At 36.6% G+C, this 72,089-nt stretch overlaps 1 protein-coding gene and 1 long non-coding RNA gene across 5 annotated transcripts; one reads left to right on the forward strand and one right to left on the reverse strand.

The window, feature by feature from the left end:
* Nucleotides 1-14,161: 14,161 nt before the first annotated feature.
* LOC117796693 lies at nucleotides 14,162-30,056 on the reverse strand. Its single transcript, XR_004621322.1, has 4 exons — nucleotides 29,854-30,056; nucleotides 28,839-29,014; nucleotides 17,412-17,467; nucleotides 14,162-15,616 (listed from the first exon to the last, which is right to left on the reverse strand). It is a non-coding gene; the product is annotated as an uncharacterized LOC117796693 (long non-coding RNA).
* A 6,218-nt stretch (nucleotides 30,057-36,274) lies between these two features.
* Nucleotides 36,275-42,896, forward strand: KLRD1 (killer cell lectin like receptor D1). Of its 4 annotated transcripts, none has more exons than XM_019793398.2 (7): nucleotides 36,275-36,293; nucleotides 36,925-37,054; nucleotides 38,562-38,654; nucleotides 38,792-38,854; nucleotides 40,342-40,493; nucleotides 41,381-41,484; nucleotides 42,436-42,896. In XM_019793398.2, the coding sequence occupies exons 2-7, from the start codon at nucleotides 37,048-37,050 to the stop codon at nucleotides 42,554-42,556; spliced, it is 540 nt and encodes a 179-aa protein (XP_019648957.1). In that variant the 5' UTR covers nucleotides 36,275-36,293; nucleotides 36,925-37,047; the 3' UTR covers nucleotides 42,557-42,896. The 4 variants fall into 4 exon arrangements, with proteins under 4 accessions (XP_019648957.1, XP_011215722.1, XP_019648962.1 ...); XM_019793403.2 differs by lacking the exon at nucleotides 36,275-36,293 and adding an exon at nucleotides 37,685-38,098 and having other exon boundaries at nucleotides 36,799-37,054; XM_011217420.3 differs by lacking the exon at nucleotides 36,275-36,293 and having other exon boundaries at nucleotides 36,797-37,054.
* Nucleotides 42,897-72,089: the final 29,193 nt, after the last annotated feature.

Consider the following 72,089-nt stretch of genomic DNA (forward strand, 5'->3'; position numbering starts at 1 on the left):
AGAGCGGGGAAAGCCCAAGAATAAATAGGACAAAAAGAAAGCACAAAATTATGATATTGATGAAAAAGAAAATACATCTGGGACACCTGGGTGGCTTAGTCAGTTAAGTTGTATTTGTACTGAGATTGAGATTGTATTGTATTTGAATGAGATTGTAATGGATACTGATTTTTGGAAATATCTTTTTTATAGTTATAAGTATCCATGCTCGGCTCAGGTCATGATCCCAGGGTCCTGGAATTGAGTCCCACATCAGGTTTCTTGCTTGGCAGGGAGCCTGTTTCTCCCTCTGCCTGCCACTCCCCCTGCTTGTGGTAGTGCTCTCTCTCTGACAAATAAATAAAATCTTTAAAAAAAAAGAGAGAGAGAAAAATATATCCTTAATAATGTGAACTCTCTAAATGTTCCAGTAAAGAGATAAAAATTACCACATTTTTAAAAATAAATGTTATATGCCATTTACAAAAGCCACATTTAATAGATAAGTATGAAATGTTTGAAAATAAGAGATGAAAATATGTATATGCACACAAATTAAAGCAATCATAGCTTCTAATATCTGACAAAATACACTGTGCAAAATGTAGTATTTAAGGTAGGTTTTTTAATAAAAGTTTCAATTTGATAGTAATATATCACAATTTAATGTAATATTTTTTAAAAGATTTATTTATTCATTTTAGACAGAGGGCATGAGCAGGGAGAGGGGCAAAGGGAGAGGGAGAGAGAGAATCTTAAGCAGACTCCCCACTGAGCACAGAGCCCAACACAGGGCTGGATCTCACCACCCTGAGATCACAACCCCAGCTGAAACCAAGAGTCGGACTCTCAACCGACTGAGCCACCCAGGCGCCCCTAATATAATCTTTTACTATAACTTCAAAATGTAACAAAGATAAATGATACGTGTATCCGGAAAGAGAAATAGACATATCATTTGAGGAAATTTTAGCATACTTCTGACAAACATCAAGCAGACCAAAGAGATCCGAGTAGGACAATGTAAAGAAGATTTAAACAATACTATTTCTTTATTGAATGAAAATGCCAATTTCTCTCAGGTTTGTTTTGTTTTGTTTTTAAAAATACATATTTTTTTCCCTCATACTTGGGAAACCTGCCTGGGTATTGTGTTTTATCTTGATGCATTCTCTGTCAACATAGCACATGCATCATTCACTTTCCTCTTATTTCCATTTTTGCTGTTGAAAATTCAGCAGGATGAATACATGTTGCTAATTTGCAGTAATTGCCTTTTCCTTAGTGCTGCTTTTGGAAATTTATCTTTGTTCTTGGTGTTCTTCAGTTTCTACTATCATGAGTCTTTTTTATGAAATTCTTTTCCTTCTTTTATCCTGATTGATGTTAATTAGACTTCATAAATAATGTGGGTTGGTGTGCTATTATCAGTGGATTGTAAAAGTCTTTGCTATTAATTTTGCAGAGACCACATCTTCTCCTTTTGCTTTTCACTCTGAAATACTATCTTTAGGCATCTATTGAAGTTGCTTCATATTTATCTTTCTCTTTTTGCCTCTTTATGCTATATTTGAACAGTAGCTTCAGAAATGTCTTCCAATTCATTAATTTTCTCTTCATCTGTACCCAGGTAGATGATAAATCTATCCAATATTTTATTCTATTTTATTTTTTAGAAATTCTATTTAGTACCTTTTCAAACCTATTTGATCATTTTTAAAGTTTCTTGTTCTCTAAATACATTTCTAAATTTGCCCTATATTTCTTTAAACATAGTAAATAGTTAAAATTAAAAATATAAATATATATATAAATGTATACAATGTGTTTGATAATTGCGATAATGATTTTAGAATCTTTAGCTGTCATTTTGTTCCTGCTGTTGCTTTCCAAAATGACTTGTTTACTTGTGTGTTTAATTTTTCAGTATGTTGTTTCTGGCTCTGAGCATCTTATCTGCCTCACTAATTTATTTGTGGGAACTTAATAAGCCTGGGATGAAATGAGTTGCTCTAGAGAATATTTGCATTTTGTTCTGTTAGGTGACAAAGAAACCTTACTAATTTTGGATACTTTTAAAATACTGGGGGGTGATGTCATCAAGATGACAACAGAAGCCATTCCTGACTTCCTTCCCCTTCAAAGAAGACCAGCTAGCAACTATCCATAGACAAGACACCACAGGGAAAATGCTAGAACACAACAGTGAGGGTACAGTACTGTTTTGGACTATAAAGACCAAGAAGGACTGCATTAAAAGGTAAGAGTAATGGTTGTACTCTGACCACATTCTGACACATCACATTAATAAAATGGAAGAAAAAAAAATCATATGATTATATCAATAGAAGTAGAAAGAACATTTGGTGAAATGAATGTCCGTTCATGATAAAAACTCTTAAAAAATTAGGTGATGAAAGAATGTACCCCAACATAATAAGGTTATATATCATAAGACCACAGCTAAGATTGTACTTAAAGGTGGAAGGTTGAAAACTTTTCCTTTAAGATTAGGAATAAGACAAGGTACCCACTCTCACCACTTTTATTCAACAGAGTACTGAAAGTCCTTGTCAGAGTAGTCAGACCAGAAAAAGATATAAAAGACATCAGAATTGGAAAGGAAGAAGTAAAATTATCTCTATTTGCAGATAACAGGATTTTATATATACAAAATCCTAAAAATTCTACCAAAAATCTGTTAGATCTAATCAATGAATTCAGTAAAGTTGCAGGATACAAAATTAACATCTAAAAATTATAGCATTTCTATACACTAACAATAAATAATCTAAAAAAGAAATAAAGAAAGCAATCCCATTTACAGTAGCATCAAAAACAACAAAATACTTAGGAACAAATTTACCTAAGGGGGTGCAAGCTCTCTACTTTGAAAACCATAAAACACTGATGAAGGAAATTGAAAAAGATATAAATAAATAGAAGGATATCTCATGTTCATGGATTGAAAAATTAACATTGATTTGATAAAACTTTTTATGGTAATCTCTTCATACATACATCAAATCATTATGTTATACACATTAAACTTATATGATATTATATACAAATTATGTCTCATAAACTGAAAAACAAAACAAAGATACACACAAAATAAGATCTTGGCCTAATGACCTTTTAACCAGAGAAGTGCGGTTAATGTAGCCTGAAAATCTACACAAAGCCTGGCTTCAGAGAAGCTATTTGAATAAGGAAATTGTCCTTTTACTGCTCTGGGGTAGATGATTTAGTTTTAGCTCATTTTTATCCTAAGACTTAGTTATAGTTGCCAGATTTAGCAAACAAACGCCTGTTTGAAAAAAAATGAAGATGCTTAATCCCAACTGACTGGATTCCTAGATATGATCTCTTACTAAATTCACTAAATTAATCCCCCTCCAAAGGCCACAGTATATTAAAACATCACTTTTCCTGACAACCAACTAGAGATTTTGGCTAATTAGTTAACCTACGTAACAATAATAGACATAAATAGATCAGATGCATGGAATACAGAGCACAGCAAGAATTACTCTTTTAATTGAAAATAATATTTTGATATAATGTTATTTTAATAACTTTAATAAAATGTAAATTGTGGGTTTACCAAAAATCTCAAAGCTATCATTGATGTAACAATGGGTTGTTTTTAAAACATAATTTCATGAAGGTAAAATACCGAGACGTTAGAACATGTGTCTTTTTTTCACAATCTAGACATAATTCTTGATCCAGAATGTGTTTAACAAAAACAAACAAACAAAAAGTCTTCTGATTGCAAGGTGTTACGTAGTCAACTGTCCAGAACTAACATTAATTTGCATTTCTCAAGAAGCTGAGGTATACCTCTTTTTTTTTAAGATATTTTTTTAATGATTTTTTATTATATTATGTTAGTCACCATACAGTACATCCCCGGTTTCCGATGTAAAGTTCGATGATTCGTTAGTTGCGTACAAGACCCAGTGCACCATGCAATACATGCCCTCCTTACTACTCATCACCGGTCTATCCCATTCCCCCACTCCCTGCCCTCTGAGGCCCTCAGTTGGTTTCTCAGAGTCCATAGTCTCTCATGGTTCATTCCCCCTTCTGATTACCCCCCCCTTTCTTTATCCCTTTCTTCCCCTACCGATCATCCTAGGTCTTATGTTCCATAAATGAGAGAAATCATATGATAATTGTCTTTCTCTGCTTGACTTATTTCGCTTAGCATTATCTCCTCCAGTGCCGTCCATGTTGCAGCAAATGTTGAGAATTCGTTCTTTCTGATAGCTGAGTAATATTCCATCGTATATATGGACCACAACTTCTTAATCCAGTCATCTGTTGAACGGCATCTCGGCTCCTTCCATGATTTAGCTATTGTGGACAATGCTGCTATANTCCATGATTTGGCTATTGTGGACAATGCAGCTATGAACATTGGGGTGCATATGGCCCTTCTCTTTACTACGTCTGTATCTTTGGGGTAAACACCCAGTAGTGCAATGGCTGGGTCATAGGGTAGTTCAATTTTTAACTTTTTAAGGGACCTCCACACTGTTTTCCAGAGTGGCTGTACCAACTTGCATTCCCACCAACAATGTAGGAGGGATCCCCTTTCTCCACATCCTCTCCAACAATTGTTGTTTCTTGCCTTGACTATTTTTGCCATTCTAACTGGCGTAGGGTGGTATCTCAGTGTGGTTTTGATTTGAATTTCCTGATGGCTAATGATTTTGAACGTTTTTTCATGTGTCTGTTAGCCATTTGTATGTCTTCATTGGAAAAGTGTCTGCTCATATCTTCTGCCCATTTTTTGATTTGTTTATTTGTTTCTCATGTATTGAGTTTGAGAAGTTCTTTAGATCTTGGATACCAGTCTTTTATCTGTAGCATCATTTGCAAACATATTCTCCCATTCCATGGGCTGCCTCTTAGTTTTTTTGACTGTTTCCTTAGCTGTGCAGAAGGTTTTTATCTTGATGAAGTCCCATAAGTTCATTTTATAAGATTTTTTATCTTAAAAAAGATAAATCTTTTTTAAAGATTTTATTTATTTATTTATTTGAGAGAGAGCATGAGTGGTGGGGAGGAGCAGAGGGAGAGGGAGAAGCAGACTCCCTATTGAGCAGGGAGCCCAACGCGGGGCTTGATCCCTGGACCCTGAGATCATGACCTGAGCCAAAAGCAGACACATTAGGAGAAGGAAGGGAAAAATGAAGGGGGGAGAATCAGCGGGGGAGACAAACCATGATTGACTGTGGACTAAGGGAAATGAACTGAGGGTTTCAGAGGAGAGAGAGATGAGGGTCAGTTAGCCCAGTTATGGGTATTAAGAGGGCACGTATTGCACGGAGCAGTGGGTGTTACATGCAAACAATGAATCATGGAACACTACATCAAAAACTAATGATGTACTGTATGATGAGTGACATAACATAATAAAATTTAAAAAATTAAAAAAACACAACAAAACAAAAACAAAAGGCAGACACTTAAACTGAGCCACCCAGGAACCCCTGAAGTATACTCTTTAATTACAATTTTTGCAATCATTTTGTATTATATAAATTATAATATATTGTAATATACAATGAATTTTGATAACCACTGTAAGGATGCATTATTTATAGCTTATAAATAAATGAAAAATTTTTAAAAATGATACATTAGATTTTTGAAAATTGGAAGTAGAATTAAGAATTTAGTATAAATAAACACACCTGTTGGAATTTATTTATTATCTGTTAATATCTGACTCATTTTCTTTTATCAGAACCCAGCAGGACTTCTGGGGAAGATGGTGGAGTAGGAGGACCCTAAGCTCACATCATTACATGGATACACCTAGATAACACTCACTTCAATGTAATTAACCCAGAAAATAACCTGAAGATTAGAAAAACAAACTCCACAACTAAATTTAGAGAAGAGGCCACATCGTGAAGGATATGAAGGGTGGGGACAAGGTGGGGAGCTATATGGGCTCACAGGAAAGGAAAAGGGAAAAAAAAACACTCTCACACTGGGGAGACTTCATGAAGAAGATGAATCTCCATAGCATTTGGCTCTGGAAACAAGAGAGGCTGAATTTCATGACTTCTTACAACCAGAGGGACTTAAAGCCTGGAACATTAGAAATAGCAGGCTTTGCTCTGGGATAGCCCAAAAGGTAATGGAAAACTGAGTCTCCACCCTTTGAGCATAACAGAGAGCCAGCAGAGATACAGCACAAAAGCCTGGGAAAATGGGAGGGAGAGATATGTACAATCACAGAGCATGTCTCAGAGGGAAAAGTTTTGCTGAGACACTTCTCCAGAAACAAAGGATCTGGCACATGCCATTTCCCTCCCCGGCTTCCCTGCATAAACACATGGCCACCTGCAGGAATCAGCAGGGCACCAAACATTCTACCTAACTTGCTTGCATCAAGCACTGCTTCCTGCAACCAGGTGTGCCTCAGTCTTGGTCATAAGTACCCTCCCCCTGAAAACTAATTCAAACTTTGCCAACACCTCGTCTCCTGCTTATGTGTTTTGTGGAGCCTTGGCCCTGGCACTGATGGTTGCTGGTCACCTCCTGCAGAGGATGTGTGCACCTTGTTAAAGTTATGTGCCCCATCTGCATATGGTTTGCTGAGCACCCCTGCTAGCTTGGTGTTGGCAGTGGAGGCATGTCCCCTCTGGCATCTTGTTAAAAGTGCACACCTGTCACTACTTTCAAGAACAGGAGACATAGCTGACCTTCCTAATACACAGAAACAGAGAGAGACAGAAAAAATGAGGAGACAGCAAATATGTCCCGAATGAAAGAACAGGACAAAACCACAGCAAGAGACCTAAGCAAAATGGATATAAATAATATGCCTGATAGAGAATTGATTGTAATTATCTTAAAGATATTCACCTGACTTAAGCGTGAAGGACATCAGTGAGAACATTTATGAAGAGATAGAAAACATAAAAAAGAATGAATCAGAGATGAGAAACACAATAAACTAAATTAAAAATACATTACATGGAATAAATAACAGGCTAGAAAAGTGGAGGAATGAATCAGTGACCTGGAGGACAAAGTAATGGAAAGAATCAAGGTGAGCAAGTGAGAGAAAAAAAGAAAATTATGCAAAATGAGAGTACACATAGGAAACTCAGTGATTCCATCAATTGTTGTAACATTTGCATTATAGTGATCCCAGAAGAAGAAGAGAGAGAAAAGGGGACAGGAAATTTATTTGAAGACATACTAGCTGAAAACTTCCCTACTCTGGGGAAGGAAACATATATCCATATTCAAGAGGCAGAGAGAGCCCCAACAAAATCAACCCAAGGAGGTCCACACCAAGACATACAGCAATTAAAAATGGCAAAGAGTATTGATAAAGACCAAATTTTAAAAGCAGCAAGAAAAAAGAAGAGAGTAACATACAAGGGAAACCCCATAAGGCTATCAGCAGATTTTTTAACAGAAATTTTGCAGGCCAGAAGAAAGTGGCATGATATATTAAAAGTCCCGAAAGGAAAAAAATCTACAGATAAAAATATTCTATCCAATAGGGGTATAATTCAAAATAGAAGGAGAGCTAAAGTTTCCTAGGTAACAAAAGTCAAGAGTTTTGTCCACTAAACCGTCCCTGTAAGAAATGTTAAAGGGGAACTCTTTGAGTGGAAAGGAAAGACCACAGTTAAGAGCAAGAAAAATAGGAATCACAGCAGCAGTAAAAATAAGTTTATCTGTAAAAATAAGTCAAAGGACTTACAAAATAAAAGGATGTAGAATATGGCACCATAAAGCTAAAAAATGGGGAGGAGAGGAGTAAAGAATGGGTTCAAACTTAAGTGACTATCAACTTAATATAGACTGCTATGTGCACAAGATGTTATATACAAACTCAATGATAACCACAAATCAAAAACCCGTAATAGATATGCAAAAAATAAAGAGAAAGGAATCCAAATATATCACTAAAGAAAGCAAAGTTATGGCAAGAGAAGAGAGTAAGAGAAGAAAGGAACAGAGATAATCTACAAAAACAATCACAAAACAAGTAACAATATGGCAATAAATACATAGTTATCAATAATTACTTTGAATGTAAATGAAATCACTGTTCCAATCAAAAGACATAGGGTGATGGAATGGATAAAAACACAAAACAAAGCCTGTCTATATGTTGCCTACGAGAGACTCATTTCAGACCTAAAGACATGCAGATTGAAAGTGAGGGGATGGAGAAACATTTATCATGCAAATGGATGTGTAAAGAAAGCTGAGGTAGCAGTAATTATATCAGACAAAATAGACTTTAAAACAAAGACTGCAACAAGAGACAAAGAAAGATTCTATATAGTTATTAAGGGGACAATTCAACAAAAAGACATAACAGTTGTGAATGCTTATGGCTCCAACATGGGAGCATCCATAAACTTAAAACTGTTAATAACAAATATAAAGGAACTAATCAATAATAATAAAATAATGGGGGACTTTCACACCCCACTTACATCAATGGACAGATCATCCAAACAGAAAAATTAATGAAGAAACAGTGGTTTGAATGACACACTGGAAGAGATGGATTTAATAGATATATTCAGAACATTCTAACCTAAACCAGCAGAATACACATTCTTTTCAAGTGCACATGGAATGTTTTCCAGAATAAATAATGTATTAGGCCATAAAACAATTCTCAACAAACTTAGAAAGATCAAAGCTACACCATGCATCTTTTCTGACCACTATGCAATGAAACCAGAAATAGCCACAAGAAAAAATCTGGAAAAAGCACAAATAGATAAAAGTTAAATAGCATGCTATTAAGCAATAATTAGGTCAACCAAAAAAATTAAAGAAAAGATAAAAAAATACATGGAGACAAATGAAAGTGAAAACACAATGATCCAAAATCATTGGGATACAGTGAAAGCAGGTCTAGAGGGAAATTTACTTAAATTAATATTATAAACTTGGCAGAAAATGTTTTCAATTGGCGTTAATTGCAAGAAGAAGGAGGGGGAGGAGGAGGAGAGGGAGAAGGAGAAGGAGAAGAAATGGAAGAGTAGGCAGAGAAATGGTAATGTCTTCCAATAGCCAGAAGCAGGGGTCCAAGAATGAGGACGTAAGGGTAGAAGTGATACTTCTTGTGATAACACCAAATAAATCAATGTATCTGCTTTAAGTGGTTCTTTCTTTTCCCTGGTTCTAGTGATTTCTCCTTTCCCTTGTGCCTTCAGGCCTAGGAGCATTTTTTACTTCTAAATTTCTGTTCTATCCATAATGTTTGCCTTACATGTCACCCATGCCTTTATAATGCAGTCCTTCATAAATTAACTTACTGAAATTATGTTAAGTGTGCTTCTTACCTTTTGGGTTCATTTTTACTATTATTATTTTTTTAACTTTAATCCCAGTATAGCTAACATATAGTGTTATAATAGTTGTAGGTGTACAATATAGCAATTCAGCAATTCCATATATTTCTCAGTAGTCATCAAGATAAGTGTACTCTTAATCCCTTTCACCTATTTTTACACAGCCCCTGACTACCCCCTCCCTTCTGATAACCTTCTGATTGTTCTCTATAGTTAAAAATCTGTTTCTTGGTTTGTCTCTCTTTTTTTCACTTTTGTTCATTTGTTTTGTTTCTTAAATTCCACATATGAGAGAAATGTGGTATTTGTCTTTCTCTGACTGGCTTATTTCACTTAGGATTATACTCCCAAGACCCATCGATGTTGTTGCAAATGGCAAGACTTCACTCTCTTTTATGGCTAAATAATATTCCATTGTATATATGTACCACATCTTCTTTATCCATTCATCTAATGGTGGATACTTGGGCATTTTCCATTGTTTGGCTATTATAAATAATGCTGCTATAAACATACAGGTGCATACATCCCTTTGAATTAGTGTTTTCATATTCTTTGGGTAGATATACAATAGTGTGATTGCTGGATCCTAGGGTAGCTGTATTTTTAATTTATTTTAAATTATTTTTATTTTTATTTTATTTTTTTTGAGAGAGAGAAAGAGTGTGTACATGCGTACAGTGGGGAGCAAGGCACAGAGGGAAATGGAGAGAGAGAATCTTAAGTAGGCTTCATGGTCCACATGGAACCCTCTGCAGGCCTCAATAGCATGACCTTGAGATCATGACCTGAGCCAAAGCCAGAGTCACATGATTAACTGACTAAACTATCCAGGAGCACCCTGTTTTAATCTTTTGAGGAACCTCCGTTCTGTCTTCCACAGTGGCTGCACCAGTTGCATTCCCACCAGCAGTGCAAGATGGTTCCCCTTTCTCCACATCCTCACCAACACCCATTGTTTTTGACAGGTGTGAGGTGATAGCTCATTGTAGTTTTGATTTGCATTTCCTTGACGTTGAGTAATGTTGAGCAACTTTTCATGTGTCTGTTGTCCATCTGTGTTCCTTGGAGAAATGTCTGTCCATATCATCTGTCCGTTTTTTAATTGGATTATTTGTGTTTTGAGTGTTGAATTTTATAAGTTCTTTATATATTTTGGATACTAACCGTTTATCAGATACGTCATTTGCAAATATCTACTCCTGTTCAGTAGGTTGTCTTTTAGTTTTTTTGATGGATTCCTTCCCTGTGTAGAAGATTTTTATTTTGGTGTAGTCCTAATAGTCTATTTCTGCATTTGTTCCCCTTGTCTCGGGAAACATATCTAAAAAGACGTTGCTAAGGCCAATGTCAGAGAAATTACTGCCAGTGCTTCTGAGGTAGCAGTAATTATACCAGGCAAAATAGACTTTAAAACAAAGACTGCAACAAGAGATGAAGAAGGATTCTATATAATCCTTAAGGGGACAGTCCAACAAAAGACATAACAGTTGTACATGTTTATGCCTCTAACCAACGTAGAGCTGTTCGAGAGGGACAAACTCCCTGGCATTTGCCATTAGTGTATATGTGTGTGTGTATGGGGGTGGGGTGTAAATAAGGATTTATGGGGAATGTCTTTACCCACCAACATCCAAAGCATTCACTGTATAGAAGATGCTCTTTTGGTTGGAAAGACAGAAGTGTTGGCCTCCACAAGCCTGGCTTCAGTGTTATCATATCTCTGCCAGGATTGGGGTACTGTAAGCGGTGCTGATAAACCCCCACAAAATTCAAAATTTTGCTTTCCAACTAATGTTGGGGCAACATGGGTTGGTTGATATATTCAATTTCTCCAGAAGTCAAAGAAACACTGTTGTCTCTTCACTTCTACTTCCATGTCCTACAAGGAGGCCTGACACCTTACTGGCTTGGAGAAAGTATTGGGCGTTCTACTTGATGGGTTAACCTGCAAATCAATGTACTTTCAGTGCTTGTTGGAAGCAATCCAGCCAGCTGTAGGATGCTAACTTCGTGGCCTCATGATCTTAATGATCTCTTGGAAGCACAACTTCCTACAACTGATGATTTTGCAGAATGAGGTCTTTTAGCAAAGGAAGGAAGCCTCCACCTGAAAGTGCCCTTTGTGAATTTAGACTTATTGTCTCTCTAACATGGCTACCTTTTATATTCCTTTTGAAAAACAGCTATTATTATTAATTATTACTTTAAGATTTATTTATTTATATATANATATATATATTTATTTATTTGACAGAGATAGAGACAGCCAGTGAGAGAGGGAACACAAGCAGGGGGAGTGGGAGAGGAAGAAGCAGGCTCCCAGCAGAGAAGCCTGATGTGGGGCTCGATCCCAGAACGCTGGAATCACGCCCTGAGCCAAAGGCAGACGCTTAACCGCTGTGCCACCCAGGCGCCCCTGAAAAACAGCTATTAATTTGCTTTAAATAAATTTTTCTTGTGAAAACTGAACACTTTATCCATGAGGCCTTGTGATTCTTTGGCTTGTCAGTCCCATTTTGGGGTGATGCAATTCAGACTCAACATTAGGAGTGTGAGAAGGACACAAGCCTTCCTTCTCAAATGGAAATGTTATATTCAAGAACACATATGGCCTGATTCCAGCAGCGTCTTCTCTTTAATTGAAAAAGTTATGCCTGTCCCTTTGGTGGAAACTTTATTCCCAACTTCATCACTGAGGAAAAGTGATGAACTCAGTGGGTCTCTTAATTCACAGAAGTCCCCTAAATACTAGGTCTGGCTCACTGATGCTTTGCTTATTTGAAATCTGATACTGATGTGCCTATGTTGGCACAGTGCTGGCTATGCAGAACGACAGCTGACATGGTCACTACACTCAGCTGGCAGAACTCAGAGCCTTTCTCATTGCTCTAACAATTCCTCTATTCCTTTATTCCTCTGGATGAATCTTATTATGTTTTATTGACTCATGGATGGATTGTCGCCAGTGGCTTACGTGTGTGGCCTAGATTTGGAAACCTACCCCCAGGGGTCCCTTAAGACACTTCACCTCTGTGCTGTAAACTGTAGAAAGAATCTACAGTCACTCATTTAACTGTCTGCATCTCTCAGGTAGATGTTCATATTTTTTGAAAATAATAATCAGAATCAAGCTGTTGATTGAATCTGCACTATCTGATTGCTACCATTGCTGCCTGGATCCATCTTCACACTGGACACAACGTAGGGCCATCATAGACTGGCACGAAGTATTAGACTCTGTTTCTGATTCAGGGATACCACTGCATGCCAGACTTGCAATCCCCGGCTAAGGTGATTCTATTGTTTCCTGTTGGAGGAGACCACAACACTAGGGCATTGCCCCACCCACTACTGGCAGATTAACTACATCAGGTCTTTGACCTTCAACGGACTTATCAGTAGTAACTCATTGATGTCAGCACATTTCTAGACAAAACTGCTACTATTCTAGTCGGATTAGCCAAAAATTTGAAAACAATCTGTGTCAGGTTTTCAGCTTTCCAGACCGTTTGCAGTCTGACAATGGTGCACATTTTATTGTAAAGTCATTCAAAACGGCTAATATTTAAAGTATCTGATGGATCTTTTTGCTCTCTACCATCCACAGGCATCTGGAATTGTTAAGCTTTGGTACGGCCCCCTCAAAAATACACAAAAGAAATGTCTGAGTCTATCTTTCTCACCTCCTCTTGGTCCACATAGTATATATTTGAGGACAATCCCTGAAATCATGATGTTCTAATTCCTTTTTATTTTCTGACACTGTTGCTTCCCTTGTGCATTCCATACAGGCCGTGTTTCATGATAACCATGGATTTATAAGCCATCAGCACTATTCGGAAAGTAAGTCCTTAGTTTTAAATTATATTCTTCCTAAAACTGCCACTTAAATGTAGAAATTTTTTACTGATTGCTAAGAATGAATTGTTTCTTTCAATATATTCAATAAACCATGGCTATTTTACCTACTTATTATTTCAGAAATTATTTTTATCATGGCCTAGATTTCTGTTTCTCTAATATGAATGCTGGAATGTGCTTTCCAAAACCTTTCTCATCCATCAATTTATTTTTGTGGAAAGTTTAAGATTATAAAAGAGTGTTTTATATAAATGGACAGTATGACAAGGGTTCTTCTATGCATTTAATTGCTCACTATTTCTGTTTACAAAACATGCTATTTAAATAGACCCAATTGAGAAGAAATTTCCAAGAAACACATATTTGGAACATGACTCTAACATTTACGTAGTTGTGTGTAGGACTCGCATCAGAGATATTTTCATTCTCATGTTATATCTCAGTCTCATTACATCAAAGATTTTTCTAGCCTCATGGTATTTCACTTTGTTAGATTTCTCTTCATTCCACCCTCCTTCCTCTTTCAAAGGAAAGTCCACTAAAGATGCTGAAGCTAATGTTGTTAGTTGTGATGATGCGTGTCCAACTCATTAGGACGCAAAGTGACTGTTACAGGGGTAGTGATCCCTACATCCAAGCTTGAAATCCCAGTCTTGATTTCCTTCTCTTCCTTGAAACTAACTCTATTGTTTCTTGGTCAGTTACACAAGTTTTACACAGGTTTTGCTTCCAATCTCTTCTTACAGTAGACTCTTATTTTTCATCAGAAATTTCAATCTCCTTTCTCATAGCCTCCCTTGTGATCCCCAAGAGTTATCACAAAAACATCAACAGTGGTTTAGGTGCTAAAAGCACTTTCAAATACTAACAGCACTGTGGTTGGAAATATTCTGTACGGAGGAGTGGATGTGGACAGTGAGTAGATATGTCAGCAACAGCTTTACTACTTAGAGCATATTAACCAGGTACATGATGATTAAAAATAACTGCTGGTTGGGGCGCCTGGGTGGCACAGCGGTTAAGCTTCTGCCTTCAGCTCAGGGCGTGATCCTGGCGTTATGGGATCGAGCCCCACATCAGGCTCCTCTGCTATGAGCCTGCTTCTTCCTCTCCCACTCCCCCTGCTTGTGTTCCCTCTCTCACTGGCTGTCTCTATCTCTGTCAAATAAATAAAATCTTTAAAAAAAAAATAACTACTGGGTTAAATGCTAAATAAAATGCTGACTCTTTCTGAAAGAAATGCCACATATGCCATATCAGAATACAGATGGTTTATTTATTTAGTAATTATATGGCAAATATTTTTTAGCAGCCAATATTCTAGGAAACTACCACAAAGCACTTTATCAGGACTCAGCTTTTATTCCTTAATGAATAGAACACATTGATTTTTTTAGGCAATGTTGTGTACGGCAGGATAATGATCATGTTGTGCTCCACTGTTGAGTGTCGGAAGGATGCTAGGAGTTCACAAGGACAGATTTTGGCCATTGCCAGGACCTGATTAGTCAAGGAGAAACTGAAGAATTAAATAATTTGCCTACTTTCTCCTCTCATGTTCTGATCTCCTGTCAACGTCTCCCCATAGCTGAAACTAGCCAGAAGCCAGAAGGCAAGAATGTCTGTGTGATGCAGTTGTTAAGAGTTCAGCTTCCAGGAGCATAGAATGCAACAAAGAATTATGGAGAATGGGTGTGGGTGTGACATTATGGATAAAAGATATTAGCAACATGCCCACTGAAGTAGCCTATGTGACAGAGTAGTGAAAGTTCCCCTGAAAACCCAATGGCATGTCTGCAATACTGGGATAAACTGTCCGAGTGTATCTTGTGGGCTAAGAAGGGTCCAGATGGGGGCAGAACACAACCTGGGGGCATCTTGGGTTCTGTGGTAATCTGAATAATGGCCCCCAAAGTATCCAACTCACAATCACTGGAAACCATTAATATTAATTTCTATGGCAAAAGGACTTTGCAGAAGTGATGAAAGTAAGAATCTTGAGATGGAGTGAGTTTGTTGTAATCACATGTATTTGTAGAAGGGTGAGGCAGAGGGAGATTTGAGTACAAAAGCGAAGGCAATGTCATCATGGAAGCAGAAATTGGAGTGATTCAGCCATGAGCCATAAATGCTGGCAAGGAACACATTCAGCCCTGCTGTAACCGTGATATGAGACCTATAAAACTCTTTTGGATGTTTAGTCTCTCCTGGGACACGCGGTGTCTTCAGTTTGAGAGGAGAATCAGAACTAGACCACAAACCAGTGGAGGTTAACGGCCCCTGTCAAAGTTGCTGCACGTACGGGGCTTCATGGGGACTTCTCCAGGAACTGCCTGAGACTGCAGTGGGCCAAATAGAGAAGTCAGACAAACCCCTTATTCTGTGCTGTTTTTCTGGTCTGAGTTCAGCTGAAGCTGTAAAAAGGAGAGAAAATTTAAATTTGCATTATATTCCATAATTTTGTTGTTGTACTGAACTGGAAATTTGAATAGCTGAACTGGCCTGTTCTTGTGGTTGACAATAACTGAAAGATGCAACTCTCTGAGAACTACTTACATTATTGGAGACACCAGGGAAACGGGTAAAGAACAAAACTACATATCAAGTTCTAAGGAAATTGAGAGAAACCTTAATCCTAAATTTACACAGGCGATATCTGAATTATTTTAATTGTTTTGCTTTTATGAACAGGATTTTGGAACACTGAATAATACTACTTAGCACAGAAATATACCCCTTTTTATCTAAATTCTGTTAAAAATATCAATAATCTAAAATCTCTTGGTTCCAACCTTCCTAGGTTATCTGGTATTCTTGTCTATATGAAAATCAACTCCTCTGATGGGTATATGTCCCTGTTTTTTTAATTCTATTCATTAAAATCAAACTATCTGATCTCTCTAACATTTGTCAGTATTACATAGTCATAGAACTGTCTGTAAGACAAAGTGCCTATGGAGATACAGACATTCGATAAAAAATACACTTAAAATAAAACTTACATATAAGAATACATTTAAAATCGTGAGTCACTTTAGATTTTGAATTTCAGTTGTTGGTCCCATGAAGGAATTTTGGCCTCTTTATGTGTTGCAGGAAATATCATAGATCATATGGAATGATACAGGCACAAATTTAGAAAGTGTGTTCAGAGAGGTTCACATCTTAAAGAGGTGACATTTGAGCAGGCCCAAATGAAGTGAGAGGGCAAGGCTCTAAAATAGTTGGGGGCAGAACCGTACAAACAATCCAAAGACTCTTAGATGTAGGATTGCATGCTTTGTTTGAGGAAGAACAAGAAGGTACTGGGACTGGAGCAGTCAATGAGGTAGGAAAGGAGCTCAGAGGACTAGTCAGGGAAGTGAGGGTGTGGCAAATAGTTTGGATCTCATTTAAGGTAGGGCAGTGTACTGCTGAGGGTCCAGGAGGTAAACAAAGCCTATGTCAGATCATTAAATGGAGGGAATTTAATATAGGAAAATATTTATAAGGCAGTTGGAGAGCCCAAAAGATAACAGGAGAAAGAAGACAGCACAGAGATTATCAAAACAGAAATCTGGTGTGTTTCTAGAGATGGAGGGACTTAGGGAGGAGGAGGGGTCCCCAGAACCACATGGTGGGAAATGGAACGACAGTGGATGGTTCCTGGTGGGAGCTGGGAAGAAGAGGCAATTGTCGTGTGGCAGGACCGCATTGTATGTGCAGCCATGGCAAGAGATAAAGTCCGAAGTAGAAAGGAAAGAAAAACACCATGCTTCTCCCCTCTTCCCACCTTCCAAATACCAAGCCAGTTGCTCCCATTGACTGAACCTCACTGGAAGTGGGTGGGCCATGGAAACTGTGAAGTGTGTTTTGCAGGAATCAGCACACTGAGTTATGGGCAGAGCAGGGAAAAGCCATGGAGAACAAAGAGGAAAATGACTGACAGTGGAAGAAACCAGATTGGCCACGGCATAGAATCACAATATTTGGGGACAGAGGCTTCTCATATCCAAGCAAAAACATGATTTGTTAGCACAATATTCTGTAAAGAGAGTAAATATATCTTACCCAATCTGTCAGTCTCCTTACTGTAACCTAGGGGTAGGACCTCTCAGATAAATTCTCAATATGAAACTGCATATGGAAGGGTTTGGTAGGAAGGGAAAGCATTTTAGAAAAAAAGGTTTTTGAAGAAAGAATTGAGTATACTTTAATGCATATACTTACTGACTTGGGAGATACAAGTTCCCTCTTGCGTATCTACAATGCTAAAAACCAAATATCTGTAAGACAAAATATTCTTATTAGTTTGCCTCCAAAACCTGAACTCAGTGGATCATGCTTTTTGGTTTGATATACTTTGCTACGGAAATATTGCTGTGATTAGTGATAGGGTGAACCACCACCAAATCCCACTAGTGTTGTTAATTTATGAATGTGCACAAATTATATTTTAAAAGACAAAATTGTGAATCTCATAATACATTTCTTTCCAGGGATTTTGGATGCAGAATTAGGGACTCTATTTGTATTTGGCCCATCACTTAATTTTCAGTTCTATCTCTTTCAAAGAAATGGTGAGAAACCACTGAAGAAAAGAACAACCTCTGCTCTATTCTGCTTGATTTCTCTCTGTTTCTGTCTCTCTCTCTCTCTCTTATTTTTTGGCTCTATTAGTGTTGTTGGTACACTCTAACCATGATGTTGCATATTAACCTGGATTAGAATAACATTTTCTTATTTTCAAAAAGACTTTATGACTATTTATAAAATAGGTTACCTTTAGATCATGTTCTTGATAAAATTGACATTTAAGTCTGGTCTCTTGCTACGGATTGCTAAGAACACGTTGCCTCTTTAAAACACTCAGCAAAATCATGACTGGATCTCCTGTATTCCTGGAATGATATTTGCCATATGCTGACTTTCTTTCCCTCTCATGTAAATCGACTGTCTGTTTTGAAAACTTTCTGTTCCAATCACTGTTTTGTGGAGCTCAGGGAGAAACCATTCTTTTCACAAACTTTTATTTTTTTTTAAAAGATTTTATTTATTTATTTTAGAGAGAGAAAGAGAGTGAGTAGGGGGTGCGCAGAGGGAGAAGAAGAGAATCTCAAGCAGACTCCATGCTGAGTGTAGAGCCTGGAGCCCAATGGGGGCTCGATCTCAGGACCCTGAGATCACGACCTGAGCTTTTCACAAACTTTTATACAAACAGGCACCCCAGTAAAATTTGTATTGTATTATTTAACCATGTTATTTCTCCATAGTGAATTAAGTGTCAGTTTTTTGTATCCTTACTTATTCACCTTTTCCATCTACAAAATATGCTACCAGTAAGCATTCTATCAGAAGAAAATTCCAAGTAAAAAAGACCTCGTCTAAAATATAACTCCAGTATTTACAGTCTAATCAATGATTTATGATCTTCATATTATTTTTCTTTGTGGTTGGCTCTTTCCTCTAACTTCCTCCTCTCTCAGTGGTAAATGCTGTCATAATTCTGAATTTAGTGTCATTTCCTGTGGTCATATTTGCCCAAATGATAATGACAGAGATATTGACATTAATGTGATAATGCTCTCCCCATCCAGGTTTGCAAACCTCACGTTTGGTTTCTTCGTCTCCTCCTTAGGCTTTATCTTCTTTTCCATGACCTGGTACACTGCTTCGATCCCCACTACCTTTTATAATAGCTACAAAATAGCAGACACTCTATTTCCTCTGCCCGATACCCATTCACCATCCCCAGGATTGTACAGTCCTGTCAAGGCTGGCGTAGGCGTTAAATGTTATTTCAAGCAGTAGCAAGTCTGTGGTTGGCAGTATTCTGCACAATAAGTACACTGAGCAGCTGATGGAGTCTGACCCAAAGAGCCAGGGTCATATCTGAATCCAGACATCCTTCTCGAAAAACTTTAATCTCCAAACTGAATGTAATTAATGGCTCCTGTCCATTATATATATATTATATATTATATATACATTATATATATATAATATATTATATATACATTATATATATATAATATATTATATATACATTATATATATATATATCTTCTCATATTTTTGAGCACTTATTAGGCGTTAAAAGTATTTACAAGTATCTTTATGTTGATACATTAAACTATTCTTACAATATATTTCTAATAAACTATTTCCTTGCATTTTACCTTTCAGATGATGAAAATAAATATAAAAGGGGTTGTGTAACCCATTCAAGTTTACAGATCTAACAAAAAACCAGAATCAGACGCTTGAAACTACTGACTTTTGATACCTCACGTTTAGCAGGCTGAATGAAGAAGGGAAGAAAAGGATCATCTGATTGGGATCAATTAGAAATTGTTTGTGAATTCTAAACATTCTTTAAAAAAATTTTTTTTTTACCTTTGTATTGTCATCTCATTTAGCTGTATGGTATTTTCCCAGATTCTCTGTGTGCCTTGTTCACATTAGCTGATTCTACTGATGTCAGAATTTCCATGGGACTGAGACTGTCATGTCACTTCAAACTTCATCTGGTTTTTCAGTGTTATTCAATTTTTATACATCTACTTATCACCTGATTCCATTTCTATATTCACACATTCATTCATTAAACAGATAGTTATTATTTAAAAATCTGCTGTGGTTTAGTCATGATTCTGGGAGCTATAGAACTAAACCAAAGAGATACAATCCCTACTCTCGTGGGGTTTTTTTCTGTCAGGCCTACCAGAGATAGGTAACGACAAGATAGGAGCGATTTTATTTTTTATTTTATTTTTTAAGTTTTTATTTATCCATTTGAGAGAGAAAGAGAGAGTGAGTGAGAGCACAAGCAGGGAGGAGAGGGAGAAGCAGGCTCTCTGTTGAGCAGGGAACCCAATGTGGGGCTTGATACCAGGATCCTGAGATCATGACCTGAGCCAAATGCAGACACTTAACTGACTGAGCCCCCCAGGTGCCCTGGCAGGAACTATTTTAGAGTCAGAGTTCAATAACATGCGCCTGAACTTTTCTCCCTCGCCCCCTCTTCTGCATACTTAGATCTGTATTGACAGAATTTATTGATTTGTCACACAGAGGAAGTGATAGCAATTTCTTAATTGAAAATAATTTGTCTTTTTGCATATTTTAGGTCCTGGGTGTGCCATGTTTATGTACAGTTCTGTTCATATAACAAACCTCATTGATTTTTTAGATGATTAAAAACCCAGGAGAGACCAAGATAGATAGGCAGGAGAGGACACAGTTTTGAAGTTAGATCAAAGAGCCATTGGTGGGAATGGAAGGATATGTCTGAGATCAGTACAGTTATTAAATGAGTTATCACTTATAAAGTACTTAGAAACGTGAGTGACACAGAATGCGTATTTGTTGGTGTTCTTAAAATAAATATATACGTGCATAAATGCAAATTACTTAGAAAATTCTCTGGATCAACACTCATACTACTCAGTGATAGGTTGCAAAAAATACGCAAATGAAAGAGCATTTTCCCTTTCTGTTACGTGGTACAGTGAGCACATAAAATATCAGAATCATTCATTCCAGTAGTTTCTTTAGCAAATAGAGGTCATACTGACATTTTCTGCAGGTGTATGTAGTTTCCAGCATCGCCACATCAGTTGTGATTTTTTATCATCCGCAGTCGTAATGAGGCTTTAGACAGGAATTAGCTGCGAGGCTTTTGGTATGAGAAGTGTTTGGAAATATCCCTTTAGCAACCACCACAGGACATAGTTTATAAGAGTGTAATGGGGTCCAGAGACTTAACATGTTGAGCACCTATAATTTAGGAAAAAACCTGTCTTTTTTTTTTTAATTAAAAACACATATGCTGTGATATTTTTCCATCACTGTTTCTCATAGAGTTTCAACTACCTATATTAATTCTGACTGTTAGCCAAAGTAACTAACTTCTATTACACGGAGAAAAGTCCTGCGTGGATAGTTGGGAACTCTCTACTATGCAGAAATATTTTGTCAAACTAGAGAAGCTTGTGAACACACAACTGTCTACTGTCATACTGATCAATTTTTCATCTTAAAGTGACAAAAAGAAACACGTTTGTTAACATATTTATTTATTTTTTTTTTAAAGATTTTATTTATTTATTTGACAGAGATAGACACAGCCAGCGAGAGAGGGAACACAAGCAGGGGGAGTGGGAGAGGAAGAAGCAGGCTCACAGCATAACAGCCTGACGTGGGGCTCGATCCCATAACACCGGGATCACGCCCTGAGCCGAAGGCAGACGCTTAACGGCTGTGCCACCCAGGCGCCCCAACATATTTATTTTTAAAAGCACGTTCATGGGACGCCTGGGTCGCTCAGTCAGTTAAGCGTCTGCCTTTGACTCAGGTCATGATCCCAGGGTCCCAGGATCCAGGGTCACTGGGCTCCCTGCTCAGCGGGGAGTCTGCTTCTCCCTCTGCCTGCTGCTCCCTCTGCTTGTGCTCTCTCTGTCTGACGAATAAATAAATAAAAATCTTAAAAAAAATAAAAATAGGTTCATGCCTTTCACTGTCTTCAAGTTTTGGAAGTTTTGTCTACAACTCTGGAAGTTTTAAAACTGGTAGAATATTGTCAAACTCCCAGCTATTGTCAGTAACAAACTGTAACATTGTATGAGTCTCCATTGGAGGGGTATTATCAGGAAATGATCAGAATAACTTTAGTTCTAGCTTGTTTTAGTTTTTTAATACTTCTAAGCATTATCTATACTTTTGTTATGGACACTATTATTTTAAAAAATAAATATTTATTTTCATTAAGTTTGAATCCATCTAGAGGAAACATCAGTAACACCAAAAATCAAAGCACATCAACAGGCCACTTTTTCATTCAAAAAGAGAGGGAGACACTAAACTCCTGGTCCTTGAGTTTCCTTATTACTTTACTGGTGTCTAGAAAAAAGAGTGATTCCAAGTCTAAACAGTGATTTCAGTGACAAAAGTAAAGTGTGCTTTCCTCGCTCTCCTGCCCCTCTGTTCTCATTCTCTAGTTCTCAGAGTAATACTTGCTGCACTCTGACCCAGCTCAGAATCTTGCTTATTTTTTCTTATATATAGTTTAATGTCCCCTATACTGTTAGTATTTCCTGCAAGTTCAAAGGGTGTGATGAGAAATGGTATTCACATCAATGAGCATAAATCCAGCATGACATCTCCTTTGAATGATTCCAGGACTGTTTGTTTTCCAAGTTGTTGGTGGTTGCAGAAAGGGAAATGGCCAGCAGGTGGGGAATAACCTTTACTACTTATCTGACATGCAGAAAACTTGAAATAACAGCCATCTACAGAGCTCCACATTCTGCCATGAAAGGGAGGAATTAGTGATTCTCCTATTTTGTATTCTGTGTGATATCTGCAGTTATCTTGTCCTTTTCATCTGACTACTACTAATAATTATAAAACACCATCTATTTTTGTAGGTCAGGATAATTATTTTGTACCCTGCAATTTACACTCATTTTATTTAGTCATCCCCAAACCAATGAGTTAAACATACAATTTTAGAAATTGTGAAATTCTGGCTGAGTAGTTGTTATTTATTTATTTATTTATTATTTATTTATTTATTTAAATTAGGAATTGAATTCACCAAGCTAGAAAGTGGTGGAGCTTAGCTGAATCTAAGATCTTTCATATTCCAGGGCTAAGCCTGTGAAGCTCTGTTATTCCTGCTGTTTTATTCACTATGTCGGCTTAGGCCAGCAATGACTAGTTTGAATACAGAATCTTACCTGCAATTAGTGCATCTCATTGAAGGAGAAAACTGAGGAAAAGAATAGCTTGGAGTCATTAATTATAAACTCACACAACAGATCAAATGTGTGAGTTTATCTCAAACTATAGTTGGCCCAGTCAGAACTAACATGTTCTCATAAAGTGTTTCTTTTCTTTTATTTAAAAAATGTAGATATTGACCATGCAAGCTGTCTTGATACATTATCATGTGGTATTTAATTATCTTTTAATTTTAATGAAATCTGAGAACAACGAAGGGAGGAGATGGAAAAAAGCCAAAATTACAATATAAAATCATCCAAATTCATCTTTTACTTTTCTGTTTCAAAAATAAAATGGATGTCAAATTTTATTATTAGAAAACTGCTACCATTTTAAACATAACTGTAGTCCTGATATATGCCTTTCATTATTAATTTTTAACATTTTTATTTTATTTTATTTTTTAAAAAGATTTTATTTATTTATTTATTTGTCAGAGAGAAAGAGCACAAGCAGGGGGAATGGCAGGTGGAGTGAGAAACAGGCTCCCTGCTGAGCAAGGAGCCCGATGTAGGATTCGATCCCAGGACCCTGGGATCATGACCTGAGCTGAAGGCAGACCCTTAACTGACTGAGCCACCCAGGCATCCCTTTAACACAGTTTTAAACAAGTATTAGATCTACTATTAGAATTCAGAGAAAATTTATTCGATTACATTTTATTTTTTTAAGATTTATTTATTTATTTATTTTAGAGAGCGTGCACGAGCAGGGGGAGGGGCAGAGGGAGCGGAAGAGAGAGAATCCTCATGCAGACTCCCTGCTGAGCATGGAGACTGACTTGGGGCTCAATCCCGGGACTCTAAGATCATGACCTCAGCCAAAATCAAGAGTTAGTTGTTTAAGAGACTGAGACTCCCAGGTGCCCCTCTATTATATTTTAAAGTTTATTATTTATATTTGTAAAAAAAATAAAAAGGAAAGAGAATGAAATAAAACTGTAAACAAAAAGAAGGAAATATGCATGTAATAGTGATCGTATTAAGATGAAATACCACACAGCACAAGGGAAATGCTATAGACAGAACCAGAGGAGATAAACAATCAAGAAGACACTTTAGATATGAAGGCAACTTAAAGAAAATCTGTGATTAATGAATCAGATCTGTTACTGATTCCGAATAATGACTGCACCATAATCCTTGTTTTAAATTTAACTTTTTATTGGGTTAATGTACAAAAAAATAATATTACTTTTTGAATATATTTTATATGTGTGAGTTGATTGAAAACTAAGGATGTGCTAAAATTAAAATTTTAATTACAATTGAAATAAAACTGAAGTTTCCTGACTAGATGTGATAGATTTCTTTGAAATGCTTTAGATAACATACGTAAAAATGATACATATGAAGGAATGAAAGAACACACAACTCTTAGAGAAAACAGTGGAACATGACAATGTAAAGATTTGAAGCGGGTAAGTTCTTTTTTCTTTGAGAGAGCCTTTGAACCTACTTGTTTATCTCGTAGTGTTTTGGTTATCTATCGCTGTGTGCTAAACCACAGCAAAATTTAACAGCTTAGAGCAACAAATATTTTGTTTCTAATGTGTCTGTGGGTTGGCTGGGCAGGGCCCAGCTGAGATAGCTCTCCTTTCTGTTCTATGTGATGTTGGCCGGCTTCAGTCATGGAGCTGCCATTAGGACGGAAGCCTCCATGATTCCATAATCCTGTCTGTCCTTCAGCTAAAATGGCTCTCGCCTTTGTCTTTATTCTCAAAGACTTCTTACCCTTCATGACTATTCATCTTCTGTGACCCTTCTTACCATGTGGCCTTACCAACATGATAGCCCAGACTGCTTGGTAAATTCGTTCTTCACAAGAGAGAAAAAGATTCAGCACCTCTTAAGAGTTTGGTTAGAGAACTTGAGAAACATCACATTTACCCCATTCTGTTGGTCAAAACAAGTAACAAGGTCAGTTCAGATTGAAAGTGCAAGGGGAGAGTACAAGAGCACGAATACAAGAAGATAGTATTTGGAGGTCACATTATAACAATCTACCGCACATATTAATCAATTATCAATTTAGTCTTGAGTCAATACATGTAAAAACTAAGAATGAACATCTGTTATGGCCCACGGATGTTAAGTGCCTGAGATGCAAAGATAGTAATACAGTCCAAGCCTGATGTTTACAATGTTATGGGTTCAGATTCTTTACAGAATTTAATTCAATCACAAAGGACTTATTGGGGTGCCTGGGTGGCACAGCGGTTAAGCATCTGCCTTCGGCTCAGGGCGTGATCCCGGCGTTGTGGGATCCAGCCCCGCATCAGGCTCCTCTGCTGTGAGCCTGCTTCTTCCTCTCCCACTCCCCCTGCTTGCGTTCCCTCTCTCACTGGCTGTCTCTATCTCTGTCAAATAAATAAATAAAATCTTTAAAATAAAAAAAAGGACTTATTTTCACTGGATTGGTCTGGTTCAGAAAAAAAAAATCAAGCAAAATCTGGAAATAGGAATATAGCTCAAGCAAATTCACTAAACTGTGAGTATTAAAGCAAATATATAATTTCACTCGTAGGTAGAATTTAAGAAACAAAGCAAAAGAACAAACAAAGGAAAAAAGATAAACAAAAAGAACAGATTCTTAAATATAGAGAACTGGTGGTTGTCAGTGGGGAGATGGGTGGGGGATGGGTGAAACAGATCAAGGGGATTAAGAGCACACTTACCGTGAAGAACACTAATGCATAGAATTGTTGAATCACTATATTGTACATGTGAAACGAATTAATATTGTACATTAACTATACTTCAATAAAAAAAATCATAGATTTTGAATGTCGGAATGGATGTTGATCATCTAAGTAAGTTGCTTCTAATTTTTAAAAGTAGCAACCTTAGATCCTCCAAGGTAAGCATGGGGACAGTTAGATGGGAGGGTAGCCCTGGCCTCAATAATAATACTTCTGGGTTTTGTGCATTTTCTTGGTTTACATCTCTACTTAAAATTTTATTTATATAGAAGTTCTGCTCTAAAAGATAAAAGTATGAAAATCACTGATTTAGACCATTCTAGCAGTGCTGCAATTGATACCTAGAGAAGTGGCTTGTTCAGAGTCATGTCCTGGTTGGTTGTGAACCGTGAAGTTCTTATCTAAGTCCCCCTTTAGCATTTTCCTCACTCTTTCTTGAGTATAAATGTGTTTAATTAGTTTATTTTGATCCTGAACATGGAGAATTCTAATTATTTCATTTGTCTCTTAAAAATTAACATTTTGGGTGGCACAGCGGTTAAGTGTCTGCCTTTGGCTCAGGGCGTGATCCCAGAGTCCTGGGATTGAGCCCCACATCAGGCTCCTCCGCTATGAGCCTGCTTCTTCCTCTCCCACTCCCCCTGCTTGTGTTCCCTCTCTCGCTGGCTGTCTCTCTGTCTGCCAAATAAATAAATAAAATCTTAAAAAAAAAAAAGAATTAACATTTTAATGTATAAATAATTCATTAACTAGTTATTACTTAAGTTCTTCAGGAATTTTCAGTGTTTTTATATATCTAAGGTTAAATTTAGAGCTGAAAAATGTTCAAAATGACATAAACTGATCTGTGAGAAGAACTCTATAATAAATCCTAATTTGTTGCCCAAAACATTTTTATAACCTTTTGTTGTATTTCCTTAATTTTTTAATGCATATCTTTTGTATCTGTGATAAAAGATATTTTTTACTGTTGACTTTTATTTCCTTCGTATTAAGTATTTTTCTGAGTGTCAGCCTACTGTAGGATATTGTGAAGCTAGCTTAGGTAAAATTCTTCCTGCCATCTTCAACCTCTTTACAAACATATGAATCTGAATGAAATCAAGATTGCTTTCTCATAGCCCTATCTACAGTGGCTTTGGTTGTACCTCGGCAAGCATGCCTCTCTATTGTATGAGCAGAGTCTAAGGCGCCATGTTCATCCTACTATCCCTGGGAGTTTCCTTGAGTTGTATCTTGTGTCTTTGTGGTGTTTGTCCTATTTCATTACTGGACAGTTAGTGCCCAACATGGGACAGAAACTATCCTTTTCTGCCTTTTGGAAGTAGAGCAAGTGATTTGCATCCACTTCAGAAGTGGAAGGCATCTCCTTTTGGGGGGAAAAGTGGTGAGCATGCATTGGAACAGGATGGTCAATGATAGGATGCTTCTAGGAATATAACTGGGGGCTATAAATCATGAAACAGGGGATCTACTGAAAAAAGTAGAGATCCAGGATAATAGATTTGCTTGAAATATCAGATATTGAAACAGTTGGAAGAATCAACAGGGGTGCCTGGGTGGCTCAGCTGGTTAAGCATCTGCCTTTGGCTTGGGTCATGAACCCAGGGTCCTGGGATAGAGACCTGCACTGGGTTCCCTGCTCAGCAGGGAGTCTGCTTCTCCCTCTCCCTCTGTCCCTCACACCTGCTCCTGCTCTCTCTCTCTCTCTCTCTCAGTCTCTTGCTCTGCTCTGTCTCTCAAATAAATAAAATCTTTTTAAAAAAAGAACCAACAAATACCACATCCACAGGGGACAGATTTACCCTTCTCAAACCATGTAAGTCTCAAAGGAAGAAATAGAGCAAAGGGGATCCTGCAAATTTATTTCAGGACTTCACTTGGTGCTTGATTGAAGACTTCCACGTTCTTTGCCTGACTGAAGGCTTCCATGCCCTCAATGAGAGGGGGCCAACTGGACATTGTAACCTGAGCTAAGCGCATTGCTGTCACTGCCAGCATGTGGATAAATTTAATAAAGACACTGCTAGTCTTTCACTGCATACTTCCCAAGCACAGCTCGCCAAGAAGGATGACCACTATACACAGTTGTAAGGACAGTAATTTGAAAACGCTTGGGTGCCTCAAGATGGTGTCTGATATTCACACATACCACAAAAGCCACTCTTTGCTCATGTTTGTCCATGTTTTCAGGGTATTGCAGCCCTAAAATTATGCACCACTGACCCAATTCTTATTCCTGTGCAGCCCCTCGCCTATATTTCCTGGAATTTCTTTTAGTGGTAGAATAGTGACTCCTAGGTTCTTGTTGAACATTTCAATTAGGGTAAAGGACAAAAGCCTGGCCTTTCTAGAGGGTCATGACTATCTGCGTTAGAAGTCTGTGCATGTATCTGAGTCTGGGAAGCAGGTAGGGGTTAAAGTGTGAATAACTTTTCTTCATATTTCAGGTGTGGATAGGCTGCCCTAATCAGGCCCTTACTACACTGAGGGAGACCTTGCCATCCTTGTGGCTACTGATTTTACACTTCATAAGAATATTTTGTCTGCTTAGGTTCATGTAAAATAAAACTTGACAAAACTACGAATATATCAATTGTAGCCCATCCTTTCCGTGAAATCATTCTTTTTTATTTTTTATAACTGATATCTTGTTATAAGTAAAGCGTCAGAAGTGGGATAAATGTCAGAAAGTTTGAGCACAGCTATTGGGTGTTTCTGGTTAAAGGAGATTCATCTGTTTTGGAAACAAACTAAAAATCTTCTTGGCATCCTCTAATGAAAATAACAATTCAGGATTCTTGACTGAATTTTAGGCATTCTTACTTGGTCTAGTTAGATTAAATACAAGGAAGCCCTTCCGGGCTTGGCTTGTGCATTTCCTAGTAACAGCTGCAGGCCCATTTCAATAAAAGAGCGAAATGAGTACCTAGACCTCAGCTGTGGAGGTCACAAGCATTCAGTGCTCCTCCGCGGGCTGCACGGTTTGCTCATTTACCTCTTTCTTTTCCTTTCTTCTTCTTCTTTTTTTTTTTTTTTCCCAAGTAGGCTCATACTCAGTTGTGGAGCCCAACAGGGGCTTGAGCTTGCGACCCTGAGAACAAGACCTGAGCTGAGATCAATAGTTGGCCGCCTAACCGACTGACCCACGCAGGTGCCCCTTCACTCACCTCTTTCCTGTCCACTCGGTTATCTTTTTCACAGTGAGGCTTTCCTTCATCATCTGCTTTAAAATTTTACCATCACACTTCACACCTGTCTCAGCTTTTCAAGTCCTCCTTCTATGTTTTATATTTCTCCATCTGATAAGCTCTTTTTACATATGTGTGGTCTTATTGTTAGATTCCTGTAATAGAGTTAAAATACCACAAAACACAGTTTTTGTTTCTTGGGTTACTATATTCACAGCATCCAAAAGAGTGTCTGTCACTTAGTAGTTACCCGGGAATATTTCTTAAATAAAGAAATTCAGTTTAGCTTGAAATATCTTCAAAGGAAGTATTGATGCTTGTTTACATAAGAGTTGGGGAAAATCTTAATTTCAATATGAACTATCTCTAAAATAGTGATTTATTTTCAAAATATTGGCTTTAACACATTCAGATATCAGTTTCCTTTTCCATCAAAGTTGTTCCTACTCTATCCGTAAAAATTTATAATTCTCATATAATAGAAAATGTGATTCTGTTCTGTATTTACTGTTGAAGAGGAAGAATGAAACTCATTCAGATTAACTAATAATTCCATTTCAAAACATTTAGTATTTCACTTTAATGATACAATGAAGCAAATAGCCAAGATGTGATACTCTTCTGGGATACCTCAGCCTATTGATCAACACTTTTACAGTATTCGTCGTGGAATAACAACACTCAACACTTTCTTCTCATTCCAGTCATGGCAAAGACTAAGAGCATCAACTGCATTTAAATGACTTGGGAGAAAGTAAACAGAATACAGGCTATTTCTGTTCCTTTTTTTAATTTCCAGCACTCTAAAGGTGCCTATCACCAGGAAAAAATCACATTAAACAAGTAAATTATAAAATGTAGTATATGTAATATAGATACTTTTGATTATCCTAGGTTACAGGAAAAAACCAAAGTCTTTATCACTGACAAAGAAAGTTTGTCTCAAATGAGACATAATTTGTATTTTCTACTTCATGTCATAAAGCAAACTTACCAGACCCAACTCTACCGTCTCATAGCATGTTGGATGCGCTCTTCTTATGTTATTAAAAATTGAGGTATAATTTTCTAACCTTTTCACTAGACAGAGATCTTAAAATTAGAGATAACATTTATTCTCATCATTCTACCTGTTAGTGTCTGCCTGGACCATTGTAAACATGATACTCAAATACAGTGAATAGAAAATATCCTTTAACTGCTACTGACAAGTTATAATGTTTACTTTGCACTTGTATCTTTCTGGTTAGAGATTTATCACCTCTTCCACCACACACACACATACACACACACACACACACGAGTAGAAAGAGGGAGCAGGGTAAAATCTTTTTTTTTTTCCTATGAAATCTAACTGCAAACAAACCCAAAAATTTTTAAAAAGAACCATCCACTTTGGTACCAATGTCTTCTTCAAGTGAATTATTTTATATCTGAAAGTATCATTAAATTCACAAATAGATAATAGTGTATATAGACAGATTAAAAAAATAAGTTGTGTTTTTTAGGAGAGAGAAGGAATGAAAACAGGCAAACCAGGAAACAAAGCATATAACTGAAAGCTATTAGAGGTTATATAAACTTTTAGTGACAACTTAGTTTAATGATCTGTTGAAATCTAGGTTTTACCTCCATAAAAACAAAAGTACATAGTCAAGTATGTGTGCATGCATATATTTACGTATTTATAATTTATTAAATATTATGTGTATTATTAAGCATTAAATATATCTTTTAAAGATTTTTATTTATTTATTCGAGAGAGAGAGCACAGGCAAGGGGGAGCAGGGACAGAGGGAGAGGAAGAAGCAGACTCCCCGATGAGCAGGGAGCCCAGTGTGGGGCTTAATCCCAGGACCCTGAGTTCATGACCTGACCTAAAGGCAGACACTTAAGCGACTGAGCCACCCAGGTGCCCCTAAACATTAAATATTTACATGTTTATAGATATACACAAATACACGTTATTATGATATGGAAAATACATCTAATACATCCGTGGTTATTTATGTATCTAAAAATTGAAGATTCAAAATTACCAGGACAATGGAGGCCAAATATTATACATCATCTTACAGTTATGTAAAGTAACTCTCTACATTTTGATCTCTTAGAGGTAGACAAAGCTTAATGAGTCTCAGCTCAGCTGTTGCTAGCTAGTTGACTATAAGCGTACTTCCCTTGGTAATCCTGTGTTTTCAACTATGTAACTTAAGAAATAATGCTATCAATAACATAGGGTTTATGAAGATTAAATAAATTATGCAAAAGATCTATCACAAAGCTTGGCATATAGTAAACTGAAAAATATTTAACTGTTTTACAGATAATTATTAAATATGAAAATTATATATAATATATATTATAAAAACTGTGTGGATTTAAAGTAAAATAAAGTGTTAGGTATCACTATCATTGGTGTTATTACAAAATGAGAAAAATGATACAAATGGAACAACTAGAATGTTAGAAATGTTGGAAACTGAGTCTAATAGTTACTGTGCTACCCTCATAATTTTTTTCCTTCTTTCCTTCTTCCTTCTTTCCTTCCTCCCTCCCTCTTTCTTCTTTCCCTTTCTTTCTTCTTCTTTCTTCTTTCCCTTTCTTTCTTTCTTTTCTTTTCTTTTTTCTTTTCTTGCCAAATCTAAGTACCACCTAAACAATGTACTTGTTTTTGTGTAACTTGATTCACTTTACAAACTAAAATTACAAATAAATAAAAAGCTACTTCTCTACTAAAGAATTAGGGACACATTATAACATTTTAAAGAATAATCTTTATATGCCTCTGTTCTCTCAGATTTAGTCCAGGCTACTGGATTTTGGAAATGTATAAATTAATTGACCTGCACTGGAGGAGAAATCAGTACGAAAACTAAAAGGTGAGTTCTCCAGACTGATAGGTTTTTACTGATCTGAGTAATCTCCTGTTTGGTACTTATGTGTCTTACTAATCTTAGGGAATTCTTTTACTTCCCCTATTTTTTTCTTTATGTTCAAGTTTCATCAAGAGATACTGATTATAGAGCTTTACAATGCATATATTTTTGTCTAAGGTCAAGAAAGAGATATCTCTGTGCCATTCCAGAGATATTTAGTAAAAATACTTCAGTTTAGACTTTAGGAAGTAAACAACGCGTTGCTAGGTGTGTTATTTCAGAGTGAGAACCTTAAGACCCACCCAAGAGCTCACCACAGACAAACTGTTTCCATTTACATGGGGATTGACAAGCCACAGCTGCAGCTAAGAAGTTCTTTGCAACTCTTACATGAGGTCTTATTCTCTACTGAAGTCCCTCCTGTGATGCACCATATTAATTGGAAGAGATATGCTTTAAGAGCTGAGATTAGGAAATTTTGAAACAAATTATATGTTGCTGGTTTTTTCCCCATTCTGGTCTTATAAACCCCTGTCTGCCCTTAATAATTAGAGATTGCCAACGTTTTATCCAAAATCTGTTACCTATTAGGACGTTATTTTGAATGCTTCTTTTCCTGTGTAGACATCTTACTTTATAAAACAGCTATTAGGCAGTGTTAAGTGCTGAGAACGATCTAAATGTATCCAAAACTTTCACGTTGTTTTGTTTCTTTCACCTGAATTTGAGTAAGCTCTTCCTGAACCAGATGCAGAGTTGATTGCTTCTTTGGTTTTGTTGCTTGTCTATTTCTTTTGATGGGAAGCAGTTTCCTGGTACTTTTAACTCTATGGGCAAAAGGGAAACACTCTTGTGTAACATTTGGTTCGTATCCATGATTGAACTCATAATTGTCATTTAAATCACAACCGTAAAAATGATACCCTACTTGTCAAAACAACAACGCAACATTTAAAACCCATAATATAATTGCACAGATATTGGGTAAAAAATCAGAGATCAAAGTAAAACAATATGTTGAATAAGAACTGAAAAATCAGCATATCTACTAATGGCAAATATCTCCTCCCTTGATGGAGGTACAAAATGATCATCTCAACTCCCTAGAGAAAGCCAGAGCAAGACCCTGTAAGGAGCAATCCTAGTCAACTCTTAGGAAAGTTCTATTGGTGGAAGTGAATCACCAATAAGTATCTGGTTACTCAATTTAAGGTAACTCTAGGATAAGAAAAATGTAAATGATTCCCTATTGCTACGTTTACTTCTGTGATTAAAGAAAGTATTGGATAAAACAGAATTTCTGATGTATTAATAAATTTCTACATCAGTGGAGTAGTAGAGGGCCCACATATTTCACTATGATTAAATGTACTGATACTGGTAAGTGTGTACTCATACACTTAATGAGACATTCAATTAAACAGCAGAATAGGCATGTGATATGTGCTCAATAAATGTTAAAATTCTCCCCCACTAAATCAACTCATTAAAATGGAAATTGGTAAACAAAGGAAAAGTTCCAGTCATTTACTTTGTCTTTTCTTTAACAACCGAACTTCAGAGTAACAAAATAAATGGTGGTAATTACTTTCTAAAATATAAAAACAGAGATTATATGGTAGTGGTTACACAAATTTATACACAAGACAAAATTGCATAAAACTATACACACACACACAATCAAGCAAATAAGTGCATACAAAACTGGTGAATAGTTTATGGATTGTATGACTGTCAATGTCATGGCTTTGATATTATACTCCAATTGTGTAAGATGTTATCATGAGGAAAACTGAGTGAAGGGTACCAGGGAACTACCTGTACTGTATTAATTTTGCAATTCTTTGTCAATCTATATGCATTGCGACATAAAAAGTGAAAAAAAAAGAGGTTAGCTGAAGATAGTATATTTATTCTCTTGGTATTAGCACTAGCTATCTTCATTTCGCTTTCTTATGTCTCAGCTACACTGTCTGCTCTCTAAAGTCAAATTCTGTTATATTCTTTAATAAAACATTCATTTGACATCAGAAATAGTAAATTTAGGGGCACTTGGTTGACTCGGTAGGTTAAGCACCTGACTCTTGGTCTCAGCCCAGGGCTTAATCTCAGGGTCATGAGTTCAAGCCCCGCGGTGGGCCCCACACTGGGTGTGGAGCCTACTTAAAAAAATAATAATAATAAATTCAGAGATGGTGGATGTGCTACATATTTTCAAATCAAAGCTCATGGAAGTCATTGCTCATCTTTATAACATTGTTTCTTGATGAACCTGGACTTGAGTTGATTATAATTGGTACACAAGAAATTCACTCTTCCCTGTGCTTCAAAATGAACCTTTACATGTTGATCGGTGGTAGACTTGCTCATAAAGACCTACCTTAAGAAAAAAAATAAAGGAGATAAAACAAAACAAAACAAAATTATTGAAAGGGGCCAGCAATTTCCCAAAGTTCATCTTTCTACAGATCTAGTGCTTCGGATTTCCTTTAGATGATCATTACTATTCCTTTTGTTTTGAGTAAAGTTGACCCCACTCCAGTGTCCAAACTGGACCACAACTGATTCAAAGCAATCAGCGTGTCTCATCCACTAGCCACAGTAATTTGCATCTGGTCTAGTCAGTGTCAACAAGATGGAGAGGGATCCTTAGATGACCCTCTCAAGAATATGAGGAAAAGAAGCTAGACACAGAAGAGTTTATGTTATATTGTTCTAGTTCTGTAAATTTCAGAAATGGGCAAAACTAAACTATGGTTTGCATTTGAGGTCAAGATATTTTGGAGTCAAGACGGTGGTGATACCTGGAAGGAGAAAGAGAGTAGTAACTATCAGTTTAAGTGAGGAAAGATCTTGGGGGTGTTGGAAATATTCTATTTCTTGATAGAAAGAAATAGATAGTTGCAGGTGTTGCCTCTGATAATTCATTAGAATTTTTGCTTTTATTACTTTTCAATATGTATGTGATATTTTATTTAAAAAGATGGGAAGAAAATATGTGTGTTGAATTTTTTTCCATCTTATTTAGGTTTTGGGTTGAGGCATGTCTGTTATGTATTTCTCACTTTACAGTAATCACAGGTCTGTATTTCTAAGTTCAACTTACCCTACAAGTTCATGCTCAAATTTCAATTTTAATATGAATCCTTTCTTTGTTTCTTTCTGAAGTTCTCTCTCCCTCCTCTGTTTCTCTGTTCTGTTCTAGAGTGGATTGGGAAGAGATTCAAGGGCTACCTCCCTTGTAATGAAGCACAAATGAGAGAGAGCTGGGGTCTTCTGTGATCGCCAGGATTTTAGTGTGTTTCAGTTAGAGAGTAGAGTTGAATCAATATTTTCTCAAACTGAGCGTCACACATTTTCCTTTGGATGACACTGAAAAATATTTCAAGATTAAGCAGAATATTTTTTATTTGATTGTTAGATATTGAATGAACTTTTGAACAAATTATTTGATTGTTCCTTGTACCCTAAAAGAGTTGTTATAAAACTGGCATAAGGTGCCTTACCAAATGACATGAATAGCATAAAATTCAGGTTTCTGGGAAAAGGTTAAGAAGCTCTTATGAAAATTTACAATGAATAAAAATAGACCATTATTAAATATTAAAAAACAGACACCTGTGTTTCTATGAAAATACGTTGTTTTAATTATGAATAAAAATACATGTTCAATGTTCTTACCAGGTGATGTTTCATTTAAATAAAGTGATTAGGTTTATGTTTTATACTTTAGGTGATTGGAGATAAAGTAGGCAATCATAATTCTAACATGTGGCTTTAAAATAGAGTAGAATATCATTCTTATCCAATGTTTTATTCAAGAACCAATTAAACTTTTTTCGAGTCATAACAATTTTAACTCATTTCTACCATTTGTTTTAAAATAATGGGGCTTTTTTGCATCTCTGTAATAAGATGTGGAGCCATATTAGAGGTATGAATATAAAAACTAGTCCATCCCTGGGGCAGCTGGGTGGCACAGCGGTTAAGCATCTGCCTTCGACTCAGGGCATGATCCCAGCGTTATGGGATTGAGCCCCACATCAGGCTCCTCCGCTATGAGCCTGCTTCTTCCTCTCCCACTCCTCCTGCTTGTGTTCCCTCTCTCGCTGGCTGTCTCTGTCAAATAAATAAATAAAATCTTTTGAAAAAAAAAAAACTAGTCCATCCTTTTAAGAAAAAAAGTTCTTGCTATGGCTGCATTTGAAACTTTTGCTGACTCAAGAAACGATAAGACATACGTAAGTGCTTTATTCACAAAGATTCTTTGAATTCAAATGTCCCAAGATGGGACATCTAATTCCTTAGGAAGGAAGTGTTGCCTAAGACGTTTATGTTCTGATCTCCTAACATGAGTACAGTTTGGTGGTTATTTATAAACCATAAGTGAATGGGCAGAGAGAGAGGGAGAGGAAGAGGGAGAGAAATGAGTCATGTGATTACTTACTTATTATAAGAGAAAATCATGTTGGAACATGAGGTTAAAATAGCGGAGTTTGATGGCATTCATTTACTTTACCTAAAATGCAATGTGCCCAGATTTGCATAGGCAAAAGTAAATCTATGACTCTTTGTGTAATTGGGGCTGCAGGGACTGTATTTATTTTACATGTTCCACTGTGTTTCTTTCTAAGCAGGGCTTTATGAACTCCCTACCATCTTAGGTCAGACGTTCACTTAGTCCTTGGTTTTGGGAGGATGGCTCTGCTTTCTCTCATAATTTTAGTGTCAGGTAGTTCCAGTGCTCTTCTGAAGTCTTTTTTTGAGTTTAACCTCAGGTAACACCAAGGCAGTTTTGTAGAATTGCCCTCAAGGTAGAGCTTCAGGGTATGAAATTTGAGACAAGAAAACAAAGGAAACAGGATAACAATTTAACAGGATAACAAATCTACCCAGATTCCCAGTAAACTCAAAGTTTGAAAACCATAAATTTTCTGTTTCCAAATGATTTTTAAAGGTGACACTGATATTCACATATTAAAAAAAAATCCCTCTCATTTTTTTTTTTTTATGATAGTTAAAGGGTTTGTATTACACACATACTGTGGTAATTTCCTGTGTTGTGGTTCCTGGAACATTTTAGAAGCTAGTGACTTTACTGCTTCTTGTTCATAATATACATTCACCAATAGAAGATTCAAGAACATTGTTCAAATAAGTAATTTTTCTCTTTTTTTTCTTTTAAGTTTCTTCATGCACGACTTTTGGATTGTTTAGCCTCCAGCTCAGCTCTGTGAACCAACACAACACCATCCTTCTTGATTAAGTACACGCTGTGCCTTGCCGACATCGACACCAGAACATTTCTCATGAAAGGTACGTGAGGCCTGAGTCACAAAATTTAAAAAAATGAAATGAACCAGAAAAGGTATCTTGGGGATATGGCTAATTTCAAGGCAGTGCTTTTAGGGGAAAAAAATAGGCATTTTTAGGCTTTCCATGCATTAACGCTTTCCACTTCTGATTCTTTTTTTTTTTTTTAATTCTTTATCTGTAACTTAGAAATAATTTTGTGAAGCTTTTCCAGCAGATTTAACGAGTGGCTTCTGACAGGGATAAGCTCTAAACTCTGAATGCAAAATGAATTTACCAGGTTAAATTATGAACAACATAATATTAGCTAGCCCTGAAGTAAATAGAGAATGCCAAGTATTAGGGACAATGCATACAAGTGTTTTTTAAAAATTTACCATTTGTGTTGTGACACCCCAAATCACCTAGATTAGTAATTTGACACATTGCACTGTCTGTTAGTGACTTTTTGGGAGTGTTAATGTTAATGCCAAATCTCCTAACGTGAAATTGTTTTAGGGTAAATGCCAATAAGCAGTAATTTTTGGTATGAGAAAGCATAATGTTCTTGTAAAAAATGGTGGCTTATATCATAATTTAATGTACTGTGAAATGAATCCAGGTCCCCAAGCTATTTCCCATACATCACACCAGGTCCGGAGCGCTCTTACGTCTTCTCTTCCGTATATAAAAAAAAAACCTCTACAAAGCTACAAGCAACCGGACATTACTTAGGTGGAAAAGGCACTGAGATGAACCGAAGGGCACATTTCCGAGCACTATTGTGGCAATGACAGAAGATGCTAAGTGAAAGACTCTGGGCCTAGACAAACTTTCATTTGATTTCTGACTGGGATACTTACTAGCTTTAATACCTGGAGAAAATAACATTATTAACAGACCTTAAGTTTTCTTCTCTGCTCAATGGGAATCATATTATCTTGTGATTCTTGTTGAGAAAGTAAAAGTAAATGCCTGTTATGTAAGCCCATAAAACACAACTTGATGCCTGCTGATGTCTTCCTACTCTGGATCCCTAAACTTCTTTGCGGAATTAAGAAATAAGCGGTAAGTCCACTTGACTGGGACAGGAATGGTAAAGGAGAAAACTTATAGATAATTTCACTAATGAATAAATTATACCATATAAAAATTTGGGTATTAGGGCAAGTTCTGATGGGAATATTTTCATTTTCCAGTGTTTCATTGGCAAGGTGATTGGGTTATCAAACTAAAGAACGTTTTAGATTCTCTCTCATTGTGTTGCTTTTCAGAACTTCAGCTCCTGCCTTTGGTTTTTTTGTTTGTTTGTTTGTTTATTTTATTTTCATTTAGGTATACTAGGTCTTTTTATTTAGGCAATCACACATAAGCAGCAGTATTATAGTATACATTTTTTAATAATAATTTTTTATTATGTTATGCTAGTTACCATACCGTATATCCTTAGTTTTTGATGTAGTGTTTCATGATTCATTATTTGCTCTGCCTTTGTTTTTTAAATCATCACTGCATCTCTGTTTCACTACAGCTTCTCAGACCACTCCATGGAATTTGATTTCTGGGATCTTAGGAGTAACATGCCTTTTGTTGATGGCTACTATGGGAATTTTGTTGAAAAATTGTAAGTTTTTCTAGGCAAGTTCATATAAAGAATGGTGAAACCATTCAGTAATAAATGTTTCATTTTACTAATGTGTAATATTTTATCATTTCATAAGCTTGTATCTAATGAAGTAATTTTTTAATCATTTCTTACAGTATATTCTAAACAAAGTATTCAGCGAACATTTTCTCCAGATGCAATCACAGAACTCCAGAAAGGTAGGTTCCATATTTTGGAAAACCTTAGTGTTGGTAGAGGATAAAATAGACAGTTTCATAATTTTCTCACACAGAGCATGATGGAATAGTATACTTAGTAATACGAGTTTACCTACTAATTGTTGGAGAGACATGTTTCATTATTCTCTAATGTAAAAAGCTTTAAATTACATTGAATATGCATCATTTACATATTTAAGTAATAAGGAAAATATTAGCCTGAAATGACATTTTTTTTCTATATGGATGCTCAGGTTTAAGTAACAAATCAAAAATAAGTTACAGTAAATACTACTGTATATCTCTACTTTTATATCTCTTTACCTTTGCTTCTGCTTCTTGCACAACTCAGAATATAGTGCACAGATTTCTGTAGTTTTAAACCCTACTTATCCAGTGAAAGCCAGCTCAAAGTTCAATTTTTTAAGGTATTTTTTTCCAAATGGTCTCCAAATTGTCTCACCATCTTCTGTGGTCATATTTATCTATCTTTTTTCCTTAGCATTTTTATCCATCCCTGTTGAGATATTATTGACATGTAATGTTGTATAAGTTTAAAGTAATCAACAAGTTGATTTGATACACTTTTATGTTGCAATATGATCACCACCATAACATTAGCTAATATCTCTATCATGTCACATAATTACCAGTTCTTTTTTTACTCTGAAAGCATTCAAGATCTACTTTTTTAGCCCTTGTGGGTATATAATACAGTATTGCTAACTATAATAATAACTCTGTGCACTAGAGCCCCAGAACTTATTCACCTTCTAACTGGAAGTTCGTCCCCTTTGACCAACATCTCTCCGTTTACCTCACTCTCCAGCTCCTGTAATGACCATTCCACCCTACACTTCAGAACCATTCACTTGACAAGGATTTGAGTGTCTACCCTGTGCCTTGACTTTTATCACCAAGGATAGTAAATGTTCACGACGCTATCACTGGTTAACTGTCATATTAGACTTCAAGCTAATTGTTTTATCTCTATTTTGAAAATAAAATATCCAAACATTGGAATTCTCCAATTTGTGCTATATTCTTTTCTGACTCACAAAATATGCTAAAATATTTTCCTTTAAATATCTCTTTCTTCTAGTTTACTCCTATTTGCACAACAGAGCTCGATTTGGGGTTACTTCCTAAAAAAGTTTCTTTAGCCACCTTCCAATTTACACTCCGCTACCCCATGTTTTAATAAACTGACTTATTCCTGTGTATACTTACCAAAATCATCATTATATATAATTGATACATGATTGGAAATTATATAGCTCTGACTCTATATCTAGGATATAATCTGTATTAGGAAAAAGAGTTGTGTCTCACTAGTTCACATTAATAGCCCCTGAAATATGGTATGAGTAGGAGATTCTCAAAGAATATTTGTGGAAAATAGTGAAGAAATAACAAATGATTTTTGAATGAGTAAATAGCATTGAAATAATTGAATGTCATAGTCATGTTTTGTTTTTTTCTCTTAGGCTCTAGCTGTTGTTCGTGCCCAGAAAAGTGGATTGGGGACCAATGCAACTGCTATTTCTTTTCTGGCGAATTAAAAACCTGGAAAGAAAGTCGTGATTTCTGTGCTTCTCAGAATTCCAGTCTATTGCAGATTCAAAATGGAGAGAAATTGGCATGTATTTAATTCTGGTTTCCTACATTTTCTTTGACCTAGGAAAATATGCTCTTTAAGCTGAATATTTTGATTTTCTTTAATTATAGTAAATGGATGGTTGTTATTTGAACTAATGACTTACTAGTTTGTCATATCTTGAAACAATCATTATAAAACCTACATGAAATTTCTATAAGGTTTATATTATAGGATTAAAAATCAATTTACATTCCAGATAAAGTACAAAGAATGTTTTGGAAAGAATTCAAAGAATGAATAATAGGCCATTATTTTTATTCAGAGACTAATAAAACAACTTTGTAATTTTTAGTTTGTTAATTGAATTTATAATTTCTTTTGTACTTTTATATCTTTTGTCATCATTCTGGGATATAATGTGTGATAAGTGTGGAGAGTATGATCGAAAAATTACGCACCTTAAGAAAAAGTGAAAAATTTCTTTAGCTGCATGAAGAACCTATCCTGAGTATAAGTTAAGTAGACTATAGCTATAAAATTCATTCTCAAGATACTGTTGATGTGGGATCAAATTTGATCGTAATATTCTTTAAAAGAGGTGTTCCATGAAAACACTTCCTTCTGTTTTTTATTCCTTTAAGAAGTGATATTTTGTGGCATTCATTTATATATCATAAATGAATATTTGTGGAAATTAGTGAATAAATAACATAAGGAAGAAAAGGAAGAAATGTGAGGCATGTGACTATACTTTCAATAAAGAAGAAAATATGAGGCATATGACTATACCTTCTAACTGGACATTAAAAATGATTTCAGTTCATGTGATTAAAAAGCTAAATTTGATGCTGACACTTTCTTAAAAATACATTATTCCCAGAATGGACTCAGATTTGATTAATATGTTTGTCTCTGTTTCCAATCAGCATTTTGCGATCTCCAGTACATATTATTACTGGATTGGACTCTCTTACCATAAAGAACGTAGTGCCTGGTTGTGGGAAGATGGCTCCACTGTCTCCCAAGATCTGTAAGTTTCTGGCAGCCAAGGTCCTCTTAGTCCCTTTCTTTCTTTCTTTCTTTCTTTCTTTCTTTCTTTCTTTCTTTTCTTTCTTTCTTTCTTTCTTTCTTTCTTTCTTTCTTTCTTTCTTCCTTCCTTCCTTCCTTCCTTCCTTCCTTCCTTCTTTCTTTCTTTCTTTCTTTCTTTCTTTCTTTCTTTCTTTCTTTCTTTCTTTCCTTTCTTTCTTTCTTTCTTTCGTCTTTTTAGTTCTTTATGAGTTTGTCTGTAGATCTCACCAGAGACTGTAACATCTGGGAGCACTATAGCTAGGATAAACTCTCTACGGCCTGAAAAGAGAGGAGAGCTAACAATTTTAGCTGCCTCTAGATCATCCAAATTTATGCTCAAGTGACATGAAGTTCGTGTGCTTGTGACCGTAAAACAACTTTTGACCTTTTTTTTTGCCTTGTATAAGCACTTGAATGCTTACATGCATGTGTAGATGTTTACCTTCACAGACGCTGTCCAGGGAAAATAGCATAGTCGTTATTTTCTTTACTCTTCTTGAGCCTGTTATTTTCAGCATAGTCCCATGTTTCAAATATTCTTCTCATTTTTATTCATACACATTGGATGTGCAGCATCAGACAGTGATGAATCTTATGCTTGGATTTGTTTTCCCAGACTAGATTATCCAGTACATCTGTAAACAAAACACCATATATCAAAACCATGAATAATAACAGCAAAAACATAAAATCCTTGGCCTTAATGCTGTTGATTATTGAGGCAATAGCTGAGTTTTTGTAATACTGTGCTCTGAAATTGTGAAAACATGGCTCTTGAATAAAAATCGATTGACTCAATATGTTAAAATCTCATCATACGTGCTTTAAAAATTCTAACATTTAATAAAAAACACTATCTCTGAATATTCTCATTTCCTTTTCTCATATGTTCATGTTTTATTTTTCATTACAGATTGCCATTAGTTCAAGGATTAAGGAAGGAGAAATGTGTAATGTATAGCTCAGCCCGAAGTGTTTTGGATGAACCCTGTGAAGAGAAGTATCGTTTCATATGTGAACGAAAGCTTATTTAGCTGTTTCTTGGAGTGAAGGGGTGGGCAGTAGAAGATTCAGTAGTACTAAGAACATGACTTTACCTCTTGTATTATTGCTAATTATCTACTTCTGGAATCTGTAAAATGTTTCAAATTAGGTCTTATGGTACAATTTTCATATATTTGAAATCATGTGTCTTAAAATTGGTGAAATTTTTGTACCTATATCTGCAATAACAATGCATCAAGGTAAAGAATTTCAGGACTAGTGTGATTTAATGCGTATGTTCAATATTAAATTTAATATGTTTTTATGCACATATTCTTGTAAATTTTCTTTGCAGAAATTCAAATAAAATAATTTGCATCAAAGAATCTATATCAGTGTCATTTCAGTTCTTTGTAAGGCGTAGTAAATTGGGAAGTCCCATAGTCATTTTACTTTTCTTGAACTTAGTTCTTTCTATATGTTTTAACTTAGAGCTTAAAGTGTCATATGACAGCTTCCTCATGTGTATCATCGGACTTTAGAGCGGAACATATTTATGTTCTTCTCTTGATGCTCTTGAGTTCTATACAGTAATTATGAATCTTTGTCCAAAAAGGTGGTTCCCGTGTGTTTACTTTTAGATTTTTGCAAGGGTAAGTGGAATCCAAGACTGATCACAGAAATTTGCAATACTCCTTTTTTTTACTCTACGCATCTTTCTTGCCTTATGCTTATCCATTGGTAAAAAGCCACTGAGATGTAAATTGAAGATCTTAATCTCTAATCAACCCAAGCCTTTTTCCTAAAAGTTATGTGTGAAATACTGAACAATTCCCTTTTAATGTCGTGGAGGGAGCAACCCATTTAACTGAGGGGGTTCTGAGTGTGTCAGAGAAGGGGTGGGAACCTAATAAGGTCTAATGCCTGCGACCTGGATGGGGCTTTCCTAATCTCACAGATATCAAAATCCAATTCCCTTTTTAAAAACTATTGCATATACTTCTTTAAAAATTTATATTGACTTTTTTTGTTTCTATTTCAGTTAAATTATAATAAGAGCCTCAAATTGATTTTTAATAAAGACCTAGGCAGAGAAAAATGCCTGTGTATTTTAGTTCTTAAAATATAAGTATAATAAGGGGCATTTGGGTGGCTCAGTTGGTTAAGTGTCTGCCTTCTGCTCAGGTCATGATCCCAGGGTTCTGGGATCAAGCCCCACATCGGGCTCCCTACTCAGAGGGGAGTCTGCTTCTCCCTCTCCCTCTGCTGCTCCCCCTGCTTGTGCTCTCTTGCTCTCTCTATCAAATAAATAAATAAAATCTTAAAAAATATATATATATATACGTATGTATAATAAGACTACAAACTGCACTCCTCATATTCTTGTATGAAGATTAGGAAACATGCACTTAAGTTATATTATGAAAAATATAAGACAATATAAATACAATATTTAGCTTGGACTAGAAGGACACACATTGTACTTTCTGGATATTTAAAATGTTTTGGCTTTGGGGCACCTGCATGGCTTTGTCAGTTAAGGGTCTGACTCCTGATTTTGGCTCAGGTCATGATCTCACAGTCGTGGGATCAAGTCCCACGTTGGACTCCACATTCAGCAGGGAGTCTGCTAGAGATTCTCTCCTTCCCTCACCCTCTCTCCTCGTCCTTACTCTCTAAAATAAATAAATCAATCTCTAAAATGTTTTCGCTTTGTTGTCCATGTAAATTCAAAATAATATATTTTTAATTAAATTAAAAAATAGCATAGATAAACATAATGAAAATCAATAGTTTTCTGTCCCAATTATCCCATCTCCCTGTCCTCTTCCCATAATGCAATTTCCTCTGGGTTTTTTGTTTGCTTTTCTACTTGGGGTGGTTTTCTCTGTAGTGAACCAAGGATGGTCTATTTTTTATCATTTTGTCCAGGATGAATCTCAGGTGTTTTCATTTAGCCACACCCAAGTATAGCTTCAAGTTGTTACTTTTCATATCATCACCCTATGAGGTGCCCAAAGCCCTATCTGCCTTTATTCTGAGAACTCATGAAAATTCATTAAGATTGCAAGAGCAATGAGGAAACAGAAGGTGCTAAATATGATGGGTGATATCTAATTTCAGAGAGTAATCTATGTCAAAAATTGTCTCTACTGAGAGGAAAATACCCGTAGCCTCCCAATGATAGCTCAGGTGTATTTTTCAATTCCCATATCATTTCAGGGCATTTATGACGGAAAGTCCTGGATTGAAAGGAAGATATTAGTCCTCCACAGTACTGTGTCTTTCTCACAGCATGATCCCATCAAGTTAGTGACACTGAATCCATGATCACCAGACCCGTTTTACTTTTATTAGTCTTCCTCTTCCTTCATCCTGAAAATGTCTTTGTCATCATTGGGATAGGAAAGACTTCTTTCATATAAAGGTCTTTCTATTAAATATCTCTTTTCTAATGTGATTTCTGATATATTTTCTGGGGAGAAACATTATTTTTCTTTTGTTCTTTGTTATAAAATGGGCTAATGCACATGGAAGGATCTAGGTGAGTGAAAATCTCAGTGTTGAATGTAAAACTAATGAAAGAGGGTGAGGGAATGTCTCTCCCCCCCCCCAATAACAAAATAATATTGCCAAGAGTCAACTTATCCTTCCTTAATTTTATCCCATTACCTAAGCATGTTACTCTGAGTGTATTGGTGCATAAGAAGTTATGATAAATTTAGAAACTTTAAACAGCACGTGATTGTATGTCATAGCATTTATGGATCAGGAGCTGAGCATAGCTTAGTCCTTAGCTCAGGGCTTCACAAGGCTGGAATCAAAGTCATGCCCACATTGAATTCTCATCCAAAACTGAGTCCTCTTCCAAGTTTATTCAGGCTGATGGCAGAATTTAGTTCCTTGGGACTGTAGAACTGAGACCCTTGCCTCCCAGTGGCTACCCCTCCTCATAGACAGTCACACCACTCATGCTTTCTTCTTCAAGGCCAGAAGGAGGGCACTCCTCTCCCTCTCTCCTCTAGGGTCTTTTTAAAGTATTCAACTGATTAGGTCAGCTGTACCCACAATAGTTTCTCTTTTGGGTAACTGAAAATTGACTAATTTAGAACCTCAGTTACATTTGAGAAATAACCTAATTTCTCCATTTAATGTAATAGAATCACAGAACAACATCCCATCATCTTCATAAATCCCACTGAAATTCAAAGGCACATGATTAAGCATATGCGTGGGAATTTTGAGGTCATCTTAGAGCTGCCTACTGTACCAACATAGCCCTAAAAAATATGCTGTAAGTGCTACTGCATTGTTTATCGAATTTAAACATTGCCTTTTGATTCCTGGTAAGGTAACTAAGAACTGAATTCATATATGCCAGGACAAATAATACGTCTAAAATTTTTTTTCTAATATATTAATTCGTAGTTCCTCCACTACGGACATCTAAATTTGCCTATTAAAGCCAAAGTTTTTGTATAGCTGGATTGAGAAAGCTCTTTGCTTATCTCCAAGGATGCTTGAGAGTTGGTTTTTGACTCTTGGCCATGTAGGGCAGTGAGCTAGCTAACTAAGTAACTAAGTTAGTTAACATAAAACTAACTAACATAAAAACTTATGGTAAGTTTTCTAAAGTTCAAACTTCCTGTGTGGAACTTAGAACAAATTTGTTTATTTATAACTCATACTTGTGATAATTAGTTATATATCCTGTCTCTGTTGTACAATCAGACTATGCAGGGAACTTCTGTCTGAGCTCTCCTAAAACCTAGTTTATTCATATGAGAAGCAGCCCAAATATCAGCAGTTTCACTCAGGGATGAATCATGCTTTTGTGGAAGTAAGAGCATTGGAAGCTTGTTCCTGAATGGCTTTTTGGTCCCCAACTGCTTATTTGAATTTTCTGCTCCTGTATATTACTTGCCTTTTTAAAAAGCTTTATATGGGTATGCTTATTAAAGCCTTATGATTTCTTTCAATTATCTAAACCTGGAAATCTTTGGAACACTTAAACCTCCTTTTTCATTTCCATAATTTTGGACCTTTTGAATTTTTTCTCTTTATATCTTAGTGTAGGGGTTAGAAAGCTTTCTCTGAAGAACGGGATGGTAAATATTTTCAACTTTGTGAGCCAGTCTCTGTTGAACTATTCAACGCCCCCATGGTAGTGCAAATGAAGACATTGATAATACATAAATGAAGGGTTTGGCTGTGTTACAAAAGAACTTCATTTATAAAAACAGATGGTGGGATAAATTTAGTCTATAGGTCATAGTTTGCCAATCCCTGCCAAAGTGGTTAAAATGAGAATATATAGGCACCAACCTTACTCTCCACTTTGCCTTATCACATCTTAGCAGTTGTAAATGTACTTATAAAGTTTGCTGTACAAAACCAGTTGTGTCTTATATTATCAGTTCATTGTAAAAGGTGAAAATCCATAAGGTATGTGTGTTAGCCAACCTTCAAGGTGTCTGCCGATGATCCCTATCTTCTCGTGTACATTCCGTTGTATAATTTCCTTCCATGTTGTACCAGGGTTGATCTGTGTCACCAATGGAATATATAGGAAATGATAATACGCCATTTCTAAGGCTAGACCATAAAAGGTAGCATGGCTTCTTCCTCTTTTCTCTCTCCTGTATCACTTGATCTGGAGGAAGCCAACTACTGTATCATGAGAAACCCTCTTGCAAGAACCATGTGATGAAGAACTAAAGTCTCTTATGTACAGTGAGCAAGGAAATGAAGCCCAACTTCAGGTAATGAGACTTCCTCTTCCTTGACAGCCTTTTGACTCTCCAGCCTTAGACAAGCTTTCAGATGACGTAGTCCCAGCCAGGATCTTGATGGAAACCTCATGAGAAATCTTGAACCAAATTCATTCTGCTAAGTTGTTCCAAGATTCCTAACCCTCAGAAAATGTGTGATATAATACCTGCTTATTTTTAAGCTACTAAGTGCTGAAATAATGTATTATGTAACAACAGATATTTCACATTTTGGTACCAGAAGAAAGGAACTACCATAAAGAATCAAACAAACGGAATGCTTGAGCCATGAGAGTGGATGGAAGCTGGGAGGCCTGGAAACACGGAAAGCTTCTGCCTGCACCTCTCCTCCCCTCCAATGCCCAGCTTGAGCTCTCACTGGCTGGCAAGTCCAAGCCACCTTACTTGTCTTCATTTTTGGAGACACTTTTCCATTCACTGTAATTTTAGTTGTTCATTGTGGAAAATTTGGGAACCAAAAACCAGATATCTATAGCCACAAGCAAAAAGTGAATATATGTATATGACATGTGTCATATATATAAAACAGTACACATATGTATATGCAGGAATTAGTGTTTGTCCACCCTTTATCGTGAAATACAACACACTTACAGTGCATGAAGCAGAAGTTGTGCGGTTTAGCCAATAGTCATCACACGCCTGCCATACCACAGAAAACACCAGAGATGGTCTTTTGGGGTCACCCCCTGTGCTGTCCAGTGGCCCCCATCCTGATTCTGGGCGTACCATTTCCTTGTTGTTTTTTGTAGTTTACTATATAAATATGCAACCCTGAACAGGTTAGTCTGGCTTACTTTTGAGCTGTATGTTAATGAAACTTCCCATTTATGTAAAAAAAAAAAAAAAGACAGAAGCTACTAGTGAGGGCTTACAGGGAAGTGAGAAACATGTTAGAAACTGGAGTAACAGGAATTCTTAACATTTAGTGGTGTCAAGTTTAACATCACTGTAATAATGTGGAAGGTAGAAGATGTGCCTAGTAAATTGAGGGAACAAGCTAAAGTCATCTCCAGACAGATTATCGAAGTTAGGGCCTGCTTTCTTCCTCTTGCTTATGTTGCAATCAATAGGAGACCTATAAACTAATGGAAGGCCTTAAAACAAGGAGCCAGAATGCACTGGCTTGGAAGATTCTCGAGCTTGTTTAAAAGTCAAGAAAAGAAAAAAATAAAGCTAAATTCTGAGCGAATATCAAATCCAGGGTGCTGTCAGGAAAGCACAGTATAAAGCAAAAGCTATGGGTCTAACTGTAAAATGCTCCATTAAGGTTACAAAAAAAGCAAAGATGGTGCCTCAGTTCAGTAAAACAGAAGATCTATGAAGAGTGTCCTTCAACAAACCTTCTAGGAACCTTGAAATTTTTCCTCAGTCATTTCAGCAGGAGCTCTCCACAGAGAAGCTCAAAGAGGTGTATGTGTTTGGGCTTTTGGGAATGAGGTGAATCCCAATAAAATTCATAGGAGACTCTAAAACATTTTAAAATAATTATATAAGCAGAAGCCTGGCCAGTTCGAATGGAAAAGGACAGTGACAGTAAAAATACATACATACACACAATACAAACACACGTATACATATATGTACAAACATACATAAATGGGAATCTTGGTCTCCCTGAATATTTGCAAGTAGGAAGCACCTGAGAAAGCTATGAAGCCACAAGCAAATGTTGCCTTTCATTAAAAAAGAAGAATGGTTTAAGGGAGAGAACCAAGAACCTAGCAGGTTTGTCCAAGAGTTATGGAGAGACATTTCAAGGCAAAAGTAGGACTATATCCTAATCAGGTATCCTTGATGTATTATTGTATATTATTTTTATATTATACTGTTGTATAATACTATATATAGATAAATATAAATATATTGCGATATTATATAGATACAGATATATGTCTGTCTATTACCTATCAACCCTCTATCATCATGTATCATCTACAGCACATTTTCTTTTTCCATTCATCTGTCAGTGGGCATTTAGGTTGTTTCCACACCTTGGCTGTGGTGAATAATGCTGCAGTAAACATGGGTGTGTTAATATCTCTTTTGATTCTGATATCATTGTTTTGGATACATATTCAAAAGTAGGATTGCTGGATCATATAGTAGCTTTATTTTTAGTTTTTTGAGCAGTCTCCATCCTCTTTTTCCCAGCAGCGACACCATTTTGCATTCCCACTAAGAGTACACAAATGTTCCAATTCTTCCACATCCTGGCCAACACTTGTCTTTTTTTTTTTTTTTCTTCTTTTAATCTCTGTTCTAATATGTTTGGGATGATATCTTGCTGTGGTTTTGATTTGCATTTCCCCAATAATTAGTATTATTGAACACCTTTTTGTGTCCCTATAAATTTGTAAATCTTCTTTAGAAAAATGTTTATTCAAAATTTAACTCATTTTTTAATTGTTTTTAGGTGTTTTTTTTTTTTGGTATGGAATTGTAAGAATTACTTAACTATTTTGGAAATTAACCCTTTATCAGATATATGGTTTGCAAATATTTTATGCTATTTTATAAGTTGTTTTGTCACCCTCCTAATGGTTTCCTTGATGTGCAGGTTTTTAGTTTGATACAATCCCATTTGTCTATTTTTGCTTGATCACCTGTACTTTTGTGTCATACCCAAGAAATAATTATCAAGACTGATGTCTTAAAGGTTTTCTCCTATGTTTTCTTCTAGGAGATTTATAGTTGCAGGTCTTTTAGTTAAGTTTTTAATCCACTTTCAGTTGATTTTTGTGTATGGTGTAAGCTAAGGGTCTAATTTCGTTCTTTTCATGTGGATATCCAGTTTTCCCAGCACCATTTGCTGAGCAGACAATCTTTTTTTCCATTGTGTATTCTTGGCACCCTGTCAAAGACCAGTTGACTGTACATGCATGGATTTATCTCTGGGATCTCTATTCTGTTCTATTCATCTGTGTGTCTGTTTTCATGCCAGTACCATATGGTTTTGTTTACTATGGCTTTGTAATATAATTTGAAGTCAGGAAGTTTGATGCACCCAGCTTTGTTCTTGTGTAAGATTGCTTTGAATATTTGAGATATTTTGTCAATCCATACGAATTTTAGGATTTTTTTCTATTCCTGTACAAAATGTCACTGGGATTTTGACGGGAATTGCACTGAATCTGAAAATCATTTTGAGCACTGTGGACATTTTAACAATATAAAGTCCTCTGATCTCACTAACAGCCTGGCCAGATACTCTGCAGGACCTGCAACCCTTGTGTTAAGTTCAACCCACTTTGTTCCTAGCAGCTCCCAGTCATCTAATGTATTCAAGTCTTCTGTGCTTTGTCATAAGGTACACGTAATCCGGTTCCTCAGGAAGCCTCCATGAAAGCTGGTTATCAGGTGTTCTTTCCACTTTTTTACTCCCTAGGGAGAAGCTAGGAGGAGTTTGCCCACTCACTTTGTGTTGGGCCAGGAGGAGGATCTCTGGAACTATCACAGCTTCCATCCCACACCATCATCTCTGTTCTCACTGGTACCAGTCAATCAGACTCTGCTGGGTCACATTAACACTTCAAGACAGGCTAGACAGAAGTCAATCTTATGGGAAGCCCTCCAAAAAGTTAGAACACTGGATGTGTGGTCTACCTCTTTTCTTCCCCTTGGAGTCAGAGTTTCTTTATTTTGTCATTCACTGCTGAGCGGGCTATGAAGGCTATGAGACTATGATGACTGCCAGCCCACACCACTGTCCCAGTTTTCACTGGCCACTGGCAGCTAGATTATGCTGGGTGTTATCAACACTCTGAAATAGGCTAGACAGAATCCAATCATTTGGGTAAATTAGGGCACTTAGATACTCAGTCTACCTCTTCCTTCGGCAGAGAAAGCTGAGAGCCTGGAGTTTCCTCCTGGTTGCATAGACCTGAGGCAGGATAAACATTATCACAAGAGGCTGCCTCAGTTTTCCCTATTGGCTTCGAAGTGGGTAGTTTTGCACTCACCCAGGTTACATGAAACTTCTCAGTTAGTTTTAGAATTTCTCACAAAGGGCTTCTGCCTATGAATTGTTATTGAATTGGTGTGTTTGTGGTTGGAAAGAGGGCCAAGGACTTTCTGTTTTGCCATCTTGCTGATGTCACTGGCTAATTATCTTCCCCTTGAAGGAAAAATAAGAATAAGCACACTATATATTTATAATTTACATATATTTATGTATACATATTTCCAGCCTTAAGTGATATAAAATACAGATACTTATTCACTCAATTTCTAATTTATATCTAAATTAGATTTGAATTGTAATCAAATGCAGTTTAACTGAATTTAAATGGACAAAAATATTACCCTGTGTGAGTGGAAGAATTGTGACTGGATTCATCTCATGACTGGGAGAGCAATTGCCATTGTAAATAATGCCATAAAACATCTCCTTACAGCACTAACTAGGACTTTTAATATTTTCCAATTACCAGTTGAGGTTTTCTGAATAATATCCTTTGAGATGCATCTAGCTGTATGTTTTTACTTGACCCAGCATTAAAATTGTTAGACTTGCATTTTTTTCAGCTATTATGGGCTATAGGTGTTTGTTAAAACACTAAATAAATAACACAGAGGTGCTGCAAGAAAGCCAGTGCATACATGGAGAGCAGTCACCTCAGTTTAACATTTTAGAATGCTTAGTCACTGAAAACTTGCGAGTCTTCCCTATAAGCTTTTGCTGGATAAGAGTATGAAGTATATTTTAGAGCACAGATCTAAAAGAAAGGGTATTTTTATAAACATACTAGCTAAGTCTCCAGTTTCATATTCCAAAGATGTTGCCTGATTTCAAATATCCCCCAACTCTCCCCCAAATACAAAAACTCAATAAGAAAAACAAATAAACCACACAAGTCCCATGACCTTTCATCAACTCCTCATACAGAGTACCACAACCTCCAAATTAACTATAAGCAGATGAAAGAAATTTAACAGAGTTCTTGCTCTAGCCTACTACTTAATGCGTATCTGGTGCAGCGTTGGGGGATTTCCATAAAAAAGACAACAGAAGGCGTGATGAAGCACAGACATAATCAATCCAGGAAGATAAAACTGCAATAATAAATTCCAAACACTTAACATAGTTGGGACTTGGTATTTCATAAAGGTTTGAAATGTAAGATGTGAGAAACCTGAAAAAGCACTTTTTTCCCCTCTGTGGGAGAAGCAGATAATAATGAAGAGATGGTGCCTCTTAGAGATGTGACTGTGAAAGTAAAAATAATAATAATTATTATTATGGGGATTTCAGGATCCTGAAGAAAGGAAAAAGAAAAAAAGACATGCCTTTGCTTGCATGCGGCCCCCCGTCATGTCAGCACCATCTATAAAGGAAACTGCACAGAGCAGGGCAAAACTGACAGAAGAGGGAGCTCTCTGACTAGGAACCTTGACTGGTACATGCCTAGGAATAGAAAAAAAACAGACTACCTCTGTAGAAAATTTCTTTAACAATTCAAGAATATGAATAGAATATTTTCTACCGACAAAAAGTCATCCATCTAAAAAAAGAAAGCAACCACAAAGCTGATGAAAACCACAGTACCACACAGCCAATTAAATACAAGATCCTCACACAGTCTTAAAAAGGAACAGAAGGGCCAAAAAGAAAAAAAGGTTGAAATGAAGAAGTCAGTGAAACTCAGAAAAGCAGTAAATTGCCCGAAGTACAGTGATGAACAGAGATTTACGAGGCAAACGGAAACATAAGAAAGCAGGTGTTGCAAGCCCCAACCTAGACAAAGAAGTATACCTAAAGAGAATTAAAGAAAACCAAAAAACGACACTTTATAATCTTAAAAGATACATGCTACTATGAAGATAAATAGCCATGAATCTATTCAGTAAGTAATAGTGACTATATATTGAAAAAATTACAGTCGACGCAGAAGAAATAGGCAGTAACATATTACTAAAAGGTGGTTTTAACAGGCCACTGTCAATATAGGACAGCAAGTTTGAACAAAATAAGTTATGTTATAGATGCTCTAAATAACATAGTCAGCATGGTAGATATTTTAGATCTATATTGACTACTATACACTGACAGTAGAAAATAGACCTTCTTTTCAAATGCCTTTGAAGCATCCACAAGAAAATGTATGGATACTTTCTGATCTGGATGAAGTACATACATGTACTTAGGTGTGTGTATGTATATATGCACATGTATGTATACGTTTGTAAATATTCTAAAGCATTTTGCTTTGCAGAAAAACTCTTAAGGTATTCCACTGGCGTTAAGAGAATGGCATAGATGCCAATTATCTCCACTCTTTATTAAATCGTTCTGGTGGTGGTAGCCGATATAACTAGGCTAAAAAAAATAGGCAGAAAGATTAAAAAAAAAACCCCTCCATATTTGCACATGTGATAATATACCTAAATAATATGAGATAATCGATGATAAACCTAACTCTAATAATAAGAAATTCAGTAAGTTGACAGGTTGTGGAGTTAATATGCAAAAATAAATACCATCCAGGGTGCCTGGGTAGCTCAGTTGATTAAGCATCTGCCTTCAGATCATGATCTCTGGGTCCTGGGATCGAGCCATGAATGGGCTCCCTGCTTGGAGAAAAGTCTGCTTCTCCCTCTGCCCCTCTCCCTGTTCATACTCTCTCTCTTTGCAATAAGTAAGTAAGTAAGTAAGTAAATAAATAAATAAATAAATAAATAAACAAATCCTTAAAAAATAAATAACATCTGTTTACACAAATAAAACCAGTAAGAAGACATGAGGGAGGAAAAAACACTATTTATAATCATGATAAGTAAGATGAAATATTTGGGAACGAGTTTAACAAGGACTATTCAAAATCTATTTAAAAAATGTAAAACATTCCCAAAAGACAAAAAATAGACTTTAAAAAGGCAAGAGCATTTACTTTTGCTTGGGATCTTTTCTTAAGTTAATTTATACATTTGAAATGATCTCCCCAAAATCCAATGACTGATGGATCTGGGTAAGTTGACGTTGAAGTTCATATGAAAAAACAAACACAGACTATGTAGACTGCAAAAGCATAGATATGAGGAAGTGCTAGACCTACCAGTTATTGAAGCATCCCTCAAAAACCTCCAGTGAATGTGGTATGGTTGGTAAAGACACACAAATAGACAGACCAAAGGAATAGAATACAAAGGTCAGAAATAGTCTCAACTACATACAGAAATTTAGATTACGATAAAGGTAGTGGTCTTAAATCATGGGATACATGTTGTTGTTTGGACAACTGTATAGCTATTTGTAAAAGGTTAAAATTAGATATATTCCTCAAACCATATACAGGAATAAACATCAAAGGGGTTATAAATCTAAATAAATAAAATGAGACCATATAAATAGAAGAAAACTGGATATATTTCTCTATGATCTGGGCGAAGGCTTTCTAATTATCCTGAAAATTTCAATGCTATATAAATGTGATGCTTGAAAAAATATGGCTACCTAAATTTATTTTAATTTGCATAGCAAAAAATACCAAAAGCAAAGTCAAAATACACATGAAAAATTGGAAAAATACTTATAATATACATTACAGATAAAGGATGATATTCTTAATATACAGAGAATGTTTAAAGACTGAGAAAAAAAACTAAAGATCCCCTAGCAAAAACATGGCAAAAAAGTTTGAACAATTATTTCAGATAAACAGATATAAAAATGACCATTAAACTGAGAAAATCAACTGCAACCATCATAAGAGAAACGTAAACTAAAATCATAATGGGGTTCCATTTCCCATCTGCCAGAAAGGCAAAAATTCAAAAGCCTGTTGAAGTTGAGGGGAAATGGGCATTTTCATATATTGCTACTGGGAATGCCAAAGGCTACATCCTGACATGGAGGAAATGTCTCCTTTCCTCTCTTCTCTCCCTCCAGCCCTCCCACTTTATAGAGAGTTATAGATATTGATATAGGCATAGGCATAGGCATAGCTATAGAGCTATCGTTATGGGAACAACAAAGGCACTTCACACACCTAATTGCATATTCATATACTTCTTAAGTCAGCAATCCCATTTCTAGGAATTTATTTTGAAGGTGATGTGCAAATGGAAAGAAATTGAAACCCACAGGCCATATATGCACATGGAAAGGAAGCTGGATAAGAGACCATATAATGTATCACTTAGGGTGTTCTCTGAAACAAGATGTCCTGGGTCTATAATTTATGTGACTCTGAACAAGTTATTTTTTCTCAGTTCACACCTCAATTTCCCGATTAGAAAAATGAAGACATTAATAGCATCTTCCTTGCAGAATCGTTTTGAAGAATGAATTAGTTTCAGCAAAGTACATGCAATTATAGTGGCCCACTCAATAAATGTTAACTCTTTCTAAGGGAGGAACATTATTTTTATAATAAAATTACCTTAAAAATTATTTTTTTGTTTGCTTATCTTTCGTTCAAATATTTGAGTGCATTTTTTTTCAAAATGGTATTTGTTTTCATGGATTAAAACAACACAGGAAAATAAAACAATTCCTTCTCACCTTTATAGGTGTTAATGAAAAAAAATCTTGTATGGTGTTTTTCTTTTATTTACTTTCAGAAGTAAGTGTATTCTCTACTTCCTGATCATAGTATTATCCATTGCTCACAGAGACACTTAATAAAACCTTTTTTATCTATGGTTTTTCTTTCTCATCTTTTAAAAACTTTTTCTACCCACATCTTTTTTTCATTTTTTAAATTTTTAAAAAAGATTTTATTTATTTATTTGACAGAGAGAGAGAGCAAGAGCGCACAAGCAGGGGGAGCAGTAGTGGGAGAGGCAGGCTCCCCACTAAGCAAGGAGCCTGACTTGGGGCTTGAGGGCAGACGCTTAACTGACTGAGCCACCCAGACATCCCTCTACCCACATCTTTTGGATTTCTTACTGCAGCTCAAATTCACGATCTGGGGCCACTCTTCTCTCTCCTGTACTCATGGTGTCCCTCATAAACATCTTGGAACATGATTTTTTTAAAATTTAGATTCAATTAATTAACATATAATGTATTATTTGTTTCTGGGGTATGGGTCTGTGATTCATCAGCCTTTTTATAACATCCAGTGCTCATTACAACACATACCCTCCCCAGTGTCCATCACTCAGTTACCCCCTCCCTCCCACCTCTCTCCCCTCCAGCAATCCTCAGTATGTTTCCTATAGTTAAGAGTCTCTTATGGTTTGTCTTCCTCTCTGGTTTCATCTTGTTTCATTTTTTCCTCTCTTCCCGTATGATCCTCTGGCTTGTTTCTTAAATTCCACATATCAGATCATATGATAATTGTCTTTCTCTGTGACTTATTTCACTTAGCATAATACACTCTACTTCCATCCACTTTATTGCAAATGTCAAGATTTCATTTTTTGATGGCCGAATAATATTCCAGTGTGTGTGTGTGTGTGTGTGTGTGTGTGTGTGTATCACCACATCTTCTTTATCCATTCATCTGTCAATGGACATCTGGGCTCTTTCCATAGTTTGGCTATTGTGAACATTGCTACCATAAACATTTGAGTGTAGGTGCCCCTTCGGATTACTACATTTGTATCTTTGGGGTAAACACCAGTAGTGCAATTGCTGGGTCCTAGGGTAGCTCTATTTTCAACTTTTTGAGGAACCTCCATATTGTTTTCCAGAGTGGTTGTGACAGCTTGCATTCCCACCAACAGTGTAAGAGGGCTCCCCTTTCTCCACATCCTTGCCAACATCTCATTTCCTGACTTGTTCATTTTAGACATTCTGACTGGTGTGAGGTGGTATCTCATTGTGGTTTTGATTTGTATTTGGGAAAATCATTTTTGATGGCAGGTATGTGGTGCATGAATTCAGAAAAATAACAAGAAGCTAGGTCTTCGGTATCAGCATGTGTCTGGGCTAATTTCAGGGTAATGCTTTTGTATTAGACAGTATAATTAATATTATAATTAAAAGGCTGACATGTAAATGCACTTTTCACATTCATTTTAATTTCCTGTTCTTCATTCTGTAATTTATAAATCGTTTTGTGCATTTTCCCCTGGTCTTAAGGAGCAGATAGTATTTATGATACTTCTGAATTCTGAGTGAGAAACCAAAATCATCTGGTTAAATTATGACCAACAAAATTCTAATATAGAAAAACATAATGAGACCAAGTGTAATTGTCATATTGCATAAAAGCCTTATATTAGCATTTAGCATGTTTGGTGGAATATCAAAAAATGACTCAGACTTACTAATTTTGGACATTACACTCTTATCATTGACCTCACTCATGGACTACTGGTAATGTGAATTCACATTCTAACAACATTGAGTGATTTAGGGGGAAATGCTGATACCAGGTACTTTTAATATGAGCAAATGAATATGAATGGCTTACATATCACAAATCAATTTCATGGGAAAGAAACTCAGGCCTCTTCCAGCCCCCAGTGCTCCACCAATTCAGTATTTGCCTATCTGCTGTGGAACCTCCCATGAAACCAGATACAAAATTGTTTTCTTTTTTCCCCACATACATCCACGAAGGTATATATGCAGCTAGAAATCACTCAGAGTACAACCTTCACTTGCATTAAGAGAAAGATATATTTCCAAAAGGGTAATTTTATTAGTGACAATGGTAAAGTAGTTCAGATTTAAAGGCTCTAGTGGCTTAGACAAAACTGAATTTGAATTCTTTCTTAAATTCCTATTATATTTGAGTCCCTAAGCAAGTAATTTTATTTTCAGAGCCTCAATTTTCTCATCTATACAATAGGAATATCTACTTTGTGAATTGGCTGAGAAATAAAAACAAATACTTTCAGAGCAAGCATATAAAACAGAAGTGAGAACGTAGGAGATGTGCATTAAATTGACTTCACTTGCTGTCTTCTTATGCTAGATTTCTAGGCTTCTTTGCCATTTTACTGTCTTCAAAGGCCAAGGAAAGATGCTAACAGGGATAGGGAAGGAAAAGCACAAAGAATCTCTCTGAAGAATAAAGTAATTCACTAAAAAGATATGGAATTAGAGCAGAATGTCTTCTTTTTCCAGTGTTTCACTGGCAGATAACTATGTATCAAATAAATGGCTTAAAGACTAAAAGATACTTTCATGTATTTATTGTAGGGATCCTGGAGCTTTCTGAATTCTCCCCAACAGCTTTTCATCTTTAAGACCTCCATCACCTAGTTCTTACCTTAACCCCTCCCCTTATCTCTCTTGCTTCCCCTGGACTGGTTCAGACTGTCCATTAAGGTTGATTTCTGAGACTTTAGGAGCTCTGCACTTTTATTGACGATTATTACAAAATGGGAAGTTTTTCTAGTGGAGTCTTTAAGAAAATCAAAGATTTTCTGAAACATTTTGAATATAAAAGTTGTATTCCACCAATATATAACATGTCTTTTATTTCATGTTTTTCCTGAAAACTAAACCTAATCACGTGAATATCATGTGACTCTTTCAGTGTTTCCGAAACACAGTTTTCAGTCATTATCCTCTCCAGGACCCACCATAGATTTGTAAACTCCCATGGTTGGTTTAACCTGAAAATAGAGGGTTTTCTGTACATCACTGCCCAGGAATTTGAGGGTGTATGACAAGGTAATGAAAGTTCCCTTTTCTCACTGTGAAAGAGTCCAATTCCAGTGTTTTCTGACATAAGGATGATAGCAATGTTCAACATCTGTATACTAAATAGATAATGGAAATATGAGCTCAATTTGACAGATTTTTCTATGTGCATATGATTATGTAATAAATGATAAATAAAATACCACAAATATTACAGTGAATTCTGATGACCTGCTGGAGATTGCTCAGAGCCCTTGCTTTCTTAACTCCTTCCCTTTGCTTCTGCTGTTAACTACATGACTCAGGAAAAAGTACAAATATTTTGCATAAATCTTTCTTATTCTATGAGATCCAGCTCAAAATCCAAATGCTATATGAATTCTTTCCTGAATGCTCCCTGAAATGGTGCCTTATTCTTCCACGGTCAGGAAGCACTTCTTTCATAACTCACTTCAGTGATTTCAGCGCCATTCATTTGGAGTCCTTACCATAGGCTATGTCTTATGGACACTAAGGGAGAGGAAGTAACCTTTGGGGGAAAATAAAAACACTTTCTGAACACCTATGAAAGTTTTACCATCGAACTACCTAGTTATTGATGCTCAAGTAAAATTATTTTCTTAATTTGCAACTAAACAAAAAATTCCACCGTTACACAAGGGTCTTTCTTGACTCAGGAGAGATGCAAATGCTATTTCCATTGCCGGCTAAGCTTTTCCCATTTACTTCCCCCTCCAGATAACTCCCCTTCACCTTGAGAGCTCACCTCTCACTTCCTAAAAAAGGCTTTGTCCTAAGCACTCCCATCCCGTTCTCTGCTCTATGTTCTTTTAGCATACTATAGTTGTTTTAATATTCTCCATAAGAATAACTTACTATAATTAATAAGTTATTGGTAATTTCATCATCTTACCCTTTACCTCATCTTTCATAATATAGTGTAAAAGATCGTGTCTCACTTGTTCACGGTCATATCCCCTGAGTGAATCACACTATAGTTTACGTAGTAGGTTCTCAATGTTTGCCGATAGAATAAACAAATAAGTGGTTTTTGACTGAGTAAAAACCAGTAAAAATTTTTGAAAATTCCAATACTGTTAACCATGTTTTATTTTCCGCTTTTCGGCTTTGGCTGCTGTGCTTGTCTAGAAAGGTGAGTACAGATGCAATTGTTAGCTCTTTGCTGATGAAGAGAAGAATGTACCAGAGAGCTGGGTTCTCTGTGCTTCTCAGAATTCCATTATACTTCAGCGAGAAAGCACGGATGATTTAGTATTACTTAATCTTGATTTTACACATTTTCCTTTGGCAGGCAGCTAGATCACAAACAAACTAGCCATGCAAGCTGAATATTTTGATCTGGCTCCTTATTCAGATATTAAATGGATATGTAACTTTGAAAAAAAAAATGACCTATTAATTCCCTGTACTTTGAAGTACTCATTATGAAACTGGGATAAAAAACAAGGTGTCTTATGGAGTATATACAACATTTCAGGGAAAATTCAAGAAGTAATGATAAATCATTCATATGTAAAAAAATATAGAACATTGTGATGCCATGAAATTAATACTAATATATATATATATATATATATTCTATGTCCGCTGGTGGTGTTTATATGCCACTTAAGGAAACTTCTTATCTGCATTTTTACCCTTTAGATGGTTATAGGTAAAAGAGAGCCTATAATTTGAATGCTTAGTGTTAAAGTAATAAATACAGAAGATATGGTTTTAAGAATTACTGCATGCTTTGGAGACAGTGCTGAGTGCGGAATCAGCAGGAGGCGGCCGTGGTAGTTACCCCTCCGGATAGCACTGCTTTGGAATGTTGTGAGGCCCGGATCTCTGATTTGCTATGAAGGTCATATTCCCTGAGAACTTTAACAACCTTCATAAAATTTTTCTATCATTTATGTACTACAGCTCCTTAGGTAAATGACATTTTTCTGGTTGGTTTTTGTTTTTCCATGGGCCTGATAATGAGAACTGTCACCTCTCACTGGAAGTTAAAAATGTTTTGTGATTGACCAGCCGAGTCTGAATCTGGGACACTGACTTTAAAAAGGAAAAAAAAAATGCATAGTTGCAAGAGCAGATTGGATTAATTTGATGTATTTGTCCCTGTTTCTACACAGGGTTTTTGAACTCCCTACCATCTATCTCCTGGATTGGGCCCTTTTATGATGAAGATTGTTGAGGCTGACTCTGCTCTATCCCTGATCTATGCATTTCTGGCAGTTGGATATCTTTTCTGATCTTTGTAAATTTATTTTATGGTCTGTACAGGTTACATCTAGTAGCACTTCAATGAGGAAAACATGTCTTCTCACATAAAATATGTGCAAAAGAAAAACACATTTAGCCCCACCCAGAACTTCCAAGTTTATGCTCAAGTGTCATGGAAGTTAGCAGTCCTATGTCTATAAAATAACTTTTGATACATTATTACGTGTCAAAACATTTTTTTCTCCTTTTGCCATGGTATAAACATATGGACATACACACTATCCCTGATTCATCTGCTTGGACAATCAAGAGAAACTTATAAAGCCACTATTCATTATTCTAGAAGAGTCCAACATTCTTAGTCCTTACACTTTTTCAAAGATTTCAATGTAACCTATGAATCACAATCCCAATAATAATTATGGAATATGAATATTAATGCAATCCCAAATGTTCATCTCTGGTGTGTTTTTTCAGTCTCAATGAGCCAATACATCTTAAAGAAAACAGAAATGAAGTATATAATACAGTACAATGCTCTTTTTGTCTCCATTCTTTGATTCAGGATTATATCTGTTTGGTTTTTTATTACTGTGTAGGTTTCCATCATGCGACTATACAAAAATTTTTCAATTCTATTCTTCTACTTGTGATGGTTATTTTGGTTGTTTCCTATTATTTTTTTAAATAATTTTTTGTGTTATATTAGACACCATATAGTACATCCCCAGTTTTTGATGCAATGTTCCATGATTCATTATGGAACACCCAGTGCACCATGCAATATATGCCCTCCTTAATACCCATCATCGGCCTATCCCGAATCCCTACCCCCCTCCCCTCTGAAGCCCTCAGTTTGTTTCCCAGAGTCCATAGTCTCTCATGGTTCATTCCCCCTTCTGTTTACCCCCCCTTCATTCTTCCCTTCCTTCTCCTACCGATCTTCCTAGTTCTTATGTTCCATAAATGAGTGAAACCATATGATAATTGTCTTTCTCCGCTTGACTTATTTCGCTTAGCATTATCTCCTCCAGTCCCGTCCATGTTGCTGCAAATGTTGGGTAATCGTTCTTTCTGATGGCTGAGTAATATTCCATTGTATATATGGACCACATCCTCTTAATCCAGGCATCTGTTGAAGGGCATCTCGGCTCCTTCCACGATTTAGCTATTGTGGACAATGCTGCTATGAACATTGGGGTGCATATGGCCCTTCTTTTCACTACGTCTGTATCTTTGGGGTAAATACCCAGTAGTGCAATTGCTGGATCATAGGGTAGCTCAATTTTTAACTTTTTAAGGGACCTCCACACTGCTTTCCAAAGTGGCTATACCAGCTTGCATTCCCACCAACAATGTAAGAGGGATTCCCTTTCTCCAGATCCACTTTTTTAATGACACATCTCCAAAGGCAAGAGAAACAAAAGACAAAATGAACTTGTGGGACTTCATCAAGATAAAAAGCTTCTGCACAGCCAAGGAAACAGTCAAAAAAACTAAGAGGCAGCCCATGGAATGGGAGAATATATTTGCAAATGACATGACAGATAAAAGACTAGTATCCAAGATCTACAAAGAACTTCTCACTCAATACACGTGAAACAAATAATCAAATCAAAAAATGGGCAGAAGATATGAACAGACACTTTTCCAATGAAGACATACAAAAGGCTAACAGACACATGAAAAGTGTTCAAAATCATTACCCACCAGAGAAATTCAAATCAAAACCACCTTGAGATACCACCTTACAACAGTTAGAATGGAAAAATTGACAAGGCGGTTTGTTTCCTATTATTAATGTCATGAGTGAAACTTCTCTAAACACTTTTGTATATCTTGTACGTGCTTTTTTGTGACTATGTGTTCTCATTCTCTTGCATATATACTGAAGAAGTAAATTTCTAAGTTATGATGTGAGCATGTATTTAGTTCTAGTAGATAATAACAGTTTTCGAAAGTGCTGTAATTTTACCAGTAGTTTCATGTGACTTTCTGTTGCTCTACACCCTTGTCAATACTTTGTACTTCAGTCTTTCTAATTTTACATATTCTGGATCATATTATATATTGATCTGTAACTGTAGATTAAATCCCCATTTCCCTAATAATTAATGGTACTGATCATTATGTTAAGTCTTTGATCATTATTTATTGATTGTAAAAATGACTTTTGGAGCAACTTGTCAGATACATGGGTTGCCAGTTTCTTTTCTTTTTTAATAACTTTGGTTTTCAATGTCCCTTGTGACCAGAATGGAATTTTTCCATAAGAAGAAAATTTGATTTTAATAAATTCAGATCAATAAATTGTTTTTCATGATGTATTATCCTTTTTTATCTTAAGAAAACTGTTTTTACCTGTAAGATCATGAATATACTACATTTTTTTTCTGGGAATAATTCTTTCCAACTTATTTTGTTTGTATACAGTATAGATCAAAATTATTTTAATTCTATCAAGAACTGTTTATTGAAAAGGTCATTTTCCTCACTGAATTGCAATGAGACCTTGGTCGTAATTCAGGCAATACATGTGCCAGTCTAATTCTGGTCTTTCTATTATGGTGCAGTGATTTATCCTTACACAATACTCTTCCGTCTTAAATACTATAGCTTTATAGTAAATCTTGATATCTGACTTTATTATTATTATTTTTTTTAAGATTTTATTTTTATTATTTATTTGACAGAGATAGAGACAGCCAGCGAGAGAGGGAACACAAGCAGGGGGAGTGAGAGAGGAAGAAGCAGGCTCATAGTGGAGGAGCCTGATGTGGGGCTCGATCCCATAACGCCGGGATCACGCCCTGAGCCGAAGGCAGACGCTTAACCGCTGTGCCACCCAGGCGCCCCTGACTTTATTATTTTTTTAATAATTGATTGATTGTCTTGGTTATTCTTCTAGGCCGCGCGCGCGCACGTGTGTGTGTGTGTGTGTGTGTGTGTGTGTGTGTGTGTATAAAAGAGAACTGACACCTTAACAAAGCTGACTCTTCACATCCACGAACAAGGATTATCTGTCCTTTTATTTATGTTGTCATTATTTTCTCACAGAAAAGCTTTGTCAATCTCAGTAGAAATGTCTTGCAAAACTTTGTGTTAGATTTCTTCCCCTAAGCATTTGATAGTTTTTGGTGTGATAGGAAATGGTTCTCTTTACCCGCATATTTTCTATATTTTTATTGCTAGCAAATTTTAAAAAATTGAATATTTTTGGCTTTATTGAGGCATAATTGGTATATAAACTGAAAAAACATTTTTAAAGGATACAATTTGATGTGTTCTGATATATGTATGTATCCACGAAATCACTATCAAGATAAAAAACATATCCTTCAAGCCCCCAAATTTTCTTATGCCCGTTGTCTTCTGTGGTTGGTGGTCCATTTTAGCCCAATTTCAAAACCTTTCCTGCGTTGCTTGGGGTCTGCCTTGTTTGCGAACATTCAGTTCTTCTGTAAGATTTACATACATAGGGGGATATAGAACATAGTTCAGTTCTCAAAGCTTTTGTCATATTGGGTTTGTTTCCCACTTGTGAGGCTCATTGGTGAATCCTGGGCTTCTGTCAGCTCATATACAAAATTAAGGTATACTTTTTTCAAACGTTCTCCTTTCTGAGATTTCCTTTATTCTCTCCAGCTCCAAGAGGACATTTTCCCGTTTCATTTGTTTGTATGCTTTCTGAGCAGGAAAGTAGATTTCTCTCAGAATTTTAGCTTCCTCTGCTTCAATCTTTTTTTTTTCTTTTCCTTTTGAGAATGCAATGACACAAGTGTTAAACCTGTAGGTATTGTCCCACAGCTCTGAGTCTTTTAAAAATATATAAATACTTCTTTCTCTTCTTTAGATTAGATAATTTCTGATGATCTATCTTCAAATCACTGGCTCATTCTCCTGTCCTTTCTGTTCTGTTATTGAGCCCATCTACTGATTTTTTATATCAACTATTGTATTTTTGGTTCTAAAATTTCCATGCTGTGGAAGTGCTTATGCATATATAAATGAAAGTAAATGTTATATAATATCAAAAGCTGGATCCTGGAAATCTCAAATAAAATGAATCACTAAGGTATTTGATAAAGGAAGAAAATGTCAATACCATAGAGTTATAAGTTTAATACAGCAAAAATGTTACTTCCATAAAACAAATTGAAAGCAAAAAATATTAGTTTTGGTTACACAATGGGAGTAAACTTGGAAGATTAAAGGGCAGTAGGTCATCTACTAGGAACCCATAGTATCAAATTGCTCCCAGAAATAGAAAATCTGAACTCACTATAAGCATTGGAATATTTAGAAAATTAGAGCTTTAGCATGAAAAAATAAATAATATTCATAAAATGCTCCATATGTATTTCACTTAAACTTTAAAGAAAAATTACCACTATCTACTTAAACTAGTCTAGAACCTCTAAAATGATACAATGCTTCCAGATTTATTTTGTGCAGCTCAAAAATCTTTCCTACCAAAACTTTTTTTTTTTAATTTAATTTTATTATATTGTGTTAATCACCATACAGTACATCCCCAGATTCCGATGTAAAGTTTGATGCTTCATTAGTTGCGTATAACACCCAGTGCACCATGCAATACGTGCCCTCCTTACTACCCATCACCAGTCTATCCCATTCCCCCACCCCCTCCCCTCTGAAGTCTTCAGTTTGTTTCTCATAGTCCATAGTCTCTCATGTTTCATTCCCCCTTCTGATTACCCCCCTTTTCTTTATCCCTTTCTTCCCCTACCGATCATCCTAGTTCTTATGTTCCATAGATGAGAGAAATCATATGATAATTGTCTTTCTCTGCTTGACTTATTTCACTTAGCATTATCTCCTCCAGTGCCGTCCATGTTGCAGCAAATGTTGAGAATTCGTTCTTTCTGATAGCTGAGTAATATTCCATTGTATATATGGACCACAGCTTCTTAATCCAGTCATCTGTTGAAGGGCATCTCGGCTCCTTCCATGATTTGGCTATTGTGGACAATGCAGCTATGAACATTGGGGTGCATATGGCCCTTCTCTTTACTACGTCTGTATCTTTGGGGTAAACACCCAGTAGTGCAATGGCTGGGTCATAGGGTAGTTCAATTTTTAACTTTTTAAGGGACCTCCACACTGTTTTCCAGAGTGGCTGTACCAACTTGCATTCCCACCAACAATGTAGGAGGGATCCCCTTTCTCCACATCCTCTCCAACAATTGTTGTTTCTTGCCTTGTCTATCTTTGCCATTCTAACTGGCGTAAGGTGGTATCTCAGTGTGGTTTTGATTTGAATTTCCCTGATGGCTAATGATTTTGAACATTTTTTCATGTGTCTGTTAGCCATTTGTATGTCTTCATTGGAAAAGTGTCTGTTCATATCTTCTGCCCATTTTATGATTTGTTTATTTGTTTCTCGTGTATTGAGTTTGAGAAGTTCTTTGTAGATCTTGGATACCAGTCCTTTATCTGTGGTGTCCTTTGCAAATATATTCTCCCATTCCGTGGGCTGTCTCTTAGTTTTTTTGACTGTTTCCTTGGCTGTGCAGAAGCTCTTTATCCTGATAAAGTCCCATAAGTTCATTTTATCTTTTATTTCTCTTGCCTTTGGAGATGTGTCGTGAAAAAGGTTGCTCTGGCCGATGTCATAGAAGTTGTTGCCTATGTTCTCCTCTAGAATTTTGATGGATTCCTGTCTCACATTGAGGTCTTTCATCCATTTGGAGTTTATTTTTGTGTATGGTGTGAGAGAGTGGTCAAGTTTCATTCTTTTGCATGTAGCTGTCCAATTTTCCCAGCACCATTTATTGAAGAGACTGTCTTTTTTCCACCGGATGTTTTTTCCTGCTTTATCAAAGATTAGTTGCCCAAAGAGCCGAGGGTCCATTTCTGGGTTCTCTATTCTGTTCCATTGGTCGATGTGTCTGTTTTTGTGCCAGTACCATGCTGTCTTTGTGATCACAGCTTTGTAGTACAGCTCGAAATCCGGCATTGTGATGCCCCCAGCTTTGTTTTTCCTTTTCAACAGTTCCTTGGAGATTCGGGGCCTTTTCTGGTTCCATACAAATTTAAGGACTATTTGTTCCAGTTCTTTGAAAAATGTCCTCGGTATTTTGATCGGGATAGCATTGAAAGTGTAGATTGCTCTGGGTAGTATGGACATTTTAACTATGTTAATTCTTCCAATCCATGAGCATGGAATATTTTTCCATCTTTTTATGTCTTCCTCAATATCTTTCAAAAGTGATCTATAGTTTCTAGCATATAGGTCCTTTACGTCTCTGGTTAAGTTAATTCCAAGGTAACGTATGGTTTTTGGTGTTATTGTAAATGGGATGGATTCCCTAATTTCTCTTTCTTCAGTCTCGTTATTCGTGTATAGAAATGCAACTGATTTCTGGGCATTGATTTTGTATCCTGCCACCTTACTGAATTGTTCTATAACTTCTAATAGTTTGGGAGTGGATTCCTTTGGGTTTTCCATATAGAGTATCATGTCATCTGCAAAGAGAGACAGTTTGACTTCTTCTTTGCCGATTTGGATACCTTTGATCCCTTTTTGTCTTCTGATTGCTGTTGCAAGGACTTCTAGTACTATGTTGAATAATAGTGGCGAGAGTGGGCATCCTTGTCGTGTTCCTGATCTTAAGGGAAAGGCTTCCAGCTTTTCCCCATTGAGAATAATGCTTGCAGTAGGCTTTTCATAGATGGCTTTTATGAGATTGAGAAATGTACCCTCTATTCCTACACTCTGAAGGGTTTTAATCAGGAAAGGATGCTGTATTTTGTCAAATGCTTTTTCTGCATCAATTGAGAGGATCATATGGTTCTTGAGTCTTTTCTTGTTGATATGATGTATCACATTGATTGATTTGCGAGTGTTGAACCATGCTTGCATCCCAGGTATGAATCCCACTTGGTCATGATGGATAATCCTTTTAATGTACTGTTGGATTCTATTAGCAAGGATCTTGTTGAGGATTTTGGCATCCATATTCATTAGAGAAATCGGTCTGTAATTCTCCTTTTTGAGGGGGTCTTTGCCTGGTTTGGGGATCAAGGTAATATTAGCCTCATAGAATGAGTTTGGTAGCTTTCCTTCTGTTTCTATTTTTTGAAATAGCTTTAGGAGAATAGGTATTATTTCTTCTTTGAATGTTTGGTAGAATTCCCCAGGAAAACCGTCTGGGCCTGGAGTTTTATTATTTGGAAGGTTGTTTATCACTGACTCAATTTCTTCATAGTTAATTGGCCTATTTAAGAAATCTATTTCTTCCTGTTTCAGTCTTGGTAGTTTATAGGTTTCCAGGAAGGCCTCCATCTCTTCCAGATTGTTTAGTTTTTTGGCATATAGCTGTTGATAAAAGTTTCTAATAATCCTTGCAATTTCAATGGTGCTGGTCGTGACCTCTCCCTTTTCAGTCATAATTTTAATAATCTCAGTCCTTTCTCTTTGTTTTTGGACAAGTTTTGCCAGTGGTCTATCAATTTTATGGATTCTCTCAAAGAACCAGCTTCTAGTCCTGTTGATCTGCTCTACTGTGGTTCTGGTCTCTAATTCATTGATTTCTGCTCTAATCTTGGTCAACTCCTTCCTTGTCAGTGGGTTAGGCCTGTCCCTCTGTTGCTGTTCCAGTTTCTTGAGGTGAGAATATAGAAACTGCATTTTAGATTTTTCTATTCTTTTGAGTGAGGCTTGGATGGCTATGTATTTCCCCCTTAGGACTGCCTTTGCAGTATCCCATAGGTTTTGGACCGTTGTGTATTCATTCTCGTTGGTCTCCATAAATTGTTTAATTTGTTTTTTGATTTCCTGGTTTATCGAGTCATTCTTGAGCAGGATGGTTCTTAGCCTCCAAGTGTTTGAGTTTCTTCCAGGTTTTTCCTTGTGGTTGAGTTCCAATTTCAGAGCGTTGTGGTCTGAGAATATGCAGGGGATAATTTCAATCTTTTGGTATTGGCTGAGACCTGTTTTGTGTCCCAGAGCATGATCTATTCTTGAGAATGTTCCATGGGCATTTGAATAGAATGAGTATTCTTTGGTTCTGGGGTGTAGTGTTCTATATATATCTATGAGGTCCAACTCGTCGAGTATGGCATTCAAAGCCTTTGATTCTTTGCTTAGTTTTTGCCAGGGTGTTCTGTCTATTTCTGATAGTGGGGTGTTGAGGTCCCCTACTATTACTGTGTTCTTATCTATATGTCTCTTTATTTTGGTTAAGAGTTGGCTTGTGTATCTTGCTGCTCCCCTGTTGGGGGCATATATATTAATAATTGTCATATCCACTTGTTGAATACTTCCTTTAAGAATAATATAGTGCCCTTCTGTATCTCTCTCTATGGCCTCTAGTTTAAAATCCAGTCTATCTGATATGAGAATTGCTACTCCAGCTTTCTTTTGAGGTCCATTTGCGTGGAAGATGGTACTCCATCCCCTTACTCTAAGTCTGAATGCATCTTTGGGTTCAAAATGAGTCTCTTGTAGACAGCAAATGGATGGGTCATGTCTTTTTATCCAATCTGCAACCCTGTGGCGTTTTATGGGAGAGTTTAAGCCATTTAGATTGATAGAGATTATTGACAGATATGATTTTAATGATGCCATTTCTCTTTAAAGTCTTTGTATCGGTTGTGACTTGCTGCTCTGTATCACTCTTGGGGCCTTTTTACCTTTATAGAGCCCCCCTTAATATCTCCTGTAGGGCTGGTTTCGTGGTTACGAAATTGGTTAATGATTGGCGATTTTGGAACGTCTTTATTTCTCCATCAATTCTGAATGACAGCTTTGCTGGATAAAGGATCCTTGGCTGCATGTTTTTCTCTGAAAGAGCTTTAAAAATGCCCCCCCAAGCCTTTCTCTCATTCCAGGTCTCTGTAGACAGGTCTGACGTAATCCTGATACCTTTGCCTTGGTACGTGAGAAATTTCTTTGCCCTGGCCGCTTTCAATACTGTATCCTTGGATCTAATATTTGCGAATTGCACTATGACATGCCGTGGCGTAGGTTTGTCCTGGTTGAGCTTGGATGGGGTCCTCTCTGCCTCTTGGACACGAATGCTTGTTTCCCTTGCTAGATTAGGGAAGTTTTCAGCTACAATTTGTTCAAATATCTCTTCTAGACCTCTGTTTTTCTCCACCCCTTCAGGGATGCCGATGATTCTGACATTGGATCGTTTCATAGAGTCAGTAATCTCCCGTAATCTACATTCGTGGGCGTGGATTTTTTTAAGACCAGCTTCTATTTTCGTTTTTTCTTCTACTAACCCATCCTCCAATTCGCTAACGCGTTCCTCTGCCTCGGTGACCCTGGCCGTCAGAGCCTCTAGTTTTGACTGTATTTGGCCCACTGAGTTTTTAATTTCTGTCAGATTCGCTCTCATTTCTGCCCTTAGGGATTCTATATTCTCAGCAACGCTTTCTCTGATGCTTTTTTCAAGTTTACTCATCATCTTGACCATTGTTGCTCTGAATTCCATTTCTGATAATTGGGATACATCCATATGTATTAATTCTGTGGCCGAGGCCAATTCTGTGGCAGAGGCCACAGACTCATTATCTTTTCTTTGCTGGGGGGGACTTCTCCTTCTCGTCATTCTGATGAAGAGAGATTGCAGGGTTGTCCAGAGCCCAAGTGTTGACTGGGACCCAGGCCGTGCGCCCTTGTTTTATAGAGATCTTAGGGATGTGGGCTTCTTCCTTAAAGAGTTTATTTATTTATTTGAGAGAGAGAGAGACAGTCAGCAAGAAAGGGAACCCAAGCAGAGGAGTGGGAGAGGAAGAAGCAGGTTCCCGGTGGAGAAGCCCGATGAAGGACTCCTTACGGAGCGTTGTGATCACACCCTAATCCGAAGACAGGTGCTTGGTGACTGCGCCACTCAGGCGCTCCGGGTTGTGGGCTTCTTGATTTTTCAGCCTGCCTTCTGGGGGAGGGGCCTGCCTGCAGGTACTCAGAAAACCCTGTTTGGGTAGAGTCTCTGTGTCCCTTGCGAGGGGGGATGGGGATGGGCACCCTGTGAGCCGGTATTTCCGGGCTTTTGTTCTCTGGCGGCTTTCCCTGGCGGTTTGCTATGCCTCTTCTGAGAGAGCAGCAGCGGCTGAAATTCAGCCTCTGTCTCAGAACAGAGGGATCGCGGATCGTTCTCCACTGATGTTCTGGCCACTTTAACTCTGTTTCTGTTGGTGCTGCTCAACCCTGCAGCATCCCGGGCTGTGCGCCCCACACCCGGCGTCCCAGCCCTCACTTCCAGGGCCGGCACGTCTCTGTCCTTTGTGTTTCCAACCCCGCCAGCCGCCAGCCGCCAGCCGCCCCGCGCGGGCTCCTGGAGCTCCCCGTCTCAGTCTGGTGTCTCACGGGTGCTGACGGCGAGTCCGCCTGCTCCCCCGTGCAGGTGGCCCTCCAGCCGCCAGCCGCCCCGCGGTCCTACCAAAACTTGATAGAGTCTTCCAAACTCGTCCTCAAACTCTTGTACTCATTTATGAGTAAAAAAACAACAAAGAATAATATATTTTATAATAAATTTCAAATGTATATCAAAATAATAACGCATCATGATAAAGTAAGAAATTTTACAGGAATGAAGGTTTCCAAGATCAGTTGCATGAGCACATTAGAGAGAGATATCATTAGTCAACTTATTAGACAAAAGTTGGTGAAAATTTCTCATATGAGCTCTAAGCAAAAATAGAAATAAAAGAAAAATTATTAATTTAAATCCTACTACTCCAAACTAAAATCAAACCTGGATAATAGAGAGAAATTTGAGGGTATTTTCATTAAAAACCTTGAAAATTCAAATGGTTAGATATCACCAGTATCACTTGATAATATTTTGGAGGTTTCACCTAATGCAATGAGGTAAGAAAATAAATTACATAATATGAAATTAGAATAGAGGCAGCAAAATAAATGGTATACTAATATATATGATTATATCTTTAGAAAATCAAAAAGGTCCTTGTATAAAATCTTCAGAATAAACAAGAAAATTTGGCAAAATGACTCCAAGAAAAAGATCTGTATGATAC

Source organism: Ailuropoda melanoleuca, chromosome 16, assembly GCF_002007445.2.
Source record: "Ailuropoda melanoleuca isolate Jingjing chromosome 16, ASM200744v2, whole genome shotgun sequence".
Taxonomy (NCBI): Eukaryota; Metazoa; Chordata; class Mammalia; order Carnivora; family Ursidae; genus Ailuropoda; species Ailuropoda melanoleuca.

What these genes read in the sequence shown, in the direction of transcription:
- KLRD1 (XM_019793398.2), top strand. An exon ending in GGGAATTTTGTTGAAAAATT is followed by an intron (nt 38,655 to 38,791) that starts GTAAGTTTTTCT and finishes CATTTCTTACAG; the next exon opens with TATATTCTAAACAAAGTATT. An exon ending in TTCAAAATGGAGAGAAATTG is followed by an intron (nt 40,494 to 41,380) that starts GCATGTATTTAA and finishes GTTTCCAATCAG; the next exon opens with CATTTTGCGATCTCCAGTAC.